The following is a 60,948-nucleotide window of genomic DNA, read 5'->3' as shown; positions in this document are numbered from 1 at the left end:
ATCTATCTATCTATCTATCTATCTATCATCTATCTACTTACCTATCCATCTATTCATTCACCCATCCATCCGTTCATCCATCAATCCATCCATCCATGCATTTATCTGCTCTGTCTCTACTCATGCTAATACCACACTGTCTTAATTATCGTAGTTTCATAATAAGGTTTCAAATAAGTTGGTGCAAAGTCTTGCAATTAAAAAAGTATAGTTTGGGATAATCAAGTTCTTTTGAATCCAAAATCAATTGGCCATACATGTGTGAATCTATTTTTGAACTCTGTATCTTATTCTATCTATCCATCCATCCATCTGTCATCTATGTCTCTACTTATGTTAATACCACATTGTCTTAATTACTGTAGCTTTATAATAAGTTTTAAAATGAGTTGTCACAAAATCTTGCAATTAAGAAAATATATATTTTTGGATAATGAAGTTCTTTTGAATTTCCATATAAATTTTAGAATCAGCTAAATTTCTACCAAAAATAAAAAGCCTCTAGGATGTTGATTGAGATTGTTTTGAGCGTATAAATCAATTTGGGGACAATTGACAATTTAAAAATATTGAGTCTTCTGATCCATGAATAAGGTATATTTCTCCATTAACTCAAGTCATCTTTAATTTTTCTCAGCAATGTTTTCAGTCTTCAGTGTACAGGTACTGCACATCTTTTTAAAAATTTTCCCTAAATGTTTTATGTATTTCATGCTACCACAATGGTATTGCCTTGAAAATGATATTAGCTAAAGATATTTCTAGATTTCCTTACTCAAAGTAAAGATGTTTCATTCTAGTCCTCCTTTGCTGAAAAGTCTCTTTTTTGGTAGATCATTCATTTTTATTGCTGAGGGTATTCCATTGTATGAATAATTCACAGTTTGATTACCCATTCACATGTTGATGGACATTGGGTTATTTTCAATTTTTGGCCTTTACAATTAAAGCTATTTATGAATATTTGCATACAAGTCTTTCTATGCTCATATGCTTTCATTTCTCTTAAGTAAAACTTCTAGAAGAAGACATCCAATCAAGCTTTTGTGACTCTGTATTGGGCAAAGTTTTTTAGATATAGCACTAAAAGCACAATTCACTAAAAAATGATAAATTTAACTTCACCACAATTAAAAACGTTTGGTTCTTAAAAGATGCTTTGAAGAAAATAAAAAGCCATAGTCTGGGACAAAATATTTGCAAATGGCTTACTAGACAAAGGGCTGATATTCAGAATGTACAAAGAATTCTCAAAACCCAATAGTAAGAAAAAAGACCAATTCAACAATAAATGAAAGAAAAGTTCACCGGTCACTTCACCAAAGATGATACACATGTGGCAAATAAGCACATGCAAAGATGTTGAGAAGTTTCATCATAAAAGGGTGTTAAATTTTTTCAAGTGCTTTCCCCTCTATTGAGATTAATGTATAATACAATATAGATACTAATCACAGAGATTCTTTCCCACAGAGAAAATGCATTACACACATAAGCTTTGAATCTTAGTGCTATCTTGTACAAATTTTGTGATGTGGAGCAAGTTTTTACATTGTGTAAGGTTTAGTTTTTTTCAAAATGAGGATAACATATAACTTGAGTTACTGTGAAGATTCACAGTAATGTAGGTAGAATTATTCACATGTAATAAGTAATTGACTACCAGTAGCTCTGATGAGATTTGTACAGCCTCAGATACTCACTTTCTGTACTGTAATTTATGGAGTTAGGAATACTTTTCAACAGGAACACAACATGTTTACCTCTTGGTTATCATAGTATTTGCTGATGCTCATCCCAAGGTTATAAATGGGTAACAGCAGGAATGAATCAAGCAGAAAGTTTTTAAAAGTATTATTCCAATCTGCGATGAAAAAGATAACGTTAGCATGCTTTATATGAAATGAACTGTCCCAGGATAACAAAAGTCTCCCAAGTTGATAAAATTAAACAGAGAAAATTAAAAGCTGTAACATTATTCTCACAAACCCTCCATTTTTAGCATAAAGTATACTACCCCTGATTTCTTGAAACATAGTTTGTGTTGATAATTACAGCTTTGGAAAATCCTTTTGGGAAAGCTGATGTCCATATCATCTGTCTTCCTGTCATCTCATGCGAACAAGAAACCAATGCTGATTATTTCTCATACCATTTATTCTATATAACCAATGAAAAAGCAAAGTTGCAATAGGAAATGTAGCCTAGGACAACAGTGGAAAAAGAATAAGGAATATATTATCAGTTGAAAGGACATACATCCTCAGAGAAACAAACTTGATGCTGAGATTCCTCTAAATACTAATTAAATATGTATAACAGTTTATGAATATATATGCGGAAATAAGAAACATGTTTAAAATGTAAGGTTCCAAACTGTCACTGTAAGACTTCAAGACTGAGTTCAGATTACTGGAAAAAAAAGATGAAATTATAAGTCTGAGGAAAAAGCATATTTGTAAGATGTTTTTGTGCCCAGAATTGGTTCTTTCTCGGGGGTTCTTGGTCTCGCTGACTTCAAGAAAGAAGCCGCGGACCCCTGTGGTGAGTGTTACAAGTCTTAAAGATGGTGTGTCCAGATTTGTTCTTTCAGTTCACATGTGTCCAGAGTTTCCTCCTTCCAGTGGGTTTGTGGTCTTGCTGACTTCAGGAGAGAAGCTAGAGACCTTTGTAGTGAGTGTTACAGCTCTTAAAGGTGGCACATCCAAGTTGTTTGTCCCTCCCGGTGGGTTCGTGGTCTCACTGACTTCAGGAATGAAGCCGACGACCTTCGTGGTGAGTGTTACAGCTCATAAAGGTAGTGTGGACCCAAACAGTGAGCAGCAAGAAGATTTATTGTGAAAAACAAAAGAAAAAAGTTCCCACAGCAGGGAAAGGGATCCGGGGTTGCCACTGCTTGCTCTGCTGGCCAGCTTTTATTCCCTCATTTGGCCCCACCCACATCCTGCTGATTGGTCCATTTTACAGAACACTGATTGGTCCATTTTACAGAACACTGATTGGTCCATTTTACAGAGTGCTGATTGGTCCATTTTACAGAGTGCTGATTGGTCCATTTTACAGAGTGATGATTGGTCCATTTACAATCCTTTAGCTAGACACAGAGTGCTGATTGGTGCAATTTTACAGAGTGCTGATTGGTGTATTTACAATCCTTTAGCTAGACACAAAAGTTCTCCAAGTCCCCACTCCACCCAGAGGCCCAGCTGGCAATCAGTACTCTGTAAAATGGACCAATCGGCACTCTGTAAATGGGCCAATCAGCGCTCTGTAAAATGGGCCAATCAGCAGGATGTGGGCGGGGCCAAATAAGGGAATAAAAGCTGGCCACCTGAGCCGGCAGCCCAGCTGGCTTCAACTCTCACTTTGACAGAAGAGACGGTGTCACCTGAGTGAGGAGGTAGAGGGTAAGTTTGCACCTAATATGTAAATTCTTATGACATTCTTATGACAAAATGGTAGAAGTATGTCTTTCCTTATCAGTGATTACATTAAATATAAATAAATTACTGCTCCAATTAAAGGATAGAGATTGGCAGAATGGATTTTAACAAGCATGATCCAACCATATGCTACCTACAACAGATTCAATTTAAATTTAAAGGCACAAATAAATTAAAAGTTTAAAAGACAGAAAAATATATTCAATGCAAACGGTAACCAAAAGAGAGCTGGAATGATTCTACTAATGTCAGACAAAATAGGCTTTAAGATAAAAACGGTTATAAGAGATGAAGGACATTATAAATGGGTTAATTCATGAAGAAGATACAACAGTAACAAACATATGGTCCTAACAACACAGCCCTAAAATATATGAAGCAAAAACTGACAGATTTAAGGACTTTCAACAATAGTAGTTGGAGATGTCAATACCCCACTTTAAATAATTATAGAACAACTACATTGATCAAACAAATACAAGATATGAACAACAAAATAAACCACCTGACCTAAAGGTATATATAAAATACTCTACCCAACAATAACAAAATACACATTTTTTTCTCAAGTGTACATAAAAAAATTATCCAGGACAGACCATTAATTAGGCCACAAAACAAGTCTTAATAAATTATAAAAAACTGAAATAATATGAAGCATCTTAGTACGACTGCAATGGAACAAAATTAGAAATCAGTAACAGAAGGAAATCTGAAAATACACAAATATGTATAAATTAGACAATACAAGCTTAAGCAACAAATGAGTCAAATAAAAAATCAGAGAAATTAGAAAATACTTTGACATGAATGAAAACAAAAATATGCTATACCAAAACTTATAAGAAAAGCAGTTTAGTTTTTTCACATTTATTCTTACATTTAAAACTATTTCAAATAAATAATCTAGTCTTCCACCTTAAAAACTGGAAAAAGAAGAGCAAACCAAACCCAAAGCCGGTGGAAGGCAGGAAATAATAAAGACTAAAACAGAGATAAATAGAGAATGTAAAAACAACAGACCAGGGAAAATATACAATCCCTTTAAAGAATCAACACAAGTCAAAGACCTTTATATTGACTGACCAAAATAAGAAGAAAGAAGCCTCAAATTATTAAAATCAGGAAACTAAGAGAAGACATTACTACCAATCTTACAAAAATAAAACATTACAAGAGAATACTGTGAACAAATGTAGGGCAATTGATAACCTAGATGAAAAGGACACAATTCATAACCTAGATGAAAAGGACACATTTCTAGAAACACACAAACTACAAAACTAACTCAAGAACAAGTAAAATATCTGAATAGACCTATAATAAGATATTTAATTAGTAACTAAAAACCTCTCAGCAAAGAAAAGGTTGGGATAAGATGGCTTCAATGGTGAATTCCACCAAACATCTAAAGAATAATTTACATTGGTCCTCCTGTTTGGTTTTTAAATAAACAACCAATTGTCCTATTCTCTGACACCCCAACTGGGTGTCCTACCATTGAATTCAATTCTAGCACTACAAAGTATTTTCTAATTTCCCTTGTGATTTTTTATTTGACTCATTTGTTGCTTAAGCTTATAAGTTAGCACAGACTCCACGGGTTAAAGAACCAATCCCACAAGATTGCACCCGCTTTAGACACAGCCACAAATAGGGAATACAGGGTACCTGCACTTCTGCCTGGATAACTACAAATGTTAGGACTCCCACAATTGTTCCTCTGGTTTGATAATGTGCTAAAAACAACTCACAGAACTAAGGAAAGTGCTACATTTACAATTACAGTTTATTACAAACGAACAGGCAAATGAAGAAGTGCACAGGGCAAGGGGCATGGGACACAGAGCTTCTATGCCCTCTCCAGTGTGCCACCCTCCCAGCACACCGATGGGTTCACCAACCCAGAAGCTCTCCAGATCTCATCGTTCAAGAGTTTGTATCAAGACTTCATTATGTAATCATGATTGGTTAAAGCAATGGCCTTTGGTGACTGAACTCAATCTCCTGTCTCCTTCCCTCCTGGAGATCAGGGGTGAGGATGTGGGCTGAAAGTTTCAATCCTCATCACATGGTTGATTCCTCTGGCAACCAGCACCTATCCTCAAGCTATCTAAGGGCCTTCCTGGAGTCACCTTATTAGCATAAACTCACGTATGGTCAAGTTTTGAATAAGAAAAGATATTCCATTCATTCCAGAAATTCCAAGGACTGTGGGAGCTCTGTGCCAGGAACAAGGGATGAAGACCAAATACATATTTCTGTTATATCATACCTTCTCAAACTCTACCAAAAAATAGGTCTTATGATTGTTTGGAAAACAATTTCCTCTCTAACAAAGAGTAAAGGCTTTTCTATTTGAAATCTTTGAATTATCACTTTGAGTAAATGAATGACTATTATTTTACAGTGACCAGTGATTCTATTTTGATGAAGTGTTTTAAGCCTTTAGTATTTGACATACTTCAAAAAATCAAATTTCAAATTCTAAAATTAAGTATTTTCCTTTTTTTTTTTTTTGAGACGGAGTCTCGCTCTGTCGCCCAGGCTGGAGTGCAGTGGCATGATCTTGGCTCACTGCAAACTCCGCCTCCTGGGTTCACGCCATTCTCCTGCCTCAGCCTCCCTAGTAGCTGGGACTACAGGCGCCCACCACCACGCCCAGCTAATATTTTGTATTTTTAGTAGAGACGGGGTTTCACCGTGTTAGCCAGGATGGTCTCCATCTCCTGACCTCATGATCCGCCCGCCTCAGCCTCCCAAAGTGCTGGGATTACAGGAGTGAGCCACTGCGCCCTGCCTAAAATTAAGTATCTTCCAAAAGGAACTCCTAGATGTCCAAGAGAGACATAGTAGGCTTATTTAATATGTTAAAATTATATAGGAAACACTGGCAAATAAGAAATTGTGCTTGACTTTCTTTGAGTCATATTTACATAAATGTGTTATTAAAGTATGTTCCAAAATTGTAAGAAATTCCTACAATTCTGATATGTCTTGGTATATGTTATCGGTAATCATTATAATGATGTTAAATTGTATGCCACAGAAATAATCAAATATCCTTGTCAATTGTGTCTTTAGGCTGGGTGTGGTGGCTCATGCCTGTAATTCCAGCAATTTGGGAGGCCGAGGCGGGTGGGTCACCTGAGGTCAGGAGTTCAAGACCAGGCTGGCCAACATGGCAAAATCCTCTATTAAAAATACAAAAAAAAAAAAAAAAAAAAAAAATTAGCTGGGCGCGGTGGCCAGTGCCTGTAATCCCAGCTACTTGGGAGGCTGAGGCAAGAGAATTGCTTGAACCCAGGAGGTGGAGGTTCCAGTGAGCTGAGATCACACCATTGCATTCCAGCCTGGGCGATAGAGTGAGACTCTGTCTCAAAAAAAAAAAAAAAAAATTCTGTCTTTAACCATGTCTATTCTAAGAGATTTGTCATTCTCAATTATTGTTTTATTTTGATTCTTCTCAAAAAGTGGTTTATAATCAGCTACAGTCCAAAATTTGCTTCTTCTTTAAGGAACTTCATGGAAAGAACTATGACAAGTACTCTTGAATCCAGGTTTCTGATAACTTTGGAGATCACACCATTGGAGTGGGCAAAACTTCCAGGGCTCCGATAAAAAAGCTGATGCATTCATGAGGGTTGCTAACCCAACATCAGGTGGAAAAATAATTAACTACATGGGACTAAACTGATAGAGGACAAAGATGATTTTTAATAATTTTTTTGCTTGAAACATTGCTGATTCTTTTTATGTTTTGCTTCCAGAGCTAATAAACCTTTTTTCTTTTGAGCTATTCATAGCTTACAAAAATTGGGTAAATATACCTTTGTGGGCAAATTTGAAGCATTTGCCTTTCTCACTACTGGATTTCTCCCAAATTTGGAAACTGTGAGTATTCTTAATTTATGGCAAAATAGTTATTTGCATAAGTTCAATAAGGATCTGCTTTATTTTATAACAGGACATAATTAGATACACTGGCTATTTTATCAAGGCTTTGGCTGGAATGGCATATTTTCAGAGATGACCAGACTGCTTGGAGGAATTGAGATTAGCTTTACAATTTTATAGTGCTGATAAAAAGCCCTTTGGAAAGTCTGGCATGGTTCCTTGTCTACACAGTTCCCTTATATGGTTTCTGTGCTTGCACTAAGTAAAGAATGTCACTTTCTGGCAGGGCCACGAGCCTCAGTATATTTTGGGAACTCAAGAAGAGAGAAATTAACCCAATTCATGCAGGTATTACAGATACAGCCAAGCAAATACTTGGTTTGGCTTCTTAGCCTCAAGACTTTTAAAAGTCTAATCCAAAATTTATTATAAAAGTCCCAGCAAAGCCAACTTTTAAAAGCCATTCACTATGCCCACTGCGTTTTATGTAAATAATCAGGCCAAGTATCATAAGCCCCAAATTTATTTTGCAACTATGCATCTGACAAGGGTCTAATATACAAAACTACAAGGAACTGAAACAATTCAACAAGCCAAAAACAAATAACCCAAATAAAACATGGGCAAAAGGAACAAACATTTCTCAAAAGAAGACATACGAGTAACCAAAAAATATATGAAAAAATGCTCAATATCACCAGTCATCAGAGAAATGCAAATAAAAACCACAATGGAATATCATCTCACATCAGTCAGAATGGCAATTATTAAAAAGTCAATAAACAGATGCTGGTGAGGCTGTGGAGAAAAGAGAACACTTATACACTGTTGGTGGGAATGTAAATTTGTTCAGCAACTGTGGAAAGCAGTTTGGGGATTTCTCAGAGAACTTAGAACTACCATTTGACCCGGCATTCCCATTACTAGGTATATACGCAAAGGAAAATAAATCATTCTACTAAAAGACACATGCGTCTGTATGTTCATTGCAGCATCATTCACAATAGCAAAGACATAGAATCAACCTAGGTGCCTATCAATGGTGGATTGGATAAAGAAAACGTGGTACATATACACTATGGAATACTATACAGCCATAAAAAGGAATGGAATTATGTCCTCTGCAGCAATGTAGATGCAGCTGGAGACAGAAAGAAAGAAAGAAAGAAAGAAAGAAAGAAGAAAGAAAAAGAAAGAAAGAAAGAAAAGAAAGAAAAGAAAGAAAGAAAAAGAAAAAGAGAAATGTCTAGAACCTACAAATCCACAAACAAAAAAGTAGATTGGCAATTGGGAGAGGCAGTGGGGAGAAGAGAATGGGATGTAACTGAATGAGTACAGGGTTTATTTGAGGGGTGATGAAAATGGGATTAGATGGTAGTGTTGGTCGCACAACATCGTGAATATACTAAAAGTCAGGGAACTGTGCACTCTGAAGGGTAAAAAAGGTGAAATTTCTGTTATTTGAATTTTACCTCAATTTTCTGAAAAAGAAAAAGAAAAGCCCGATGAAGTGGATAAAATGTTATTTCTGCATTACTGATGAGACGCGTAGGTCATGTCACGTTGCCTCAAGTCAGACTAGCACCAAAATTGACTACACCGCTCAAACCCTTCTATCTAGCACTAAACAATAAGCCAAAAAAAAAAAAAAAAGTTAAAATTCAACCCTAAGTCCCTATGGGCTTTCATTTGTTAGAGGCGCGCGCTTTCGAGTTCTGCGCGCCGACCACGGGCAGCGAGTGGGCCCCCTGGCGTCTGGAGCAGCGGCCAGCGCAGAAGACGCAGGCGGAAGGAGGAAGGGCTGGCCGGGGCTCCCGAGCACTCACTGCTAAAGCCTCGCCGCCGCCTCCGCCGCTGCGGGGTGCGCGTCCATCTGGTTGGGGCTCCTCCTCCCAACACCCTCCCCAACGGCCCGCCGCGCAGCCGCCCGCGGGCGAGTCTGTAGCCTGATCCTGCGCGGACCCGCCAGAGGCACACCAGGAGGCGGGGAACCGGGGGCGCGCGGGGCAGACCGGGGTGGGAGTGTGGGGAGCCGGGAGAGCCACCTCAGTCCCCCCACCGCCCCACCCCGCGCATGCTCCCAAGAGCCCCAGACCGCCCTTCTCAGGCTTCCGAGATATTTCATCCGTTGCTTCTCCTGGCCCACCGCTCAGTCCCCCAACTCTAGGACGACAGAGGTTAGGGATAAGGGGAATGAGACACGCGCCTTGGCTGCAGCATTCAAGGTGAAGCCAACTCAATAGTCAAAATAAAGACTATTATACAATATTTTTACATTTTAAAATAAAATGTAAAGATAAAATTTCGTGAGGAGCTATATTGGCATCTACAGCAAAAGGAAAAGTCAGTTATCCTGAGCCGTCTTTGTTGAAAATTTTTATACTCTGTTCACTGTGGATTTTTTGGCATTGATTTTTATTTTAAATATTGCATTTAGATGTTTTAGTTTATATTTATCATGACTACTGAGTGAATCCCATAAATTTTGTGCCATAGGTGAGTACCTCACTATGGTACAGCTCTACCCTGCTGCCATCTTCACTGTGGTAGTGGCAGAAGTCTAGGGGGATGTAAGTAACCACCTCCTTCGCAGGGTCTGTTAGGGGTTAGCAGGGAACTTCCAGAGGCTCAGGCACAGGAGTTTACATGGCCCCCAGGCTTGTCCCAGGACAAGGTCTCAGGGAAGGGCAGGGAAAAGAGATTTACACCAGCTTTCTCAATACTGACCCCTGCATTACTAAAAAGTTTATTAATCTTCTTTCTGTTAAGTCATAATTATAATAATAATTTCATTATTTTAATAATAAAATAAACCTCAATAACACCTAATATTTAATATGCTACTTATTAATAATACTTACTATTGGAGGCTTGGGACAATTAGTTCTCTGTGCCTCTGGTCTCAAAAGAACTGATGCAACCAAGACTAGTTTTCTCAGTGCTACTTTACTGAGGACCTGGGTGATGTGAACCAAAGCTTTATAAGGAATATGATTTGAGATGATTTGCAGAGTTGTCCTGTTTCTACAGGATTCACTGGAGTGAATTCCTATTATTGAGGTTTCTTATTTTGTCATTGTTAAAATAACGAAAATTACTGTTATAATCATGACTTAAAGAAGATTAATAAACTTTCTAGTAATGCGGGAGTCAGAAATAAGATTTCTATCTAATCAGGGCTAAATTCCTGAATTTACTATGGAAGCAAATAAATATCTGGCTTTCTTATTTCATATCTCTTTTAATCGATGAGTATTTGGTTTTGCTTTTTTTCTCCTTGTTAACTTAAAAAAAAACCACACAATTTATAAATTTAGACAAGAAGAGACTTTCTTATACGAGGTTACAGCCTGCAAGGTGGGATCGTATGCTGGGAAGCATGCTGTATTATTCCGTTTTCATGCTGTCTATAAACACACGCCTGAGACTGGGCAATTTACAGAAGAAAGAGGCTTATTGGATTTACAGTTCCACATGGCTGGGGAGGCCTCACATAGTGGAAGGCAAGGAGGAACAAGTCACATCTTACATGGAGGGCAACAGCAAAGAGAGAGCTTGTGCAGGGCAACTTCCATTTTTAAAACCATCGGATCTTGTGAGACTCATTCACTATCATCGGAACCGCAGGGGAAAGACCCGCCTCCGTGATTCAATCATCTCCCACTGGGTCCCTCCCACAAGATGTGGGAATTATGGGAGCTATAAGAAGAGATTTGGGTGTGGACATGGAGCCAAACCATATCACATGCCTTGGCCAAGATCAGAGACAGGCACTTTGAAGGAGGAGGGTTGGGGTAGGAGCTTTATGCTCAACAGGATGGCTAAATATACATATTCAACAGGTGAGAGAAGAAGCTATGAATATTCATGAAAGTGGTCCTGATGCATGTGTATTTAACAAACATGCATGTTACATACAACTCATGTTCATTTTGGGGTGGTTGCAACATTTAAATATATTACAATTCAGCCTGATACATCAAAAGGTCTTTTCAGGACATGAAGGCATGCAAGTGTGCAACCTCTGTAAGTCAGCCAGAACCATCCTATAGTTGGTAGTCTTATCAGGAGAAAGTTACTGAAATCAGCCTCTTGTCCAATCAAGCTGTAGTTATGGCTGGTGGAACAAGGGGTCGGTTAGTCAATATCTGTGATTTGGATGAGTTGTAATTGTTTTAATATTGCCTATCTTCAGCCGGGCACGGTGGCTCATGCCTGTAATCCCAGCACTTTGGGAGGCCAAGGCGGGTGGATCATCTCAGGTCAGGAGTTCGAGACCAAGACCAGCCTGGCCAACATGACAAAACCCCATCTCTACTGAAAGTACAAAAATTAGCCGGGGGTGGTGGCATGCACCTGTAATCCCAGCTACTTGAGAGGCTGAGGCAGGAGAATCACTTGAGATCATGCCACTGCACTCCAGTCTGGGTGACAGAGAAGGACTTTGTCTCAAAAAAAATTTTATATATATATATATATATATATATATATGCACATATATACATATCTACATAGATACATAGATACATATACATATCTATATAGATACATATATATGTATATACATATATGTGTGTGTGTATATATATACATATATATATATAGAGAGAGAGAGAGAGTGAGAGAGAGAGAATCACTCTGTTGTCCAGGCTGGAGTGCAGTGGCACGATCTCGGCTCACTGCAACCTCCACCTCCCTGGTTCAAGCAATTCTCCTGCCTCAGCCTCCTGAGTAGCTGGGATTACAGGCACATGCTACCACACCTGGCTAATTTTTGTACTTTTTGTAGAGATGGGGTTTCATCACGTTGGCCAGGCTGGTCTCAAACTCCTGACCTCACATGATCCGCCCGCCTTGGCCTCCCAAAGTGCTGGGATTACAGGTGTGAGCCACTGCGCCCAAGCCATGTTCCCTATCTTCTTTGAGCAGGGCTGGGGAAAACAAAAACAAAAATATTGCTTATCTTCAAGCCAGTGCTTGTTTAGCTGCTGGAGAAAACAAAAACTTTGTGGCAGTTAGAACATAGCTTTTTTCTTTAAGTGTAAGGGTGCGTGACTTAACCCTTCCTGGCATGGCCTTAAATCCTGTTTATAATTTGTTATCTTATTGCCACAAAGAGTCTGTTCTGTCAGTCTTGTGATCTGTGTATTAACATTAAGGCTGCTCAGTTGTGTCTAAACTCTAAAAGGGAGAGGATGTAATGAGGCATATCTGATTTGCCATCCCATCATGGCTGGAAACTAAGTCTTTAAGGTTTTTCTGGGGTCTGCTTGACCCAGAGGGGGTTCATTCAGTAGGTGAGGGGCATAGGATTTTATTTTTAGTTCACATTCACAAAAACAAAGGGCCAAAAAAGTCTTACTGTGTCACACAGGCTGGAGTGCAGTGGTGCAATCTTGGCTCATTGCAGCCTCCGTCTCCCGGGTTCCAGCAATTCTCCTGCCTCAGCCTCCTGGGTAGCTGGGATTACAGGCACCCGCCACCACACCCAGCTAATTTTTGTATTTTTAGTAGAGACAAGATTTTACCGTGTTGGCCAGGCTGGTCTCGAACTCCTCACCTCAGGTAATCCATCCATTTGGGCCTCCCAAAGTGCTAGGATTACAGGCGTGAATTATCATGCCAGGGCTATATCTCTGTGCTTTCTAAACCCAATAAATGTGATGTAATAATAATGCTAACAACACACGTGATGGGCCAGAAACATTTCTATAAGCCCAGCGGCTCTGGGCATAAATTTCTAGGGATGGTGAACCGAAGAAACAAAATTGTGTCATTGAAATCAGCTTTTCCCAACCACCAGTGTCTTCTCTCTCTCCCTCTTTCTCTCTCAGTGTTCACTTATTACGTGGCTACTCTGTGCCAAGCACTGTTGCTAAACACATTATGTACAATTTCTCATCTCATTGGTACTGATTTTGACACTTACTCATCCACTGTCTTTTATCATGATGTGACCATTTCCTACAAAATGCCCTATGTAGCTTCCAACCAAAATACCACAAAGCACAACTTCAGCAGTCCTGCCTCTTGACCTTCTCCCAGGCTCTGCTCTCGCTCATCTGTTCCATCCTTTGCATTGACAGAAGACCCATCTTTCTAAATGCTTACTCTCTTGGAGCATGTTAATTTCTTTCCTAGGAATCACCATTCGCAGCTGCCTGACTCCAAGAATCGTTCTCAGTTTTATCTCCTGATGCTCCTAGACCTCAGCACCTTATTCCAGCCTAACACATCTGGCAACTCACTGTTCCCAGAGCTATTCAACATGCCTTCCACCTCAGGGCTTTACTTGGCCTGTAATGCCCTCTTCCTCTCTTTCTGCCAAAGTAGCTTAATGATTAGGAATATAATTCTGAAGTCCAACCATGGGCAAAGCCAGCTCCTCTGCTGACTTGGTGGATGACCTTGAACTAAATTTCTTCCCTTCTCAGAGCCTCCAATGGACAGTAAAACTAATAACAACACCTCCCTACCTTAGAGGTTGTTGTATAATTAAATGAGATAATACACATAAAGTGCATGGTGCAGTATCTGGTACATAGTAAAGATCAATAACCTGATGTTATCATTGTTGTCGTCACTATTATTATTTCAGACCTTGGTTTCTCCCCACTCTTTCATGAAGCCCTTATCTAACCACTCCAGGTCAAAATCATCTCTCTTTTCTTTGAATTAACTTACTTTTCCTATCACTGATTTGATGACTAGGATTTATTGCCTTAAGCTTTACATCATTCCTTTCCGATTTTATTTCCCCATCTCAGGTAAAAACTCCTCGAAGGAAAGATCCTGCAATTTGGCTTTTTGTGAGATGGAAAAGATTACACCTTGCCCTGCAAACTTCCCCCCTTTAAAGGCGAAGGTTTGTTAGGTTAGTTAGCCTGTGAGAAAACTGTGCGTTCTTAGCAATCAAAGGCCAGACATCTGGGGGTACGGGGGGAGGAAGACTAGGATAAGAGACTCTAGACGGGGACAGAATTAAAAGAAAAAAAATTAAATAAGCCTCCGTCTCCTTTTATCTCCTAGCAATAGGCAGTAATTTAATAAATAAAGGAGCCCCGTTAGCGTTTTCCCTGTCCATTCTTTCCCAGGCACGGTGACCTAGACAGCAGCAAAAAGCGAGTTAATAGGGAGGGGTTAGGTAGGATGCAAAAGTCAAGGAATGTGGCTACAGCTGATTACAGGAACTGAGAAAGTGGACCAAACAATATTGACTCCCAGCACGCCACCGCGATGTCCATCTTGGGGAATCCGTTGCTGGAAGGGACCCATCTCGCCCACCTTAGGGGTCGAGGTGGGCGAAGGGGGAGGAGAGGGCTGGTGGGGCGGGGCGGGGTTGCTCCGCCCCCGGAGGCTGGGCTGTGACCAGCAGGCGGCTCCACAGCGCAGCGGGCGCGCTCATAAAGGGCACAGCCGAGGGTACTTGGATCGCGGTGCGGAGACTGAGGTTAGAAGGCACAGGTGGCGAGATGAGCCGGGTACCAGCGTTCCTGAGCGCGACCGAGGTGGAGGAACACCTCCGCAGCTCCAGCCTCCTCATCCCGCCTCTAGAGACCGCCCTGGCCAACTTCTCCAGCGGTCCCGAAGGAGGGGTCATGCAGCCCGTGCGCACCGTGGTGCCGGTGACCAAGCACAGGGGGTGAGTGAAGAGGGCCGGGGTCAGGGGCAGGAGAAACTGGAAAGGGGGGAAAGGAGGAGCAGGAAGAGGAGGGGTGGGAGAAGGGAAGAGACGGCTTGCCTAATCGTTGCTAACAGCTGCCACTTTTAATAGGCGCCACCCGGTGTGCTAAGTGGGCGTTTTACAGGTGTTACCTTGTTTATTTCAGCACACTCTCCACCTAGGGAGGTATTGATGCCACCATTTGATTGGTGGAAAACTGAGACTCAGAGAGGTTAAGTGACTTACCTAAGCTTACACAGCTACTAAGTGGCAGAGCTGGAAAGGTTTTCTGATCCAGAGCCAGACTTCTGAACATACTGTGCATAGTGTCTAAGGGAAGGGCAGAGGGATGCGGGGGCTGGAAGAGGGCCAGTGGGGTGGTGAGGAAGGAAAGAAAAAGGAAGGTATATGGATACTTTCTAAGAGACCCCAGCATTGATGGGAAGGGGCTGAAGCTGCTCCCTCTCTCCTTGTAGCTACCTGGGGGTCATGCCCGCCTACAGTGCTGCAGAGGATGCGCTGACCACCAAGTTGGTCACCTTCTACGAGGACCGCGGCATCACCTCTGTCGTCCCTTCCCACCAGGCTACTGTGCTACTCTTTGAGCCCAGCAATGGCACCCTGCTGGCGGTGAGCAACTTCCTGTCCCGGGGTGGAATGGGGCCCCTGGGCCCAGATTGAAGCTCAAAAGTAAGTTCTCCACAGCAGGGGGAGTCTTGATTGCGACTACGCGTGCCCCTCTGCAAGTGACTGGATACCAGCAACAGTGAAGGTTATCTGTGTCCATGTATCTATTTCTAGGACTGCCTGAGGATGCATAACACGGCACCAGCGCCCACTGCTGCCTCAAGCATGTGACAGTGTGGAAATAATAATCTTGTCATTCTTGCGTATGTCCTTGTCCTATACTCAGTTGCCCCAAATACACAGCTTGAATGAACCCATTAGCCAAGGGAAGACTTACTTACTGAATCCTTGTCGACATGGAAAAGAAGGGGTGTTCTATAATCCCTGGGAGTCTTCAGAGGGGTATACGGTGTGACCTGTTTTAATATCTAATCATAGTTTCAAAAGGTAGCAGTAGCTTGTGTTTATGGAGTACTTTTTAATGCATCAGGCACTTTTCTAAACATTTCACATTTATTAATCCTCTTAATACTTAAAACTATTCTATGATATGGGTAATATGATTACTCCCACTTTATAGATGAGGAAACCGAGTCAGAGCAACTATGTTCAACTTACCGAGGTTTATGTAACCAACAATTAGCATGGCTGGACTTCAGAGCTGCTCAGTCTAAGTCCACGGTCCATGGGTCCAGACTCTTCTAAGACCACCGCCATTTTAACTGCTACATATTGGGCACTTACGTGCCAAGAAGGAGATGCTGATCACATTCAATTCTGCGAAATTCCTCTATGGGTGTTTTTATTAACTCCCCTTCCCCCCAGTTTCTATCGAGGTCCTTGAGGCTCAGGTTAGTAGAGTCACTCTGCTTGAGGTCACACATCTGGTTAGTGAAAGACTCAAGAATCACTCCTAGGTGTGACAGTTAACTCTTAAGGTCTGTGCGCTCCAAGCTGGGTCTTACAATGTCCTTCCTTTTCCCCTGAATTTCTGGATCGCCAAATAATCTGGCCGTTTAACACTCCTTTGAGAATATCTAGCTTTCCCCAACTTATACTCATCCAATGGAGATGGCATTCATACTGCCTGCCAACAGCGGTTTCCTAGGGGGGTAGAACCCAAGGCTTTGAAACTAGATGACAGCTGAATCTGCTCAGTGACTTGGTGATTCACTTCCTCATCTGTAAAATGAGGTTGATGATGCCTATTTTTTGATGATCAGCTGAGATGAATAACAGAGAGAGGAGTGCAGAGGATGGTTTTTACTAGCGAGGCATAATTTTCAACCTTCGCTGTGTGTCGGAATCACCTGGGCTGTCTGGGTCTCACTCCTGGAAGAGATACAGACTGGGTTAATCTAAGGGTGGTATCTGAGCATCTTCACGAAGCTTTCCACATGTGCAGCAGGAACGGAGAGCCACTAAGAGTTTCATGGCCCTTGTCCAGATGTCAATTGGCAACCTTCTCTCTCTAGTTCCTTCTTAATTTGGTGTTTTGAGAATCCTAGGGCAAGAAAAGAAAATGGGCAGTTCTTGAGGGCTCACCATGTGCTAGATGTTTCCAGATATGCCAGTGCATTTAATCCTCAAAATAACCCTCTGAATGGCTGGCATTATCTTCTTTACAGGTGAGGAAACCAGTGCTTAAAGATTAAAGTGTTTGTTCAAAGTTGCATATCTCGTAAGTGGAGGAATCGGATCCAGGTCTGACGCCAAACTCATGCTGTTTGTAGGATGCTATAAAACTTCCTAAGCTAATATTTTAGAACTGTTTCTTCTAATTTATGCAGTGGACAGGGGTTCCCCTTGCTCACTGTCTCTCCTTTCCTCCAAGGTCATGGATGGAAATGTCATAACTGCAAAGAGAACAGCTGCAGTTTCTGCCATTGCCACCAAGGTAAGATGAATGGCTGGCTGTGCTATTAAGGTGAGCTGTCAAGTGGGGTCTGGTGTCTCAATCTTGAGAGACTAAAGGAGAAGTGGGGAACTTATTTTGGTTTCCTGTTGGACATAGCTGGAACTCCAGATGTCAGATATATCAGTAATTCACGAAATTATTAGCTACCGTTTAATGTGCATGACCAGATTTCAAGTACCTTATGTGCATAATTCTCAATCTTCCCATCAGTCTTGAAGAATAGAAATGAGAAATTCTCTCCACCTTCCAGGTCAAGGAATATGGCTCAGAGAGCTTCTGTGAATTGCCCAGGATCACACAGCTAATAAGTGCTAGAGTAAGAATTTAATACTTGACCTCTCTGGCTTCCAGGACTGGCTTCTTGTCCCTGTACCACATTGCCCCTGGTAAGACAGTATAATTGTCCCATAGACCAAAGCTAGTACTACACAAGAGGCTGAGTGAACTGAACAGATCCAAGCCAGATCCGTGTATTCATTTGACAAGTATTGACTGAGCTTCTATCATGTGTCAGGCACTGTTCTAAATGTTAGGGAAATGGCAGTGAGAAAAACAGAGGGGCACACACAGGGGAGGTAGACAATACCAATAAAAAGGAAAACACAGGCTGGGTACAGTGGCTCATGCCTGTAATCCCAACATTTTGGGAGGCTGAGGCAGGCGTATCACTTGAGGTCAGGAGTTGGAGACCAGCCTGGTCAACATGGTGAAACCTCGTCTCTTGTAAAAACACAAAAATTAGCTGGTCGTGGTGGTGGGCGCCTATAATCCCAGCTGCCCGGGAGAGTGAGGCAGGAGAATCGTTTGAACTCAGGAGGCGGAGGTTGCAATGAGCCCAGATCGAGCCACTGTACTCTAGCCTGGGCAACAGAGTGAGTGTCTTAAAAAAACAAAACAAAAAATGAAACAAAACAAAACAAACAAAAACATCTTTTGAGTTTAATAATGTGTTAAATAGTAATAAATAATATGTAATTAAATAATTAGTACATATTAATACATGATTAATAGCGTGCTTAGAATTTGCTAAAAAATAAAACCAACAATAATCCAAAAAGCCACATAACATGTTAGGTGAAGATAAAGCAGAAGTGAGAGTATTGGAGAAGGTGTCACATTTTACATTATCCAAGAAAGGCCTCCCTGAGAAGGTGACATTTGAGTCAAAGCTGAAAGCAGTGAATTAGCGAACCATGCAAAAACACGGAGGGGCACTCCGGGCAGAGGGAACAGTAAGCAATGGGGGTGATGATGTTCCCAAGCAATGTCAAGGCATTCTATAAGAAAAACAACATTTTTAAAAGTTAGAGTTAAGAGGATGAGGCTTAGGAAACAGGGTGTCTGTGGGAACGATTGGAGCCTGGAGTCTTTCACGTTAAATGTGGAAGTACAAGGTCTTGGGACACTGGTTTTCCTAAGTTATTATAAAGGAAACGTGGTAACCCAGGGAAAGTTGCAGCAGCAAAGACCAGGTGTTCAGGTTGTATGTCGAGGTTTTCTAGATACCTGCTGGGGAGGGAAGAATGGGAGGATTAATCTGGTAATTGTATGCGAAGGGAGTAGACCAACAGCACCCACCTCGATGAACTGGTTTTTAGTTATATCCAGACCTGACTCAATTGAAGTAATCAAGGACTCCTTGCTATGTTTGCTGGTAATTTGGGAACAGAATGAATCTTGTATTACTGTCATTTGTAAAGAGCTTTAGTCTTTTTCAAACTCATTTCCAGCCCCTTGTCTGGACTACGAGTTTCTGTGAGGAAGGCAGAGAAAGTATTAATGGCCTCATTTTACGCATAAAAGAATAGAAACTTGGGTTTCCTGAAGTCATACAACCAGGTTCCTGTGGGTCCTTTTGAGGCCACATGGTCTTGTCCCAGATAAGAAGTTTCCAACAGAAGCAAGCTATGCAGCAGCATTAGCTAGGGAAGTTTTTAAAAACTCAAATTCCCATGCCTACTGAATCAAAATCACAGAGTGAGGATCAACCAGGTCTGGAAACCACACTTTTGTAGACCCAGCCTGCAATAACACTGCTTTGTTGCATTAATAAAAATCTGTGCTCCCAGAAGTATCAAGAAGCCTTGGGTTGACACTTCAAAGTTTAGACACTTCAAAGTTTAGGCTGAAACTTCACAGCTTTATTTCCAGGGGCTCAGATGAACTGTTTCAATAAGGAACAAAGGGTCTATTTTACTTGTTGCCTTGAGAGTAGAATATTTTCTTGTCCCTCATTTCTCTTCTATTTAGGGCTCTTGTTGGGGAGAATAAGTATATGGAGCTCTAGGGTCTGATGAACATAATACATTTTTTGTGCTTGGGTCTCACATAAGCTTCATTGAAGCCTCTGATATGTTTTCTCAAGGTGACAGTATATATTAGGGTTTAGCACTGACATGCATTTATTCAACAAATATTTGAGTGTCCACCAAATGCAAGGTTCTACACTCAGCATGGGGTAAGCAAAACCAGATACAGTACTTGCCCTCATGTAGTACAGGGTCCAGTGGGGGAGGCAAGATATAGTCCAAAGATCACATCAGTAGGCTGGGCGCAGTGGCTCATGCCTGCAATCCCAGCACTTTGGGAGGCTGAGGCAGGCAGATTACCTGAGGTCAGGAGTTCAAGACTAGCCTGACCAACATGGAAAAACCCCATCTTTACTAAAAAAAAAAAAAAAAAAAAAATTAGCTGGGCATGGTGGCGGGTGCCTGTAATCCCAGCTACTTGGGAGGCTGAGGCAAGGGAATTGCTTGAATCCTGGAGGCGGAGGTTGCAATGAGCCAAGATCACACCACTGCACTCTAGCCTGGACAACAGAGTGAGACTCAGTCTCAAAAAAAAAAAAAAAATTCACACCAATAAATATGAAACTACAACGCTGACAAGTGCTGTAAGAGTGTAAAGCAGTGTGTCTTGATCTAGCCTGTGGCTGTGTCTCTGTAAGGGATATTTGAGCTGAGATTGAAGGATAATCAGTTACTTGTGAGGGGGAGAGGGGACAAAGCAGCCTAGCATCCTATGGCAAGGAATTAATTCATGCAAAGGCCCTGTGGTTGAAGGAAGTACATGAGCTTGGGAAGCTGCAAGGAAGCCAGTATGGCTGGAAGACAGGAAGTGCAGGGGAACATGGCATGGTGGTATGAGAGACGGCTTTAGAGATAGGAGGGCCAGACCATGCAAGACCTTGGCAAATGCAAATGAAACAGACTTTCAGACTCTTTAAATGAGAAACCCAGCAGATTCATATACGTGTACTTAATAACCTGCATGCTTATCAGAAAAGATTGAAGTGCCACTAATGCTGTTTCATAAACCTTATAAACATATGATTAAAAATCGGCTGGGTGCAGTGGCTTACACCTGTAATCCCAGCACTTTTGGAGGCCAAGGCAGGTGGATCACTTGAGGTCAGGAGTTCGAGACCAGCCTGGCCAACATGGCGAAACCCCATCTTTACCAAAAAAAAAAAAAAAAAAAAATTAGCCAAGTAAGGTGGCACATGCCTGTAATCCCAGCTACTCAGGAGGCTGAGGCACGAGAATCGCTTGAACCCAGGAAGCAGAGGTTGCAGTGAGCTGAGATCACACCGCTGCATTCCAGCCTGGGCGACAAAGCGAGACTGTCTCGGAAAAAAAAAAAAAATTTAAAAAATATCAATTATCACACTATTACCAGGGCAACAAATTATCAAGTAAGACAACCAATTAGAATTACACATTTAGTTTAGGAAGTTGAAGGTTATTTTTATGGGATACTGTAACAATTTCTGAAGCTCACCTGTACTTTCAAGAATAGATTCATATTAACTGAGAACAGAAGAAAATGGTAACAATTAAGGAAAAAAAATCTAATTATCCTTATCAGACAGCAACATAAGATTTCTAGTCTTGTGGATATTATCATTTTGAAACCTTTTCAAATCAGAGACGTTAAACTATATTTTATGGCACAGAATGGTATCTCTCCTTCGGTAGCTGCAGGAGATAAAATTAATTCCTAATATTTCAGAGATGCTGTTTTGCTAGTAATTAGTAGTTAAGAAGACTTTTCACTTTTTAAATATTATACTCCAGAATTCCAGTGAGTAGCATTTTATAAAAGAACAGACCACAGGGAACTCAAAGTTTACTAAATGGAATAGAGAAAAGGCAGAAGAGGGTTTTATTTAATACATATGGTGTCGAGGGCCAAGTGATGTCTTTCCTCTATGCCAGTGGTTCTCCACTGAGCATGAGTTTGCCACCTGCTCCAGAGACATTTAGGAGTGTGCAGACGTTTTTAGTTCCCACAACTTGAAGGGGTGGAAAATGCTACTAACATCTAATGGATAGAAACCAGAGATACTGTTGCACATCCTATAATACACAGGTTGGTGCCCCTCCCCAATAAAGAATTGTCCAGCCCAAATGGTAGTAGTACCGAGGTTGAGAAGCCCAGTGCTACCTCTTGTAGGTCATAGTAGGTATGTACCAGTTCTGTGAAAATAAGACTACCTCTGTCCTCATGGGGCTTAAAGACCTGTAGAAGAAAATCTACAAACAAATAAGTGCTATGGCCTGGTGCATTCTATCAAGGAGGTCAGAAAGGCCTCATTGGAGAGGTGGCACTGGACATGAGTTGATCACAGAATCCTGCTCTCAAACACAGACACCCTCAGGAGATGCCACAAATGCTAATTCTACATTCGTCTTTAGAGGAAGACAGAGGCAGTGAAAAGATCAACAGAGTTGGCCCAGCAAATATAGCTAGAACCCTGGGAAGGAAGGGCTCACAGAATCCAGGCAGCTCTTAGAAGCAGCTCAGAGCTCTGAGAAGTGGGTATGGCTGAGCATGTACCTGAGATATGAAGAAAGGACATGGGCTTTGGAATATGGAAGACAGGACTTTAGAGCCACACTGTGCCCTTCGATAGTTGTAAGACCTGGCTAGGTGCGGTGGCTCACGTCTGTAATCCCAGTACTTTGGGAGGCCGAGGTGCGCAGATCACCTGAGGTCAGGAGTTTGAGACCAGCCTGGCCAACATGGTGAAACCCCATCTCTATCAAAAATACAAAAATTAGCTGGGTGTTGTGGCGCACACCTATAATCCCAGCTCTGCAGGGGGCTGAGGTCAGAGAATCACTGGAGCCCAGGAGGCAGAGGTTGCAATGAGCCAAGATCGTGCCACTGCACTCCAGCCTAGGCGACAGAGCGAGACTCCGTCTCAAAAAAAAAAAAAAAGAAAGAAAGAAAAAGAAAGAAAGAAATAATTTTAAAAAGTAGTTGTAAGACCCAGAGCAAGTTCACCTTTCTGTTACCAGGGCAACCTCAGTCTCTTCATCTGTAAGAAGAAGATAATAGGAGTCCCCAACTCGTAGGACCAATGTCTAGACTAAATGAGATCATGGGGGCAAAGCATTGGCATACATTAGCTGTTCAGTGAAGCCTTCTTCCTTCTTTTCCCACTTGACACAGGGGAAACTAGACACAAAAGGAAATTCTCTTGATTGCCTGCAAGCTTTTGAGGGAGGCAGAAGAGAGGGCAGAAGTCACCTGATACTCAAACCATCTTAGTTTTGTACCCATCTGCTAGGGTCTCCCTTGACCTTTGCCACTTCATTTCTCTCATATAGTTTCTGAAACCTCCCAGCAGTGAAGTGCTGTGCATCCTTGGGGCTGGGGTCCAGGCCTACAGCCATTATGAGATCTTCACAGAGCAGTTCTCCTTTAAGGAGGTAAGTCCAGGGGTGAGGGTGGGAGAGAAGAGGGAAGGGGGTGGTCCTTGACCTGTCTATACTGCTTCACTGCACCACAGGTTATTCTGAAATAATTAAGTTGTGAGCCCCATCTAGACCATTCTTGTATCTTCATGACTTCCCAGAAGCCCTGATGGAGGGGATGGAGGATGAGTCAGGGGAAGATCTGATTACCTGTTTCCAGTCCTCAGTTCAGAGGGCATTTGTCTGAGGATACAGCAAGCTTACTCGGTTAAAAGATTCTATTATATCTCTTGTATACATTCAGTTGTCCTTTTAGCTCCTGTCTATTATGTTTTTCTTAGGAGAATCCAGAGTTTTTAAGTATTCAAGGTTATGGATAAAAACTGAGTGGGATGAGACCTGGAGACCAGGAGGCCGCAGCCTCTCTCTTTTGCAGTCTCCATACTGGTCCACCTTCCCCCCACTGCGGCTCATGCTTCCCCCTGGGAATTTTTGATGCTATTGTTATTTTATGTGTGTGTATGAAAGGGATGGAGCAGTTTTAAAGTATGATTTAATGATGAAAATAAAACCACTGCCTTGGGAAATATAGACTATTAGGTGAGTGCAAAAGTAATTGCAGTTTTGGCCATGACTTTTTTTTTTTTTTTTTTTTTGAAATGGAGTCTTGCGCTGTCGCCCAGGCTGGAGTGCAGTGGCATAATCTCGGCTCACTGCAACCTGCATCTCCCGGGTTCAAGTGATTCTTGGGCCTCAGCCTCCCAAGTAGCTTGGATTATAGGTGCCCACTACCACACCTGGCTAATTTTTGTATTTTTAGTAGAGACGGGGTTTCACCATGTTGGCCAGGCTAGTCTGGAACTTCTGACCTCAGGTGATCCACCTGCCTTGTCCTCCCAAAGTTCTGGGATTACAGGCGTGAACCACTGCGCCCAGTTGCCATTACTTTTAATACAAGGAAGAAAACAAAAGAAAAATGCCCTTTCATCTGTTTTCAAAGACAGTTAAGGTTTTCTGATCTTCCCTCTTCAGCTTTTTATAACATAGCTTTAGTCACGTTAGATATACACCATTTTATATCCTCTCTTACTGAATGTTCTAACGTCACTTTTCAGGTTATCTAATTTTTGCATAAAATTTGCATAGTCTTCTATCAAGAAGGGTGAAGAGGTTAACCATGCACTTCCGGCTGGGCAAAATGTCCTGTTTTTCACCTTGCTTGGTGAACTTGCTTAGACATAAAGTTTGTTTCCGTATGCATTATATTTCCTTATGAGAAATTCTGTAGGCCTTATTTTCAGTTGACAGGTGACAAGCCCTTGACCCAAACATTGAAACCTGTCAAGCAAATCGGCAAGTCCCCAGCTCCTGGTGAGGCCGCTGCCCCACCCTCCAACCCCAGCACCTTTCAGGATTCCAGCCATAGCTACCATTCTTGGCCTTTTCATTGGCTGTGCCATTTACCTTCAGACTCGTCTGATCTTGAATTTCCTAAGTATTCTTCACCGATCAAGTTATTCCATGAAAAACATTATCATAAATAATCCTTCATATGAATCTCCCACCCATTACAACTCCTTTACGGGGTCTCAGACATAAAGTGTGAGTTCCACACAGACTTTGCCAGTTATATTTCCATTTTACAGATGTGGAAACTAAGGCTGAATGACATGAAGCAATTTCAGGAAATAGCAGAGTAGAGATTGGTTCCAAGCCTACCTGGCTCCAGAACTTGCTCTGCTAATCATTATGCTATTAATATATAATAGCTATAAAGCTATTGAGGCTGTGCCTCTTGGCCTAGAAGTGAAATACTTCCACTCTTTTTAAAAGGGGAAAGTGGTAGAGAATGCTGATTTTCAAATACCTGGCTAGGTGTCTAAGTTAATGCTGTACCCCTGATCAAATGTCCATTCTCCATGGGGAATGATTTAGGAGTGATTTAGATAACCACCGACCCCTATGCCAGAGTAGTTCAACTTTCCCTTCGCATCCCTTGGCTCAGTGTAACATAAGCAGCCAAAAAATGGCGCCAATGTCCTTCTTGTTACTCCCAATGAAGGTGAGGATATGGAACCGCACCAAAGAAAATGCAGAGAAGTTTGCAGACACAGTGCAAGGAGAGGTACGGGTCTGTTCTTCGGTCCAGGAGGCTGTGGCAGGTGCAGATGTGATCATCACAGTCACCCTGGCAACAGAGCCCATTTTGTTTGGTGAATGGGTGAAGCCAGGGGCTCACATCAATGGTAAGTAGAGTGGCTCCATAAGGCATGATGGGTGGTGGCCAGGCTCCTCTCTAGACTGGACCAGTCGACTACATTTGCAGAGCCAGTTTATTCATGCAGAATGCCTAAGCTATTTAAGGGCCTTGAAAACATGTGAGATTGAAAAAAACAATATTTGGCTGGGTGCAGTGGCTCATGCCTGTAATCCCAGCACTTTGGGAGACTGAGGCAGGTGGATTGCTTGAGGCCAGGAGTTTAAGACTAGCCTGGTCAACATGGCAAAACCCCGTCTCTACTAAAAATACAAAAGTTAGCCAGGCATGGTGGCTTGCACCTGTAGTCCCAGCTACTCATGAGGCTGAGGCATGAGAATGGCTTGAACCCAGGAGGCAGAGGTTGCAGTGAGCCAAGATTGTGCCACTGCACTTTAGCCTGGGCAACAGAGAGAGACTCTGTCTTAAAAAACAAACAAACAATATTTGCTCCAAAAAATGTAAAAGGGAAATTACAAACCTGAAACTAAAGAATATTTAATGTTCTATAAAATGTAAATTTTTTTTCTTTTTTTGGGACAGGGTCTCACTCTGTCACTCAGGCTGGAGTGCAGTGGCGAGATCTCAGCTCCCTGCAACCTCTGCCTCCTGGGTTCAAGCGATTCTCCCACCTCAGCCTCCCAAGTAGCTGGGACTACAGGCATGTGCCACCATGCCCAGCTAATTTTTTGTAATTTTTGGTAGAGACAAGGTTTCACCATGTTGGCCAGGCTGGTCTCGAACTCCTGGCCTCAAGCAATCTACCCACTTCAGCCTCCCAAAGTGCTGCGACTGATTACAAGTATGAGCCACTACGCCTGGCCATAACATGTAAAATTATGGCAAATGGTAATTCACAGCTCAGTTCTAAAATGTGATGAAATTTAAATCAGAAAGGCCAAATGAGTCACTTTTTCTTAACACTAAGAATTATAAAACTTTAAATTTCTTTTGTACTGTAATTTTTTATGTGACATGTATATGCTTTTTAATATGTGTGATAGGATGAGGGGCAGGAGAGGGGGCTCTAGACATGAGGGTGCCTGGGGCCTCTGTAGACCTTCAGATGGCCCTGGGTGTTATAGCAAGAGCTAGTCTACATCTAATACTATTATTGCAGGTGCTGTCATGAATTCTTTGTATAATTCTTTGTATATTAAATGACATTATTCTATGTATAATGTCATTTAATACTTATAACCAACTTATGAGGCAGGAACTATTATCATAAACATTTTATAGGGGGATAAACCAAGGCATGGAGAAATTATATAACTTTTCCAAAGTCACAAGTTTTTGTTTGTTTGTTTGTTTGTTTTGAGATGGAGTCTCACTCTGTCACCCAGGCTGGAGTGCAGTGGCATGATCTCGGCTCACTGCAACCTCCACCTCCCATGTTAAGTGACTCTCCTGCCTCAGCCTGCCGAGTAGCTGAGATTACAGACACACGCCACCATGCCAGCTAATTTTTTTGTATTTTTAGTAGAGATGGGGTTTCACCACATTGTCCAGGCTGGTCTCGAACTCCTGACCTCAAATGATCCACCCGCCTCAGCCTCCCAAAGTGCTGGGATTACAGGCGTGAGCCACTGCGCCCAGCCCAAAATCAGAGGTTCTTGATGGCAGAGCTGGGATTTGAACTGAGGCACTCTATCCTCAGAGTCCAAGCTTTAAATGATACTCATGATTGCCTTCCAACAGGAAGACTGGATTCTGGTGAGCAGAGCAGGCAAATTTTAGAGGATTTAAAGATGGTCTTGGTGCCCTGTGTTTTAGTAACAAGCACATGGTGTGAACTCAGAAGCTAAGAGCTTTGCACACGTGGGCAGATGAGCCGGCGAGAGCCAAGTCAAATGATGACACATTCAATCATACATGCTGACTGAATCTCTACCGTGTGCCAGGCACTATTCTAGATGCTGGGGATGCCACAATAACCAGGCAGTCAAGGTCACTGGTTTCATGGTGGTTAATTTCAGTGAGGAGAGATAGACAACAAACAAACACATAGAGGAACTAGATCGTTCTGGCTAAAGATGAGACCGGAAAGAACAAGGCCCTGGGTGATAGAGGCTGGTGGTGGAGGTGGAAGGTAGAAGCAGAGAGAGGTGTTTTCAATAGGGTTATCTGAGAAGGTCTCTAAGATGTGTTTTTTGAGCTGTGACCTGAATGAGGAGGAAGAGCAGCCATGCCAAGAGCTGAAGGAAAGGCATTCTGGGTAGAGGGCACAGCAGATGCAAAGGCCTTGAGTGTGGAAGCGAACATGGCGTGTTTGAGGAATGGATCAAAGTAATTTGAAAGTCTCAGGCTGCATGGGACTGGTGGTCAGACTGGGTCCAGGGAATGGGTAAGAGGTAAGTCAGGGCTGAGTTTATGGACAATAAGACCATTTCTGGAAGGACCTGGGAAATCAAAAGGAACCAGTTCATGGTGAAATCGGTTTCCAAGGCTGCATCTTCAGAAAGATGGACTTGATTTTTTTTTCAGCTTAAAACAACACATTATTATCATCTCACAGTTCCTGTGGTTCAGGAGACTGGGTGTGGGTAGCTGGATCCTCTGCGCAAAGTCTCACAAAAAAGAAATTGGGCAACATCCGGGCTGCAATCTCATCTCATGCTCGGGGGTCCTCTTCCAGGCTCCCATGGTGTGGCAGGATTCAGCTCCTTACACTGGAGGATGGGGGGAGCCCCTTTCCTTGGGGCCATTCTCAGCTCCCAGAGATGACCCAAATTTCCCACCATATGGACTCTCCATCCTCACATCCAGCCACAGACATTCTCCCTTATGTTGGATCCCTCTCTCACTTGGAATCACTCTCCAGGAAGGGCTGACTTGATTTTGAGTCAAGGCATCTCTTCTGTTTTCCTGGCCCAGGGACAAAATTGGTTTATGTGTTCACAGAGGCAACACATACATTTAAGAAAAATGTGTCACAAGCGCAGACAACAGGGAAACACCAACAACAGATTTTACTTAGTTTACAGCTCAGCGGAGGGACAGGCCCAGTTCCACCCTCCCCCATGCCTCCCTCCTCCTGCCCCCACACCCTGTCAAGCCTGTCTTCGACCCTCACTCATTTAGCCCCATCACAGCCAAGCCAGAGCCTTGTTTGAGTCAGGCCTCTCTCTCTTTACTGCCTGGCCCACCTCCATCCGCCTGAGTGACCTCACACAACCCTTTGAGAACTCGCCCCACTCATAAGCAGTGGTTGTGCAGGGGAAATAGTCCAGTGAGAAGGAGTGGCCTGAGAAACGGGGGTTTTGTTCCCACCAGCTTATGATTTATTTACAAGCTTCCTTAGCTAGTGCTTTTGTTCTATAGAACTCTCCGCACAAACAACCTTCAAGATGGACATTTTTACACAACTCTCTTTGGAAATTAGAATGAAGGAGAACAGAACGGGAGGGAACAAAGGGAGAAAACTGGGCGGCAGTGGAAGAAGGCATATAAATGCTGTCTTATATTTGTATAAGGCTTTATAGCAGTTTTCAAAGACTAGCCAGCCAGGGGCTGGATCCAGCCAGCAGATGTGTTTGGTTTGGACCATAGAGTAATCTAAAACTCAAGGAGTGACATATGCAAATAGATTTCCTGTTTCTCTTCTAAGAAAACAACTGGGGCATATCTGGTAACAGTGGATCTACAGTCACACGTGGTAATGATTAGCTGGAGCTGAACAATGACTGTCCCCTTCGGAAGGGCCTGCTGGCTTCTCCGCCCCTCAGTCTCCACCACATCTAATCCAGTCCCTCTGACCAGCTTTGTTCATTTTCATTACCTCCCTGGCCTTGCAGGCATTTGGTGGCAGCCTCTGCATTCTCCTGTGTCCTGGTGCCAGGGGGCGTGACATCTTGGATTCATCATTCTGGTCCTGGACTCCATAGAGGATGTGACAGTTCAGGGCCAGGACGGAGCCAGTTTTCTTTCTGCCAAGACTTCTCCATGACCCTGACACTGAGTTTTTGTTGTTGTTCTTGTTGTTGTTTTTGTCATGAGTTAAGAGAGAACCGGGGGTGAGGAGAGGGAAAGGGGCACAGTGGCAGGGGCCTGTGGTCCCAACAGTTTGAGAGGCTGAGGCGGGAGGATCACTTGAGCTCAGGAGTTTGAGGCTGTGGTGAGTTTTTGTTTGTTTGTTTTTTGAGATGGAGTCTCACTCTGTCGCCTGGTTTGGAGCACAGTGGCGCAATCTTGGCTCGCTGCAACCTCCAACTCCAAGGTTCAAGAGATTCTCCTGCCTCAGCCTCCCAGGTAGCTGGGATTACAGGCGTGTGCTACCATGCCCCGCTAATTTTTGTATTTCAGTAGAGACAGGGTTTCACCATGTTGGCCAGGCTGGTCTTGAACTCCTGACCTCAAGTGATCCACCCACCTCAGCCTTCCAAAGTGTTAGGATTACAGGCATGAGCCACTGCGCCCAGCCTGTGGTGAGTTCTGATTGCACCACTACATTCCAGCCTGGGCAACAGAGTGAGACCCTCTCTCCAAAAAGAAAAAAATATATATTAAAAGAACTGGTTGAGGGTGAGGAATGGGAATGATGGAGATCAAGAGGAGAGTGGGGTGTGAATAAGCACCAAGTGATGTCTCTGTTTCGGGATTTTTGTGAGGAAGTTGTTCCTGTTAAGCAGAAGAGGTGTGAGAGCCTAGGTGCTCTCTCAGACCTAGATTCACCCATCAGATCCTTAACCTTGGCAAACACCTTCACTTCTTTGAGCCTCCATTCGTGCATCTGTTAAGTGAGAACCAGACTTTGAAATGTACTTGCGAGAACCATAAATAGTAAGTGCAAAACATCCCACAGAGAGTAGACACCCTGTAAATGAATGCTATATCATCTCAAAATCTTTTAGCAATGAGGTGGGATATAGAATAGAAAGGCAAAATGGTAGGTAGTTTTTTTTTTTTTTTTTTTTTTGAGATGGAGCCTCACTCTGTTGCCCAGGCTGGAGTGCAGTGGCATGATCTTGGCTCACTGCAACCTCTGCCTCCCAGGTTTAAGCAATTCTCATGCCTCAGCCTCCAGAGTAGCAAAGACTACAGGTGTGAGCCCCCACGCCTGGATAATTTTTTGTATTTTTAGTAGACACAGGGTTTCACCATGTTGGCCAGGCTAGTCTCAAACTCCTGGCCTCAAGTGATCTGCCTGCCTCAGCCTCCCAAAGTGCTGGGATTACAGGTGTGAGCCACCACACCTGGCCTATTTCTTAATAAGTATTTCATCCTACTGATTGGGAGAGCATGGCCTGGGGAATGAGGGGGTATTTTGAATCTGAGTGGGTTCACGAGTCCTTTGTTCACCTCTCTCCTATGCTTTGGCCTTCTTAGTAGCCTTTGGCACTAATCCTGGGCTTAGGGTCTGTTTTGCTGTCTCTTAGCTGTTGGAGCCAGCAGACCTGACTGGAGAGAACTGGATGATGAGCTCATGAAAGAAGCTGTGCTGTACGTGGATTCCCAGGAGGCTGCCCTGAAGGAGTCTGGAGATGTCCTGCTGTCAGGGGTGAGGCTCTTCTGACCCCAGTCAGGGCTGCCACCTGGCTGGCCTCACCTGGATCCCAGGGTTTCATTAACTTCCCTTCCAGTTTGGTCTGCTCCAGACCTCAGCCACCCCACCTCCTTGTAGGGCAAGGAGCTCCTAAACATTTTGCAACCGAGACCTCAGCCACCCCGCCTTCTTGTAGGGGAAGGAGCTCCTAAACATTTTGCAACCCTCTTTAATTCCATTCCAGAAAAATATGGGCATTATGGGTGGTGACGTGTGTTCCTGGAAGGAGAAGCTCAGTGGATTTTATTTTTTTGCTGGGCTGTCCTATAAAGAAGTGGGATTGGAAGCTTCTTGCAGCCTGGAAACCTTCCCAATGTGGCCAACATGATAAGACTGTGTTGCCCACCTTCTGGCCTCATTTTACAGTTACAATCAGCATAAAACAAGAAGGGAGCTGCTGGCATGCGTGTTCAGATAACAGCATGTCTATTTCCTCACTGACACAATGATCTTGGCAGGACAGCTCCCTGAGCACCAACTCGAATCTCTGTGTTTATGGTATCACAAAAGCAAATGTCACCCCAAAAGGATTTCGGGGCCAGCCTCCTCCCTAATATCATTCAGTGTACAAAGGATCTCTCTCTCTCTTTTTTTTTTTAATCAAATTTATCTCTTATCCAATTCAGGAATTCCCTGGGCTGGCTTCAAAAGCCAACCCTGAACAGACTTTAGCTTCATGCCTGGGTCAGCGTATGTTTGTTTCCTAGGCCGAGATCTTTGCTGAGCTGGGAGAAGTGATTAAGGGAGTGAAGCCAGCCCACTGTGAGAAGACCACGGTGTTCAAGTCTTTGGGTAAGATCCATTGCTCCCTGGGCACAAATCCAACTAGAGCACAAGGCAGGGTCACCCATTGGTGGAAAGAGCAGTGAGTCACCAGACTCTGCAGCTGAATCATTGTGCTCCATCATTCAGGTCAATTATTTACGTGGCTTAGCCTAGTGTTAAGCCCATGAACTCTGGAACTGAGCAGTCCTGGGTCGGAGTCCCTTCCCCGCCACTCAAAGGCAGGTGTCCTTAGGCAAGTGATCTGACCTCTGTAGGCCTCAGTTTCCTCACCACCTGTTACCATTGAGGATTAGGTGGGATTTGCATATAAAATGAATCAGTTCGGTGCAGATCTTGATGAAATTCAGAAGGTACCCTTCAGAGGTGGAGGGGGCAGGGGACAAAGATGTTAAAAGACAGGAACCTTAAGGGAAATGGCAGAGACCCAATCTGAAAGAGTCAGATGGAAAGTATAGCCTAAGCCCTGTTCATTCCCTCCTTCCCTACTCTCCCACTTGCTGCTTTGAGGAGGGCTTCCATGGGGAGCCCCCTACCACCTGAGTTGTATGGGGTACCTTATAGAAGCCCAACAAAGGATGGGCTGCCAGTGGCCAGTTTGTCCCTTGCCCCAGGTCCTCTTCCACCCTATGAGATTGAAGGAAACAGAAGTACATGGGAACAGGCTGAGCTCGGTGGCTCACGCCTGTAATCCCAGCACTTTGGGAGGCCAAGGTGGGCAGATCACTTGAGCTAAGGAGTTTGAGACCAGCCTGGCCAACATGGTGAAACTCCATTTCTACTAAAAATACAAAAATTAGCCAGGCATGGTGGTGCACATCTGCAATCCCAGCTACTTGGGAGGTTGAGGCAGGAGAATCACTTGAACCCGGAAGGTGGAGGTTGTAGTGAGCTGACATCATGCACTCCAGCCTGGGCAACAGAGCAAGACTCCATCTCAAAAAATAAATAAATAAAGTGCATGGGAACAGAGCTGATACACCTAAAACACTGAAATACTCCCAAACTGGTTGGTAAACAGTTGCTATCCTGAGCCCCTCGAGAGTGCCCTCTGTCCCCCTCTCATGTATGGAAATACTTCGTGATCAAGCAGCAAAAGAGTAAATGCCTGGCAGAGCATCAGGAGCACTCTGGCCACCCAGAGCCCATGCCATTGGTTAAGTATCCATGCCTTGCAGGTTGGTAAATGTCTTTAAAATCTCTCATGCACTGGAAGACAAAGGCAATACAATTTTATCTGGAGCCTGGTTCAGAGACATCACATGGATCCAGTTTTGTCTGAAAACTTCAAAGGTCATGGCAGATCAGAGGTCAGCCAGCCCCTACTTAAGGAGCCAAAATGCTACAGAAACTTGTTCTGTCCTTTTTGGCAATTTTTGCTTTCTTACTTTCGGGGATCAGTTTATTGGTACATCGTTTCATCTAACAGATGCATATCAAGCACCTAATTATCTGTGCTGGGTGCAGAGGTTAAGGTATCTACCAAAATTACAAGACAAAGGGGAGATATCAAAGGATGCAGCATTCAAACTGGACCAAGCGTCAGAAAGCTACAGTCTTTGGGCCAGACCTGCTCTGCTGCCTGCTTTTGTGTGGCCTATGAGCTAGAAATGGTTTTTAGATTTTCAAATGAATGGGGGGAGAAAATATTTCATGATGCCTGAAAATGATACAAAATTCAAGCTTCAGTTCCATCAATAATTTCACTGGAACACAGCCCACAGCCAGGCTCTTTTGTTTACCTGTTGGCTGTGTTTTCTACTCTAAAGGCAGAGTTGAATAATTGTAATAGAGACCCTGTGGCCCACAAAGCCTAAAGGATTTACTGTCTGACCCTTTTTGAAAAGTTTGTTCAGGCCAGGCGTGGTGGCTCACGCCTGTAAGCCCAGCACTTTGGGAGGCCGAGGTGGGCGGATCGCCTGAGGTCAGGAGTTTGAAAGTAGCCTGGTCAACATGGTGAAACCCTGTCTCTACTAAAAATACAAAAAAAAAAAAAAAAAAAAAAAAAATTAGCCAGGCATGGTGGCATGCACCTGTAATCCCAGCTACTCAGGAGGCTGAGGCAGGAGAATCACTTGATCCTGGGAGGCAGAGTTTGCAGTGAGCCAAAATCGCGCCACTGCACTTCAGCCTGGGCAACAGAGCGAGACTCCATCTCGAAAAAAAAAAAAATTAAAAAAAAAATTTGCTCAGCCCTGAGCTAGATTTCGAAAGACGCACAATTTGTTGGTGGGTGTTTCTTACTATCATATTCTCTGCCCCTTTGCAGACAATTGAAGCCTGAGCTCATCTCTGGGTATCAGTCCCTGTTATTCCAATAGGCATTGGCAACATGGACATGTATCAGGAAACTGCCAGCCACGGGGCCTGGGTTGTTTCAAGAAAAGTTGTTTTGACCAAAGGCGAACCACATTTCTGTCTATTCTAGGAATGGCAGTGGAAGACACAGTTGCAGCCAAACTGATCTATGATTCCTGGTCATCTGGTAAATAAAACAAAGAAACTTGATGTTGAGATGGATGCTTGAGGAATGTTGCTGCTGGTTCTCATAATTTCTAGAGTAAATGAGGGAGTCCAGTCCCCAGTGAACTCTCCTTTTGTGCTTATCATGTTTTACCTTAAATGCTGAGATCCTCATTTATGTTTGTAGTTGGAAAGCAAAGCTAGGTAGCCATTTCTTCTGTTCTACCAAGTTATAATAGCATTCATTTCCCTTTATATTTCCCTGAAATAAAGCACATTCCAATTGTGCAGTGTTTGCTTCAGTAACTTCTATTACTATCACAAGGAAACTGAGAGGGATCAGATGCTCCCATTTACTCCCTGGGGGAGCTCCACTGGCTATAATGAAACTTCTTTTTTATGTACTTATTTAGTAGTTACAACTCACATACTCTAAGATCCACTAGTTTAAACTATACAATTCAGTAGTTTTTTTTTTGGTTTTTTTTTTTTTTTTTTTGGGATGGAGTTTCACTCTTGTTGCCCAGGCTGGAGTGCAATGGCATGATCTTGGCTCACTGCAACCTCTGCCTCCTGGGTTCAAGTGATTCTCCTGCCTTAGCCTCACGAGTAGCTGAGATTACAGGTTCCACGCCACCACACTCAGCTAATTTTTGTATTTTTAGTAGAGACGGGGTTTCACCATGTTGGCCAGACTGGTCTTGAACTCCTAACCTCAGGTAATCCGCCCGCCTCGGCCTCCCAAAGTGCTGGGATTACAGGCGTGAGCCACCGCTCCCGGCCAAGCCTGGTCATTTCTTACAAGTGAAATTCTACAATATGTAGTCTTTTGTGCCTGACTCCTTAACACTTAGAGGAAAAATGGAGTTTCTGTATAGATCAGGGCTCCTTTGGTCATAAGTGGTAGAGACTACAACTCAAACTACCTTAAGCTGAATGAATGGAGAATGAGATTTATTGGCTTTTGTAATTAGGAACACACAGGTAACTGGTTTCAGCTACAGCTGTATTCAGGGGCTCCAACTGTCCACCAGGGCCTGGTCTTCTTCCCCGTTGGCTCCATTATCAAGTTCTCCCTGGTAGTGGCAGGACATTGGTCAGCAGCTCCTGAATTGTATTCTGTCCTCTTTAGCAACTGAGCATAAATATTCTCTTCCTTTACAGTTAGATGTTCCAGAACTGAGAGTTACTGGACCATCTAGGTCAGATGTCTATTCCTGAGCCTAACATTGTGGCTGAAAGACATGGAATAGATGGGGTGAGGTGGTTCATGCCTGTAATCCCAGCATTTTGGGAGGCTGAGGCAGGAGGATTGCTTGAGCCCAGGAGTTCGAGACCAGCCTGGGCAACATAGCAAGACCCCATCTCTTAAAGAGATGGAATACCCTGGCCAGGCTCGAGACTTGTACCTATCCCTGAACCATCACGTTGTCCAGGGGGATCAGATGCTCTGGTTATCCAGGCCTGGATCACATGCCCACCCTTGAAGTCAGAAGTGTCATCTGCGCATCTGCCCACATGAGCTGACAGAGGGAAGGTGTCTCTTAACAAAAAGAGGACTGGGTAGTTGAAAGGCAAAATCTAAAGATGTCCACTACAGTATCCATGTTGAAAGGGCCATTAAGGATCATCTAGTCGATCTTCAACTTACAGATGGGGAAACTGAGGTGCAGAGATACTTTCTCCAGGCCCCCTGAATCAGTAGCAGAACCGTGTTGTCCTTGTCCTGCCAAAGGCCCTGTCCAAATCCCACTCCGACCCTAGCCTCACCCCACCCCTTCGCTTTTTGCTACTCCAAGGCTGGTTTTCAGATAAGTCAGCAGCAAAGCAGGCTTGGCTCTGTTTTCCTGACCATACTCCTCCTGGGAAGGACTCATGCTCCAGATGGTTTAGCCAAAAGTTTATCATATTTGCCAGACTGTCTGGACAGGGGTCTTTGTGCTGAAACAAAATACCCACATTACCCACATGATCTGATTCTGCATATCTCAAGTGACTATGGAGTCTTTCTGAGGAATCCTGATGGTCACTACCCTAAAGGATATATAGAGAAGAGCATGGAATGATGAGAATATTCATATATCTTTTCTTTCATTCTTTTCACAAGAGCCCCTATCATAACTCTGTGCTAGCTTACTAAGATACAACAGAAAAGTAGTCCTCAGCCCCAGAGAACACAGCTCCGAAGAGAAGACAGATGTTAAAAAAAAAAATTACAATAATTTGGTGTTACAGGAACATGGTTCAGGGTCCCTGCAGGAAATGCAGATGTTCCTTGACTTATGATGCAGTTGTGTCCCAATAAATTCATCAAAAGTTGGAAATATGTGGCCGAGCATGGCGGGTCATGCCTGTAATCCCAGCACTTTGAGAGGCCAAGGCAGGCAGATCACCTGAGGTCAGGAGTCCGAGACCAGCCTGGGCAATATGGTGAAACCCTGTTCTATACTAAAAATACAAAACTTAGCTGGGTGTGGTGGTGCGCACCTGTAGTCCCAGCTACTCAGGAGGCTGAGGCAGGAGAATCACTTGAACCCAGGAGGCAGAGGCTGCAGTGAGCCGAGATTGTGCCAGTGCACTCCAGCCTGGTTGACAGAGCAAGACCCTGTCTCAAAAAAAGCTGGAAATGTGTCAAAAATGCATAGAAAACACCTACCAAACATGATAGCTTAGCCTTGCCTACCTTAAGTGTGCTCAGAACACTTACATTCACCTACATTTGGGCAAAATCATCTGGTAACACGGTACACTGTTCACTATCAATTGATTATCCTGATGATCACGTGGCTGATCGGAAGCTGTGGCTCGCTGCCTCTGCCCAGCATCCTGAGAGAATATCTTACCAGTTTCTACTGAATGAGTATCATTTTCACACCATCGTAAAGTCAAAAAATCTGAAGTTGAACGATTGTAAGTGGGGAACTGTCTGTAGATGCCACACTCAAAAGGTGTGATTGAAGAGAATAAAGAGACTGTTTAGGAAGAAGCACCCCAGGGTTAGCAATAGTAGGAAATCACTACCACTGCTAAGCTTGAAAGAGCAGTTAGTGAAACCCAGAAACAACTAGAGCTATAGCAGACGGCTGCCAGATGGGAGAGTTGAGCTTAGATGAAGGCAGCTGCTGCCCTGAAAAGAAGAAACAGGTAGAATAAATGCCTCAATCTTTCTTTCTCCCACCTTCTGGTATCTTGTTAGTAACTCCCATTGGCCAGACCCAACCAGGATCCCAAGGGCAAGGGAGCCCTTTGATGCAGTCCAGAGCCCAACCACCTGGGACACAAAGTAGATTGGAAAATAGTAGAGAGAAGTTCTGGAGAGGCAAACAGAGAGAGCTTGCACAGATAGGAAGTTACTCAACCCAGACTAGGGGCAAAGAGAGAGGGTATGTCTCCCAATGAGGATGGCTATATGGAGGAAGACTTTTCCAGGCAGAAGGGTGATGGTATGCTAAGCCACAGGCATATGAGAGACATGTATTCAGGAAGCCACAAGAAATCTAGTATAGCTGAAATTAGGGGACAGGGAGAGGAATGGTCAGAGATGGGACCAGAGGTTTGGAGGAGAGAATAGGGCTCTTTAATCATGCAGGCCTTCTGTGTGGTGGTGAGAGTTTGAAAAGCAATGGGGGCTGAGCCCGGTGGCTCACGCCTGTAATCCCAGCACTTTGGGAGGCTGAGGCAGGTGGATCACCTGAGGTCGGGAGTTCGAGACCAGCCTGACCAACATGGAGAAACCCTGTCTCTACTAAAAATACAACATTAGCCAGGCGTGGTGGCACATGCCTGTAATTCCAGCTACTTGGGAGGCTGAGGCAGGAGAATCACTTGAACCCAGGAGGCTGAGGTTGCGGTGAGCTGAGATCGTGCCATTGCACTCCAGCCTGGGCAACAAGAGCAAAACTGCGTCTAAAAAAAAAAAAAAAAAAAAAAAAAAGCAATGGTAAAGTAGAAAGTGACAAGAGACCTGCATATTAAAAAGATTACATGACTCAACCAGCCTTGTGGAGAATGAATTAAAGACAGATAAGGATACTTACAGCAATCCAGTGAGTGATGGCTGGGGGCAGGAACCAATAGGTCATCTTGCAAACATCAAAGAGGATTTAGCTCTGAGACATATTGAAAAGTTGAAAGGGCCTGGTGAACAATTGGGTGATGAAAAGAAGTATTGGGTTAAATTTTCCATTTATGAAAAATGGAGATTTAGAGCTGCGTGTTTTAATGCAGCTGAAACTGAGCACGATCACTATTTGGGTCTGGATAATTCATTGTTGTGGTGGGCTGTCCTGTACATTCTAGGATGTTTAGCACCCATTGTTTCTACCCACTGGATGTCAATTGCACCACTGTTCCCCTATCATGGCAATCAAAAATGTCTCTAGATATTGCCAGATGTCCTCTAGGAGACAGAGGGCAAAATCATCCAAGTTGAGAACTGCCAACCTGGAAGAAAATGGGTTCAGTCCTGGACACACTGAGTTTGGGGTACTTGTGAGACATGTGAGAGGAGATGTCAGATTAGATTTGGGCTGATGTATTTGGTGCCCAAAGCAATGGTCTGGGCTGGTAACTTGGACTTAGGAATTATGAGCATATAACTGACCTGTACTACACAATGGCCTGAAATATAAGCACAATACACATTTACCACACTATAACTTCTCAAACTCTCCTCTTCAGTGAAATGCTCCCAACTGCTTTTCCCTCTTGTTGACTTTTATGTCAAGCTACATAGAGGGGGAAAAGAGGGGCCAGGAGGTGGTAGGGGTGACCAGATATTGGATTGAGCTACTCTAAGCATCTAGTTTAAGAGATGGAGGTCTGAGATCAGTGAGTACTTGAAGCTCATCCTGGCTCATAATCCTCTTGTCTTTGTCTCTTATCAAGGCCTTTGTATTGCTCTGGCATCTTCTCTTAGCCCCTGTAGTTGGTATTTAGTTAGAAAGATCTGGAATTCTTAGAACATTGATAACATCTTATAACATGGTATAAACCTTTTTTTATTATATAACAATACTCTGTGACGAAGAGACTATATCCTTGATGCTGAGAACTTTGGAGAACGCTCACCTATTAATTCTGTCAATCATAAAAGAAAAGAACCCCTAAGAAGAGCATAAAGGTACCTGATGAGACCCCTAGTGGCAAATATCTCCTAAAAAGGGATAAGAGTCAATGTTCAAGTTCATTCCTACCAACCTGAGTGATGGCTCTCTTGCTATGATGTAGTTACAGCAGGGGGTGGAGCAAATATCTCATTAGGCAGATTCCGGGCAATAGGTGAAGAGGGGATTCTGGCATCTATGATGATGAAATATAATAGTGGCAGGCACAGACTACAAACTTTTTTGAGCGCTTTCTATTTGCCAACTGCTTCTGTGCACATTAATGAAGGCAAGCACAACTTCAGTTTATTCCACAAGATAAGGTATTTGTAAACAATCATCCCCTAATGCAACATATTTATTCAATGGCTAACAAGCTTTCTGAATATATTCATTGAGGAAGAATAAGCCAATTGTTCATCAGATTTGAGCATCTGTATCCTCCCTAAACTTGAATTCTCCATGATGCCTCTTGAAGTAACCCAAACAGATGTGCATCAGAAAGCAAGCTGAAGATAAACAGCTGTTTCTGTATTATACCCAGAATCAACAGTACATTCCACTTGATGTAAGTCAGCCTGTAGAGATCTAATGAAGCTTAGCTATTCAGTGGGGTTTCAGTTTGAATTTGGGATTGCCATTGAAAAAATGTCAGCAGCAGTGTTGTCAGTTTCTTTTTTCTTTTCTTTTTTTTTTTTTTTTGAGATGGAGTCTCTCTTACCGCCTGGGCTAGAGTGCAGTGGTGCAATCTCAACTCACTGCAACCTCCACCTTTTGGGTTCAAGCAATTCTCTTGCCTCAGCCTCCCAAGTAGCTGGGATTACAGGCACACGCCACCACACCTGGCTAATTTTTGTATTTTTAGTAGAGACGGGTTTCTGCCATGTTGGCCAGGCTGGTCTTGAACTCCTGACCTCAGGTGATCTGCCTGCCTGGGCCTCCCAAAGTGCTGGGATTACAGTCATGAGCCAAGTGTTGTCAGTTTCTATCGTGGAACCTACACATATTCAGATATGCGGCAATGGTGACAGACAACAGTAAATAAACCATGTGTACATAATAGGCATGAAAATGTGAAATTTCCTTTGACAATCAAATCTTCCCTCCAAAGAACTTAGTTTTTTTTCCCCTTAAGTTTCACTAGGTGTTTACCCTTAAAAAACTCATCAATTGCAGTTAGACAGACTTTTTTTCTGTATTTTTCTTGGTCTCCTCCCCAACCCTCTTACTTAGGACAGTATTATTCTGCTAGGACTGCCATAACAAAATGCCACAGACTGGATGGCTTCAACAACAGAAGCTTATCAACCGAAGTTTATTTTTTCACACCTTTGGGGGCTGAAAGCCCAAGATCAAGGTGTTTGCAGGGTTGGTTTCTCCTGAGGCCCCCTCCTCGGCTTGCAGACGGCCACCTTCTCACTGTGTCCTCACGTGGCCTCTCTGTGTGCCTTCCACCTAAATGTCTCTTCCTCTTCTTAGGACACCAGTCCTAGGCCGGGTGCAGTGGCTCATGCCTGTAATCCCAGCACTCTGGGAGGCCGAGGCAGGTGGATCACCTGAGGTCAGGAGTTTGAGACCAGCCTGGCCAACATGGTGAAACCCCACCTCTACTAAAAATACAAAAAATTAGCCAGGCGTTGTGGTGCATGCCTGTAATCCCAGCTACTCAGGAGGCTAAGGCATGAAAATTGCTCGAACCTGGGAGGCAGGGGTTGCAGTGAGCTGAGATCATGCCACCGCACTCCAGCATGGGTGACAGAGCAAGGCTCCATCTCAAAAAAAAAAAAAAAAAAAAAAAGGGAAAAAAAGGACACCAGTCCTGCAGGATTAGGGTTGCATTCTTATGACTTCATTTAACCTTAATCACTTCTTTAAAGGTCTTATTTCCAATTACAGTCACATTAGGGGTTAGAACTCCAACATATGAATTTGACACAATTCAGTCCACAACAGGTACCACCTGTATTCTATCTCTTTCTTCACTCTCCCCACCACCACTCTGTCTCTATTCTCAGGCAGGAGTATTATAGACGCATTTCCATTACTTGTAAACATGTACACATTTGTTAAAGGGCTTGATGCATTTGAGTTGGGCATCAAGCCGCAGGCCAGGAAAGAACTCTAGTCTCTACCACTAGGCAAAGTCATAGATCTCAGGAGAGAAAAAGAGTTAGAATTCCCAGGTTACACAGATCAGAAAGCAAGCAGCAGGATAATGTGATGAGATTATAATTTTAAATCCAGAGATAGAAAAGTAAAGGAAGTTTCTTTCATTTTCCTGTCATGCATATGACCCTTTCTTTATTCAAAAGTATCAAAAGGATAGGCTGGGTACGGTGGTTCACGCCTGTAATCCCAGTGATTTAGGAGGCTGAGGTGGGAGGATTGCTTGAGGCCAGGAGCTTGAGACCAGCCTGGGCAATGTGGCAAGACCCCACCTCTACTAAAACATACAAAATAAGCCAGGTGTGGGGGGTGTGAACCTGTAGTCTCAGCTACTTGGGAGGCTGAGGTGGGAGGAGATCATTTGAGCCCAGGAGGTTGAGAATACAGTGAACTATGATCATACCACTGCACCCTAGCCTGGGTAAGAGACTGAGACCTTCATCTCCAAAAAACAAAACAAAACAACAACAAAAACAATTATATGTACATATAAGATAACTGAAGAGAAATGCCAGATTCTTGTTATGAAGTCTCCTCAAGTTTCTCATGGAGATTTATTTGGATGGGCATAGCCTACCTCCCAGAGTAAAGTTTGGGTCTCTCTCTCAGGTAGGCATTTCCGATGCCCTAGAATCCATTCCCAGTGGTCTGGCATTGGGTAAAGAGGGGGTGCTGCCTGGAGTGCTGCCAGCGGGCCACAGCATCACCCCAATGCTCCAGGCCAAAACTCTCCATCACAGGCTGGTGTCGACCAGCTGCCCAGGCTGTTGAAGCACCTGCTTCCTCCTGTTGATAGCATTCAGAACTTTCTTCCTGGGACCCAGCTGCATTTGTATGCTCTGAAGGTCCTCATCAGAGCAGAGCAGCAGAGCTTCTAGATCAATCTGCTCTCTCTTGAAGATAGGCAGGAATTCTTCCAGGTGCTGAGACAGCAAGAACACTTCCAGGGGCGTGGCATCGACCACATCTTCCTCCCACTCCACTTCATCCTCATCCCACGGCAGATCATCTTTGAGGCCGTTTTCCTCTCCCTCTTCATCAGCTGCACCCTCATCAGCCTCTGACGCTCCTTGTCTTTGAAGCAATTCACTGGGCAGTTTAAAACCCAACTCTCTCTTGCTATCTGAGATGTCTTCAGGACTCGATATCCTGTTCCTTCTAAAAACAATACTTCCTAGACCTGGACGATTGAGAATGGATTCATGGTGCACACTGCTGTCCTCCTCTGCTGACAACTGGAGCTTCTCTTTGAAGTCCCCTGAGAACGAGTCTTCCTCTTCCTCTCTGAACACTTCCATCAAGTTCCTCTGCCCACTTCTGCCTTCCTTCCCCACCTGTTCTGCAGTATCTTTGTTCTTCTTGAACTTGATCTTGAAAGTGTCTTTAATGCCCTTAGATAGTGACCCGAATGTGCCAGGAGCAGAAGCATTTGAAGGGGATGATCTGGAGAAGGTACCCTTGGAAGAAGAGAGAGTCCCGGATTCCTCCTTGCTGTAGGTGTGGGCCATCTTATTTTGGTGCTTCTCCTGGCGCCTCTCACACTCTTTAATCTGCCTCCTGGCATTCTTCTGAGCCTGCTCCTTCAGCCTGGTGACCTTCTTGGGGTTCATGATGTTCTGTGCAGTGGCAGCCTTGTCCAGGAGAGCAACACATGCATTCTGCTCCCTGCTGGCAGCAGCATCCAGTGGAGTCTGTAAGTCATTATCCAGGGCAAAGATGTTGGCACCAAAGTTGACCAGGAATGAGACGCAGTGGGCATGGCCATTGGAGGCTGCAAAATGTAGAGGAGTGTTTCCCCAGATGTCACACCTATCAGGGTCCCCTCTAGAAGAGAGAGAGAAAAAAAATATACATGTTGGACTTTTTTTCGCTGAACGCAGGCCCAAAAAAATCAAAACAAAAATAAAGAAAAAAAGGCACGTTAATACAAACATGTTCATCCTGACTTGGCATTGTTATAAGATACTGGCTGCAAGTCCAACTGTCTTAGAACCATCCCATCTTAAAACCACATGGCCAGAAACAGAGCCCATCTCTACCGTGTGTCTCCTTTTTGTTTGTTTCTTTTGTTTTGTTTTGAGACAGGTTCTCACTCTATCTCCCAGGCTGGAGTGGAATGGTGTGATCACAGCTTATTGGCAGCCTTGACCTCCCAGGCTCAGGTGATTCTCCCTGCTCAGCCTCCTGAGTAGCTGAGACTACAGGCATGCACCATCACACCTAGCTAATTTTTTGTAGAGACAGGGTTTCACCATGTTGCCCAGGCTGGTCGCAAACTCCTGGCCTCAAGCCATCTGCTCGCCTTGGCGTCCCAAATTGTTGGGATTACAGGTGTAAGCCACCATGCCCGGCTGTGTCTCCTTTTTAGAAGTGAGAAAAACTTACTAAGAAATTCTTCAGCCAAACAACTTTCTTGTCTCATTGGCCAGCACTAGGTTACACGCCTAAGAGATGGGAAACATAGTATTGTGTTTAACTTAGATCAATTAGATTTTGCCCTGAAACTAGGGATAGGATTGTTCAATGGCTTATCAAGAAAATAATAAAATCAAAATCCTAATTTGTAGCATGTGCCAATTTCTGTGGTGTAAATACATCCACCATGGCAAATTTCAAGCTACCAATGTGACATCACTGGACAGAGTTTGGAAGAGATACACAGTACCATACCATTATCAACTATTTCCCCCATGTAGATATAATGGACATGAATTATCTTAAGAGATAGGTAAGAGTGAAATGTATTAAAATAAGTAGAAAGTGAGACTTTTATGTTACCTTTTTAATATAATTTGTTAAATTATAAGTTTATATAATTTTTTTCTTTTTTTTTTTGAGATGAAGTCTTGCTCTGTCACCCAGGCTGGAGTGCAGTGGTGCAATCTCGGCTTGACTGCAACCTCCGCCTCCCAGGTTCAAGCGATTCTCCTGCCTCAGCCTCCCGAGTAGCTGGGACTGCAGGCACCCGCCACTGCACCCAGCTAATTTTTGTATTTTTAGTAGAGATGGAGTTTCACCGTGTTGGTCAGGCTGGTCTCAAACTCCTGACCTCAGGTGATCCACCCGCCTCAGCCTCCCAAAGTGCTGGGATTACAGTTGTGAGCCACCACGCCCAGCCTGTAATTTTATTTTTAAGAATGGCTATGTTCTCAGAAGCTCAGGCTTACAGTAACCTATGATTGCACCACTGTCTACAGCCTGGGCAACACAGCAAGACCCTGCCTTAAAAAAAAAAAAAAAAAAAGGCTAGGCTCAGTGGCTCATGCCTGTAATCCCAGCACTGGGAGGCTAAGGTGGGAGATTTGCTTGAGGCCAGGCATTCAAGACCAGCCTGGGAAACATAACAAGACCTGTCTCCATTAAATTTTTTTTTAAATAAAAATAAAAAGTAAGAAAGAATGGCTATATTTAGCTGTCTAACTTTCTAAAATTTGGAAATAACTCTGACAAGCTGGTTCCAGCATGCTACTGCTACCCTCCCGAATTGAGCCACATGTGGGGAAATAAATAACTGAACCAAACTCAGTCCCCATCAGCAGGAAAGAAGAAAGAAAAGGATGTTGGAGAGGTAGCAAACAGTGTCTGTTACAAACATTATTCATTAAAAGGGCATTACATCTCTATTTATTCCTCAACTTACTTCCATGACTACAGGTTCATATAAGTGTATCATTCTACAAGAGGTTAAGGTGGAATTGGGGATACTATTAGATGGTATTAAGGCCATAAATCTAATGCCTGGCACAGAACAGGGACATAGTAGGTGCTCCAGTATTTGTGGAATGAATGAAAACCTACTGGAATCCTGCCCAAGGCAGCAAACCCTCCTCTCCTACAAGGACTTGAGTTACAAACAGGAACAGATAAAAAGTCAAGTAACTGTTTTTAATGATGGCCAGAGCCATGCGCCAATGCTGAGAACTCTGATAGTACAGATACCAAGGGGTCCTTCCTTTGCCCTAGGCTAGACTCCAAAATCAGGATCTCACTAAACTCTGGCCAGCCTGGCCCCATGGAAAGAGGACAGTGAGTCTGAGAAGTCCTCTTAACATTCCCGAGAAGTAGAGGGCAGACAGAAGCAGAAGAGAAGATCTGCACCCTTGCAAATGACCTGTTAGTGCGCCACGACCATTCTACTAGTTCCTGGCTGCTCAAAGTTGGGTCTCCAGACCAGAAGCAGATGCATCACCTGTGAGTTTGTTAGAAGTTCAGAAGACTCTCACGCCTGTAAACCCAGCACTTTGGGAGGTCGAGGTGGGTGGATCACAAGGTCAGGAGTTCAAGATCAGCCTGGTCAACATTGTGAAACCCTGTCTCTACTAAAAATACAAAAATTAGCCGGGCGTGGTGGCACATGTCTGTAATCCCAGTTTCTCAGGAGGCTGAGGCAGAGAATTGCTTAAACCCCGGAGGCGGAGGTTGCAGTGAGCCGAGATCACACCACTGCACTCCAGCCTGGGTGACAGAGTGAGACTCTCTCCAAAAAAAAAAAAAGCAAACAAAAAAAAAGTACAGAAGACTCCCACCCAGACCTATTGAATCAGAATCTACACTTTAGCAAGATCCGCAGGTGATTCGTAGCTCACTATAGATTGAAAAGAACTTCACTGGTTAGTGTGATCCAACCAGGGTCCTATAATTTGATAAATCAGATTTGCAGTTACTCCACAGGAATCCCTGGCTCTTTGGTATGCGTTAGTTACAAAGAAGCACCTTCACATTCTTTGCCTTCAACCATCACAATCTCCCTCTTAGAGAAGGCAGGCAAGAATCATTACCGCAGGAATAAAATAAGACTCAGAGAGCTTAATTGATTTGCCCAAGGGTAACAGGCAGCATGCTTTGGATCAGGCTGGTCTCCCAGTCAAATCATCTCCAACACAATACATCCTAGATTAACACAACTGGGCTTTTCCATTTTACCAGCTACATGGCCTCAAGTTTAATTTTTCTAGGACTTGGTTTCTTCATGTAAAAAGTAAAATAAAGGTTCCTCTTCAAAAACTTTCCTCCCCATCTAATTAAAAATAAATAATAACTTCTCTTAAAAACAAAATTTATTCAAAAACCTGTACTAACATTCTTAAATATCTACTAGCCAGCCATAATAAAAAAATCAATATACTTTATACTTTTAACTCCCACCATTTAGCTTAAATATTTACCCTAACATACTTATAGTAGTCCAAACAAACATTAAGTCATAGCCTGTTCCTCTTCCTTATTTAAAAGTGTTTTTACCTTTCTCAACATTCCACAAGTTACTTCCTCCTTCCTTCGTTCTCCTCTGCCTTTGCCTCTTTTAAAAAGTTCTAAGTTACTAACCAATCAAGACAAATACAAAATGTAAAGTCCCATTCCAGCCAATAAAAAACAAACACAACATTAAACACATCAAGTTATAAATAACCCTGTCTCCTTTGTTCAATATACTCTCATAACAAAACTACTAACAAATATACCCTTTCTCCAAAAAATAAAAATAGCCTTACTAAAAAAATTAAATTTATGTTCAAATACTATTTCTTTACAACACCAAAAAACAAACATTTCTAACACTCATCTGTAAATTGAAGATAATACTATTACCTATTCATAGAGTTATGTGAATTAAATAAGTTAATCTACATAAAGCATTAGAAAACTGCTTGGCACATAGTAAATATTGAATAAACATTACTTATTATCCTTGCCCTTGCCCCCAAACTCATAATCCTTAATTTCATGTATTTATTTTTCCTTGTATTCAACTAGTAAATTCCTACAGCACAATAACGCTTGTGGGTTTTTAAAACTCACTTATAGGCCAGGTGAGGTGGCTCATGCCTATAATCCCAGCACTTTGGGAGGCCGAGGCTGGTGGATCACTGGAGGCCAGGAGTTTGAGACCAGCCTATTCAACATGGTGAAACCCCATCTCTACTAAAAATACAAAAATTAGCCAGGCATGGTGGTGCGCGCCTGTAGTCCCAGCTACTCAGGAGACTGAGGCAGGAGAACCTGGAAGGTGGAGATTGCAGTGAGCCGAGATTGCGCCACCGCACTCCGGCCTGGGTGACAAAGTGAGACTCTGTCTCAAAAAAATAAAAATAAAAATCAATCAATCAATCACTTCCAGTTTTAATCTGACAAATATTTATGCCTTGTCTCCTTAATTGGATAATATGCCCCAGAGGGCAAAGCCTGTGTCTCTTTCTCCTTTGTGTCACCCACATGTCCCAGCAGAAGTCTCCAACCCAACTCAAAGAAGTCCAGCAAGTCATGTAAGTGACGGAATGGGGCCAAGTTTGTTCTTTCAACAAAGTCACAGTTAAAGGCATACTCCACCTAGAAAGGACCACAGCTCAGCTACCTTGAATCAAAGCAGAAACAATATTGCCAGAGCTCCCATTTTTCAAATGAAGCCACAAATCCAGAATTTCAAGCGAAATTCTGTGATTTTTAAGTGTTGGCTCAAATTTAAAAGAAAAATATAGTAAAGTCCAAATAAAACACATTTGTGGACCAGCTCCAGCCCATAAGCTGGCAACTGGTAACCTCCTTCTGAGCAGAGAGAACAGTGTGAGCAGAGGCACAGATGGCTGATATTACAAGGCCTATTTGGGGAACCAGGAGTATAGATCAGCATGACCAGAGTGTGTGGAGTTGGGGGTAAGGGGAAAGAGTGGAAAAGGAAAGAAAATGAAATCAAATCTAAGGAAAGCAAATATTAAGTAACACAGTTTTGCTGGGAAGCCACTTTCCAGAAGGCTCTGGTCAGTCAGCCTGATTTAATTGTTTGGGATGAAAGGAGACCCTTCAACCTTGGCACAGACCTGCGTCTTAAGGGAGCGCTGTGTCTCCCCCCTAAACATGTGGTTTCACTTTTTATTTTAAATAAACACTAGATGCAAAAGACTTCTTAAATATCCTAGACATCAAAGAGGGATTGTAAAACACCCAAGACGTTACTATCAACAGAAAGAGAAACATACTGATTAAATTTGCCTGAAGTTATCCTTGGATTGGATAAGTTGAAAACAAAATTATTGGGAGGAGTGAGCTGCAGGGGGGTTGCAGAAGGGCACTAACATGTCCGGGTTAAATGTATATGCTTAAGACTATAGACTGGTGGAATTTTCTCATTTCACTGAATTTTTATTTTGCTTTAAGTTCTGGGATACATGTGCAGAACATACAGGTCTGTTACCTAGGTATACATGTGCCATGGTGGTTTGCTGCACCTGTCAACCTGTCATCTAGGTTTTAAGCCCTTCATGCAGTAGGTATTTGTCCTAATGCTCTCCCTCCTCTTGCCCCCGACCCCCCAACAGGCCCCGGTGTGTGATGTTCCCCTCCCTGTGTCCATGTCTTCTCATTGTTCAACTCCCATTTATGAGTGAGAACATGCAGTGTTTGGTTTTTCTGTTCCTGTGTTAGTTTGCTGAGAATGATGGCTTCCAGCTTCATCCACGTCCCTGCAAAGGACATGATCTCATTTTTTTTTTTTTTTTTTTTTTTTTACGGCTGCACCCATTTCACTGAATCTTAAATGATGCTTTCAAGACAGAAGGAAGAACAGTACACCTGAGATGACCCCAAAGGTGGGCCTTCTTTTGAGAAAATTTCAAATGCAAAATTCCAGATTTACAGATGAAACTGTCAGTAAGACAATTCATGGGTTTTCCTAGTGGCTTTAAGCTATTAAAACTTGCAAAACTTTGGCTGGGCACAGTGGCTTATGCCTGTAATCCCAGCACTTTGGGAGGCCAAGGTGGGTGGATCACGAGGTCAGGAGATCAAGACCATCCTGGCTAACATGGTGAAACCCCGTCTCTACTAAAAATACAAAAAAAATTTAGCCAGGCATGGTGGTGTGTGCCTGTAGTCCCAGCTACTCGGGAGGCTGAGGCAGGAGAATGGCGTGAACCCAGGAGGCGGAGCTTGCAGTGAGCTGAGATCACACCACTGCACTCCAGCCCAGGCAACAGAGCAAGACTCCGTCTCAAAAACAAAACAAAACAAAACAAAAAACTTGCAAAACTTCTACTTACAGACACATTTCCAAATTGATGTACAATTTAAATGGAAATATTTTCTACAGACAAGTTGCATGGAGTCCTTTTAAATTCCATACTTGTCATTGTTCACATTTCTTGATAGAACCATTGCATACAACTGCCTGGGTGGAAAGCTAGTCCTGTCGTTTGATAATCCGAGTTCAACATTGATGCTCTACGGTTTTCTTGGGCTAAGCTCAGTCTAGTGTTGTTTTTTTCTATTCCCCTTTTCCCCAAAAGAGAAACTCACTGAAGAGATTTTAAAATAACCCATTTTTCCCTTGATTTTTGGTAGATCAGTGCATTTGGGCAGTAGTTTTTAAAGCTGGCTTAGCACTACTGTCACTAAGTAGGCAATTTGCTTAAATTACCCTGAGCATCTGTTCCATTCCAATTTTTCCTCCTGAAGTTGATTTTTTGTGAAGTTCTCAACTATTCTTTCAAAAACGTTTTTCTGCATAAAAAGAAATATTTGGACTCACTAATAGTCAAAGAAATGCAAATTGAAACAATACTCTGCCTTTTCCCAATCAGATAGGCAACGATTAAAAAGAATAGTAATACTTGGTTTTGGCAGGAGTATGGGGAAAGAAATACTGCTGGAAGAAGCAGAAAGTGGTTCAAATTTCCTGGCACAATACACACAAAAAGCCTTTAAAATGAGGCACTCTTTTGAATCTACAATTCTACCTTTAGGAATTTGCCCTAAGGAAATATAAGACCTTTGTGCAAAGATGAATGAGCAGGAATGTTTCTCCCAAACTTACTTATAACAGGAAAAAGACTGGATTCAAATTAAGCAACATGAATAGTCAACTGATTACATATATTATGGCATTAACCTGTGTCCATCAGTGGAAGAATGGATAAAGAAAACATGGTGGCTCCACACAATGGAATACTATCCAGTCTTAAGAAACAAAGGGATCCTGTCATTTTCAACAACGTGGATCAGCCTGGAGGACAGTATGTTAAGTGAAATAAGACGGGCACAGAAAGACGAATACCACATGATCTCACTTAAATGTGGAATCTAAAAAAGTCTCCTAGAGGCCGGGCGCGGTGGCTCATGCCTGTAATCCCAGCACTTCGGGAGGCTGAGGTGGGCAGATCACGAGGTCAAGAGATTGAAACCATCCTGGCCACCATGGTGAAACCCCATCTCTACTGAAAATACAAAAATTAGCTGGGCGTGGTGGCACCTGCCTGTAGTCCCAGCTACTTGGGAGGGCTGAGGCAGGAGAATTGCTCGAATCCGGGAGGTGGAGGTTGCAGTGAGCCAAGATCGTGCCACTTCACTCCAGCCTGGTGACAGAGTGAGACTCCGTCTAAAAGAAAAGTCTCCTAGAAGCAGAAAGTAGAATGGTGGTAACTAGGCAGAGGCAGACTGAGGAGTTGGTCAAAGGATACAAAATTTCAGTGAGACAGGAGGAATAAGTACAAGACATCTATTGTAACACATGATGACTATAGTTTTTTAAAAAAATTAGTTATTTATTTTTTATAGAGATGGGGTCTTGCTATGTTGCCCAGTCTAGTCTCGAACTCCTGGCCTCAAGCAGTCCTCCTGCCTCAACCTCCCAAAGTGCTGGGATTACAGGCATGAGCCATCATGCTCAGCTCAGTGGCTATAGTTAATAACAATACACTGTATATTTGAAAATTGCCTACCAAGTAGATTTTAATGTTCTCATCACAAAAAGTATAGAAGATAACACATAATTAGCTTGATTTAATTCCACAATGTATACATATTTTTAAAAATCATGTTGTATACCATAAATATATATAATTTTTGTTAATAAAAACAATGAAACTGGCCAGGCACAGTAGCTCACGCCTATAATCCTAGCATTTTGGGAGGCCAAGGTGGGTTGATCACTTGAGGCCAGGAGTTTGAGACCAGCCCGGCCAACATGGTGAAACCTCATCTCTACTAAAACTACAAAAATTAAGTGGGGGTGGTAGCATGTGCCTGTAACCCCAGCTACTCTGGAGACAGGCAGGAGAATTGCTTGAACCTGGGAGGCTGAGGGTGCAGTGAACTGAGATCGCACTACTGCACTCCAGCCTGGATGACAGAGCAAGAGTCCATCTCAAAAACAAACAAACAAACACCATAAAACAGAATACCATGAAGTCATTAAAAATAGTGGCATGCATTATCCCATCCCTAGCAAATTAACACAGGAACGGAAAACCCACTACCGCATATTCTTACTTATGAGTGAGAGCTAAACATTGGGTACTCACAGACGTAAAGATAGCAACAACAGACACGGGAGACTATGAGAGGAGGGCAACAGTTGAAAAACTATTTGGTACCATGCTCACTACCTGGGTGATGGGATCAGTCATACCCCAAACACCAGCACCATGCAGTGTACCCATGTAGCAAACCTGCACATGTACCGTCTAAATCTAAAAGTTGAAACTGGCGTGGTGCAGTGACTCACACCTGTAATCCCAACACTTTGGGAGGCCAAGGCAGGTGGATCGCCCGAAGTCAGGAGTTTGAGACCAGCCTGGCCAACATATAGTGAAACCCTATCTCTACTAAAAAATACCAAAATTAGCTGGGCATGGTGGCACATACCTGTAGTTCCAGCTGCTTGGAAAGCTGAGGCAGGAGAATCACTCAAACCTGGGAGGTGGAGGGTGCAGTGAGCCAAGATTGTGCCACTGCACTCCAGCCTAGGTGACAGAACAAGACTCTGTCTCTCACAAAAAAAAAAAAAAAGGTTGAAATTATTAAAAAAAAAATAAAATAGTGGCATGGATCTCAACTTTTAAGTGCAAATGGTCCATGATATATTGTTAAATAATTAGAAGGTTTCAGTATAGTTTATATGATTGTCTTTTAAAGGGAGAGAATGTACACGTTTGCATGTACTCAAAGGAAAAAGTCTGGAAGGATATGTACCCAAATGTTGATGACTGTAGGAATTGGTATAATTTTTACTTTATCAATTCTATTCAATATGATGTGAAATATTACAATAAGTATGTATTTCTTTAAGAATCAGACCAGCCTGGCCAACATGGTGAAACCTTGTCTCTACTAAAAATACAAAAATTAACGGGGTGTGGTGGCAGGCACCTGTAGTCTCAGCTATTCCAGAGGCTGAGGCAGGAGAATCACTCGAACCTAGGTGGCGGAGGTTGCAGTGAGCCAAGATCCCATCATTGCACTCCAGGATGGGCGACAGAAGCGAGACTCCATCTCAAAAAAAAAAAAAAAAAAGAAAGAAAGAAAGAATCTGGGGGAAAAAGTCTAGTTTCCATTTTAAAAAATAAAACCAAGAAATTTCATACACTTTAAAGGTAAAATGAATTTTTTTTTGTAAGTGGGCCATTATGCTTCCTAGTGCAGGAAAATACATGTAATGATTGCTTTCCATCTTCACATTTTAAAAACAAAGGAAAATAGTTTTCTAACAAAGCCAGAGTTTTAATATAGATGGTTGCTATAGGATTCATTGTCTATCAGGTAATGACAGATAAACTCTTAAATCATCAGACTGAAATGGACTTCAATAGTTGATTAGCTTCTAAATTCAATTTTCAATTTATTTTTTTTTTAATTTTAGGTTCAGGAGTACATGTGCAGGTTTGTTATATAGGTAAACTCATATCACGAGTGTTTGTTGTAGATAATTTTGTCACCCAGGCACTAAGCCAACATGTTCTCATCATTTAGCTCCCACTTATCAGTAAGAATATGTGGTGTTTGGTTTTCTGTTCCTGCGTTAGCTCGCTAAGAATAATGGCCTCCATCTCCATCCATGTTCCCACAAAAGATGTGATCTCATTCTTTTTCGACTGCATACTATTCCATGCTGTATATGTACCACATTTCCTTTATCCAATCTGTCATTGATGGACATTTAGGCTGATTCCATGTCTTTGCTATTGTGACAGTGCTGCAATGAACACTCACGTGCATGTGTTTTTGTTTGTTTGTTTGTTTTTTGAGATGGAGTCTTGCTGTTCCCCAGGCTGGAGTACAGTGGCGCGATCTTGGCTCACGGCAACCTCCTCCTTGGGGGTTCAAGCAATTTTTGTGTCTCAGCCTCCGAGGAGCTGGAATTACAGGTGTGCGCCACCGCGCCCAGTTAATTTTTTGTATTTTTCTTTTAGTAGAGATGAGGTTTCACCATGTTGATCTGGCTGGTCTTGAACTCCTGACCTCAAATGACCCACCCGCCTCGGCCTCCCAAAGTGCTAGGATTATAGGCATGATCCAGGCATGTATCTTTATTGTGGAAGGATTTATATTCCTTTGGGTATATACCCAGTAATGAGATTGCTGACTCAAATGGTAGTTCTGCTTTTAGCTCTTGGAGCAATTGTCACACTGCTTTCCACAATGGTTGAACTAATTTACACTCCCACCAACAGTGTATAAGTGTTCGCTTTTCTCCTCAACCTCACCAGCATCTGTTATTTTTTGATGTTATAATAGCCATTCTGACTGATGTGAGATGGTAATTTTCTTCCCTTTTCAGCTTCCTTAAATCTAATTGGAAATTTGACCTCACACTGGTTCCCAGGATTAGCTATGGTCAAAAAGGGGCCTCACAAGACTTCTGTTCTTTTTTTTAGCCTACATCAGGCCTGCTCAACACAGCAGATCCCAGATGCTTTTGAGGGCAATGAAACAAATCTGAGATGTACTAGATCCCGTGAGAAGAAAGGAGTTGAGAAGGAAGGACTAGGAAAAGCAAGGTTAGAAGAATATTTGCACCCATGGCCAGTGTTTAATAAATATTAATATAAGCAAATTGGGGGGGGGCTGGATATTTATATTACATTGAAAGAAATGATGTTACCATGTCAATTTAGTGGAGAAAGAGATAGACTATAACAACTAATTGTGTTGGAACAAATGAGTAGCCACTCGGAGAATGCAGAGTTAGATCATAATTCAGATCTTAAATTATATAAAGTATTTAAAATAACAAATGAAACTAAAAATAGCACTAAAGGATCAGTCAGTATTGAGGCATGACCTCAAAGTTAGAATCACACAACAAAGATTGATAGACTTATAAATATATATATATTTATGTTTACATTTATATTTAAAAATCTGTTGTCAAAAATATAAATTGTGTATTGTAAAACAGTTGTAACCTATATGACAAAGAGTTGATATTGTTAACTTTCAAAAGCATTTTTATCAATCAAGGAGAAATGTTGAAAACCCCAATATAAAGGGGGAATAAAGTTATAAATACACAGTTCACAAAAGTGGCATTCCAATGGCCAATTCTTTTTAAGCATAAAAAGAATTTTCAACCTCATCGGCAACCAAAGAAAAGAACATTAAAGCCACACTGGTATATCATTTTATTTTGTTTTGTTTTGTTTTTTGAGACAGAGTCTCACTCTGTTGCCCAGGCTGGAGTGCAGTTGCCTGATCTTGGCTCACTGCAACCTCCACCACCCAGATTCAAGGGATTCAGGAGCAATTTGTGCCTCAGCCTCCTGAGTAGCTGGGATTATAGGCGTGCACCACCACACCATGCTAATTTTGTATTTTTAGTAGAGATGGGGCTTCACCATGTTGGCCAGGCTGGCCTCGAACTCCTGGCCTCAAGTGATCTGCCCGCCTTGGCCTCCCAAAGTGCTGGGATTACAGGAGTGAGCCACCACGCCCAGCCTAATATATCGTTTTGGACCTATCATGTTGGCCAAAATGGGTACTCACTTTCTGAAGGACAACATGTCCATTTACACACACACAAAACTATTTAAATTGCACATACGCTGCTATGGTTTGAATGTTTGTGTCTCCTCCAGAATTCATGTTGAAACTTAATCATCAATGTAACAGTGTTAAGCAGTGTGGCCTTTAGGAGATGATTGAGTCATGAGGACTCTGCCCTCATGAATGGGGTTAGCACCCTTATAAAAGGACTTGACACAGGGAATTTGCCTTTTTTTGTTTTGTTTTTTGCCCCTTCCTTCCCTTCCTCCGTGTGAGGACACAGCCAGAGGATGCAACAACAAGGCACCATCTTGGAAGCGGAGACAGGGCTCTCATCAGACACCAGTCCTGCTGGTGCTTTGATCTTGGATGTCCCTGCTGCCAGAACTGTAAGAAATAAATTTCTGGTTTTTATAAATTACCTAATCTAAGGTATTTTGTTATAGCAGTACAAATGGACTAACACAAATGCAAATTAATCCGGAAATTTCACTTTGGAGAATTTATTCTCAAGAAAATGTGGCCAGGCCCGGTGGCTCACACCTGTAATCCCAGCACTTTGGGAGGCCGAGGCAGGCAGATCACCTGAGGTCAGGAGTTCGAGACCAGCCTGGCCAACATGGTGAAACCCTGTCCCTACTAAAAATACAAAAATTAGCCGGGCGTGGTAGTGCACGCCTGTAGACCCAGCTACTTAGGAGGCTGAGGCAGGAAAATTGCTCAAACCCGAGAGGTGGAGGTTGCAGTGAGCCAAGATCATGCTACTGCACTCCAGCCTGAATGACAGAGAGACTCCATCTCAAAAAAACACAAAAAAGACAATGTCAGCAAAGATTTATGTACAAGGATAGTCATCATAGCACTATTCAAACTAGGGAAAACAAACTATGTGTCCAAAAGAGGGGTTGGCTAAGAAATGTATTTGTTGACTAGAGTCCTACAAAGTCCCTGAAATTTATAGAAGAATATTAAAATTTATACACACTATAGTATATATAGAGAGAACTATATACATCTTAGTAGCATGGCATTATAGGACATTTTTTCTTCACGTTTTGTGTGCGTAGGTATGGTTTAATTTTCTGGGTTCAGCTCGTGTTACTTTTGTAATTAAAGACTAGCAGAACCGGGCTGAGTGCTGTGGCTCACACCTGTAACCTCAACACTTTGGGAGGCTGAGGCAGGAGGATTATTTGAGCTCAGGAGTTCAAGACCAGCCTGGGCAACAAAGTGAGGCCCTGTCTCTAGTAAAAATAAAAAATAAATAAAGACCAGCATAACAGTTATTGTAAGAGAATATTTCAGGCTTTCAAAGGAGAGAAAGAGAGAGAACACCTAAGCATTACTATTCAAAATGTCCTTAAATGGAACAAGAGCTCTCTGCTGAGAAGAACCCCAGAACCCCAAACCCTCTTCTAGGAGGACAAACTCACTGGTTGATACAGTTTGGATCTGTGAGATTTGGTGGGGAACAAATCTCAAATCAAATTGTAATCCGCAATGTTGGAGGTAGGGACTGGTGGGAGGTGACTGGATCATGGTGGCGAATTTCTCATGAATGGGTTAGCACTATCCCCCTTGGTACTGTCCTCATGAGAGTGAGCTCTCATTAGGTCTGGTTTCTAGCACCTCCCCCCTTGCTCTCTTGCTCTTGCTTCTGCCATGTGAGATGCCTTTTCCTTCTGCCATGATTGGAAGCTTCCTGAAGGCTCCCCAAAAGTAGAAGCTACTATACTTCCTGTACAGCCCGCAGAGCTATGAGCCAGTGAAACCTCTTTTCTTTATAAATTACCTAGGCCCAGGCATTTCCTTATAGCAATGCAAGAATAGGCTAATACTTTGATTTTAAAGTAACTGACATCTTGCAGTTTGTGGAATGAGGTAGACTTTCAGTAGACGGAGAAAGTTGGGGAACCCTAGGCTGAGTAGGAGAAGAGATGAGATGACTGGAGAAGGCTGGCTGATGGGGATCGATGTGTCTGAGAAAAGAAAGTCTTAATCACACAAGAGAGATGGGGAAGATCTGCTTCACTCACTTTCTCATTCAATCTTCAACTCAGGAACTCTCCCAATCCTGGGTTCTTCTGACACTTCCTAAATGTCCCCTATTTTAATAAAGGGTGTCAACATCCAAAACCTGGGACCTTAACCCTCCTTTTCCTTTATCTGCCCACATCCAGTCAATCATTATTGATTCTACATCCAAACTGCCACTCAAATCCAACCATATCTTCCCATTCCCAATGTCACTATCCTAGTCCGACTCATCTCAACCATTAAAACAGTCCCCAAACATTCTCTCCGACTGTTATCCATCTACCTGAGTGAGTTTTGTAAACATAAATCTACTCTGGCAGCTTCCCTACCCCAGACATGGCTTCCTGGGCCCTTAGGATAAAGTCCTTACCCGAGTTGACAAGGCTCTTTGTTATCTGGTCTTATCTCTTATACTTGTCCTGACCCCACTCCTACTTGAACCACGTCCAGCCATGCTCAGCTTCTCTAGTTCTCAGAACTAGAGCAGTTTTCCGTCTTAGGGAAAACACTCTTTCATCTAGCCAACTTGTTCTCATTTTCCTAATCCCAGCTTAAATGCTTTCCCCTTAGGGAAGCCTTCCCTCACCCCTGAGATTGAGGTAGGTGCCTATTTAGTGCCCTCTATTTCCCTTTTTGTAACAAATACCATAGATGAGCCAGGCACAGTGGCTCACAGCTGTAATCCCAGCACTTTGGGAGACCGAGGCTGTCAGATCGCTTGAGCTCATAAGTTGAAGACCATCCTGGGCAACATGGCAAAACCCCATCACTACAAAAAGTACAAAAATTGCTGGGCATGGTGGCGCACACCTCTTGTCCCAGCTACTCGGGAGGCTCAGATGGGAGGACCACTTGAGCCTGGGGCTCAAGGCTGCAGTCAGCTATGATCTTGACACTGCACTCCAGCCTGAGTGACAGAGTGAGACCCTGTCTCAGAGCAAACATGCACACACACACACACACAAATATCATAGATGTCTTGTCTTCACCTCTCAAATCTGGTCACTATGACAGGGACTGTGGCTGTCTTGTTGATCACAGTGTGCCCAGTGGCTAGCAAAATATCTCTTATCTTAAGAGATAAGTGGCTGGCACATAATAAATACTGAATAAATGGGTATTCAATTGGATTCACTTGGCTCCCTTATTTACCTTGTCCTTTTCTCTTTCTTTACCCCTCTTGGGTTACGGTTGCCAACACAACCTAGCCCTCTGATAACAGGCAGAACAAGCAGAGGAACTAGCTTACTCCTCCATTAAAATCTGGGCAAAGAGATGGGGTGTGTGTGTGTGTGTGTGTGTTTGTGTATCTATCCACTAGCCAAAGAAGTGATAGAGTTAAGATAGGCTAAAGAGTCCTTGTAGAGCCAGCAACTCCATTCAAAAGAGCAAGACCCTGTGTCAAAAATAAAAAATAAAAAAATCATGAGCTTGCACTGGGATTGAAAGTTAATAAAAGACTGTGAGATTTTGATGGCATAGATAAAAAAAAATAAACTAAAAACATGTCATTTGTTCCAACCAAGGTTGACAACTTAAAACCAAGTAAAACAATGGCCTCTTTGAAAAGAGAAAACTATTTAAATTTCATGAAAAGCATTTTTAAAGGCATAGAATTAAAATATCTTCCCTCTTCCCCGTGCAGATAATGCCGTAGTTCAGAGTCTCTCCTCTGATTGTGGCTAAGGGATGAGCCACTCCTATAGTGCCAGTCCTCAGTGAGAAAAGAGAGCATCTCTAGGCATAGTTTTCTCTCTTTCTCTAAAAATCCAATCATTTAGACAATCTAGAAAGAGGATAGAGTATTTGTATTGACGTCCCTGCCTCTTGCTGCTGTCTGCAAAAACCTACCATGAACACTGTTTCCAACGGAAACCATCGGGTTGAACTTACCCTCTACTGCAGATTATCTCTAGGGCTTCCAAGTTCCCATGGTAGGCTGCCAAGAGAGTAGGAGTCATGCCATCTTCATCCGAAAGATTTAGATCTCGCTTGGTAGCCTCTTTCAGAAGTTCCAGGTAACTATCACTAGCAGCTTGGTGGTAACGAGTAGACATTTTGCCTGCTCACCAGAACTTGGCCAGATGTCTCTCCAGGCAGAGCAGGGTGTTGGCGGAGCAACCTTCCTATAGAGCTGGTTAATTAGTGACAAGGAAGAGTGTCACCAGGGGCAAAGCTCATTTCAACTGCTTCCTTTCATGGAAGGCAACAAGGTTCGAGGCACTGAACTTGGACCTTTTCTCTCTGGAATGGCCATGACGTTGACTATTGAAGACTGCCGTATTCATCTTGAGTGTTTGGAGGTACACTTAATTTTTCTATGTCCATTAGTTTCTTGAGTGTAATATTGGCCATCTAGGCACAGGATGTAAGAAATAATTTCTTAATAAAATGCAGAGCTACTCTAGTTCACTAGCTGTTTTTTCCAAAAAGAACAGCTTTATTGAGGTGTAACATCATTAAATTTACCCATTTCATGTATACAATTCAATGATTTTTAGGACATTTATAGAGTTGCATGCCCATTATCATAATCCAGTTTCCATCAGCCCTTAAAGATCCCTCATGCCATTTGCTGTCAATCCCATTTCCACTCCCAACCTCAGGAAACCACAGTCTGCTTTCTGTCTCTATAGATTTGTTTTTTATGGGCATTTCAGACAAATGGAATCCTACAATATATAGTCTTTAGTGTATAGCTTGTTTCAATTCACATACTTTTTTGAGGTTTGTCATGTGTAGCGTGTAATGGTTTCTTTCTTTTCACTGCTGAATAATATTCCACTGTGCTAACATACCAAATGTTCTTCATCCATTCAATGTTTCATGAATATGATGAATATTTGGGTTGTTTCCATTTTTTAGTAATGATGAATAATGCTGCTATGAGCACTGATGTACAAGTCTCTGTGTGGACACATATTTTCATGTGTCTTGCGTATATATCAAGGAGTGAAACTGCTGGGTTGCATGGCAATTTACATTTAAATTTCAGAAGTTGCCAGACTGTTTTCCAAAGTGGCTGTACTACTTCACATTTCCACCAATAACGTATAAGGGTTTCAATTTCTCCACAACCTTTCCAGCCTTATTATTGCCTATCTTTTTGTTTACGGTCATCCTAGTGGATGTGAAGTGGTCTTACTATGGCTTTAATTTTCAATTCCCTAATGACTAAGATATTGAGCATCTTTTCATGTGCCAATTAGCCATTCTTACATCTTCTATTCAAATCTTTTTGCCCAATTTTTAATTGGTTGTCTTATTAATAAATTATAAGAATTATTTATATACTCTGGATACAAGTCCTATATCAGACATATTTGGAACAGAATGAAAATGAAAATACCACATATCAAGATTTATAGGATGCAGTTAAAGAAAAGCTTAGGGCAAAATTTGGAGTTTTTTTTGCGTATATGAGAAAGAAAAAAGATCTCAAATCAATAACTTAAACTTATTATCAATAACTCAAAGGAAGGAAAAAAAGTATAGAAAAATGACTACAAGGAGTACAATATAAGACCAAAAAGCTTTTTAGATCTATCTGCAATAAAAACAAAAGAAAATGGACTAAATTTATGATGTGG

At 42.7% G+C, this 60,948-nt stretch overlaps 2 protein-coding genes across 3 annotated transcripts; one reads left to right on the top strand and one right to left on the bottom strand.

Moving 5' to 3' along the window:
* The first annotated feature begins 3,346 nt into the window (after window positions 1–3,346).
* CRYM (crystallin mu) lies at window positions 3,347–34,586 on the top strand. 2 transcript variants are annotated; one of them, XM_055365435.2, is made up of 10 exons: window positions 3,347–3,407; window positions 14,108–14,214; window positions 14,728–14,982; window positions 15,480–15,633; window positions 17,465–17,527; window positions 23,164–23,265; window positions 25,313–25,496; window positions 30,886–31,007; window positions 31,760–31,844; window positions 34,264–34,586. In XM_055365435.2, exons 3-10 carry the CDS (start codon window positions 14,813–14,815, stop codon window positions 34,326–34,328), a joined length of 945 nt encoding a protein of 314 aa, XP_055221410.2. In that variant the 5' UTR covers window positions 3,347–3,407; window positions 14,108–14,214; window positions 14,728–14,812; the 3' UTR covers window positions 34,329–34,586. The 2 variants fall into 2 exon arrangements, with proteins under 2 accessions (XP_055221410.2, XP_018868408.3); XM_019012863.4 differs by lacking the exons at window positions 3,347–3,407; window positions 14,108–14,214 and having other exon boundaries at window positions 14,671–14,982; window positions 34,105–34,343.
* A 4,468-nt stretch (window positions 34,587–39,054) lies between these two features.
* Window positions 39,055–59,655, bottom strand: ANKS4B (ankyrin repeat and sterile alpha motif domain containing 4B). Its single transcript, XM_004057318.5, has 2 exons — window positions 59,252–59,655; window positions 39,055–43,393 (listed from the first exon to the last, which is right to left on the bottom strand). Exons 1-2 carry the CDS (start codon window positions 59,413–59,415, stop codon window positions 42,304–42,306), a joined length of 1,254 nt encoding a protein of 417 aa, XP_004057366.1. The 5' UTR covers window positions 59,416–59,655; the 3' UTR covers window positions 39,055–42,303.
* Between the last annotated feature and the right edge of the window lie 1,293 nt (window positions 59,656–60,948).

Source organism: Gorilla gorilla, chromosome 18 (genome assembly GCF_029281585.2).
Source record: "Gorilla gorilla gorilla isolate KB3781 chromosome 18, NHGRI_mGorGor1-v2.1_pri, whole genome shotgun sequence".
Lineage (NCBI taxonomy): Eukaryota > Metazoa > Chordata > Mammalia > Primates > Hominidae > Gorilla > Gorilla gorilla.
Note: the sequence above shows the minus strand (reverse complement) of the source record. Positions and strands in the feature narration are given on the sequence as shown.

What these genes read in the sequence shown, in the direction of transcription:
- CRYM (XM_055365435.2), top strand. Translation starts at nt 14,813, where the DNA reads ATGAGCCGGGTACCAGCGTTCCTGAGCGCGACCGAGGTGGAGGAACAC. An exon ending in CCGGTGACCAAGCACAGGGG is followed by an intron (nt 14,983 to 15,479) that starts GTGAGTGAAGAG and finishes CTCTCCTTGTAG; the next exon opens with CTACCTGGGGGTCATGCCCG. An exon ending in GCCAGGGGCTCACATCAATG is followed by an intron (nt 25,497 to 30,885) that starts GTAAGTAGAGTG and finishes GCTGTCTCTTAG; the next exon opens with CTGTTGGAGCCAGCAGACCT.
- ANKS4B (XM_004057318.5), bottom strand. Translation starts at nt 59,415, where the DNA reads ATGTCTACTCGTTACCACCAAGCTGCTAGTGATAGTTACCTGGAACTT. An exon ending in GAGATAATCTGCAGTAGAGG is followed by an intron (nt 43,394 to 59,251) that starts GTAAGTTCAACC and finishes TCTCTCTTCTAG; the next exon opens with AGGGGACCCTGATAGGTGTG.